Source organism: Lolium perenne, chromosome 7 (genome assembly GCF_019359855.2).
Source record: "Lolium perenne isolate Kyuss_39 chromosome 7, Kyuss_2.0, whole genome shotgun sequence".
In the NCBI taxonomy this organism is placed as follows: domain Eukaryota; kingdom Viridiplantae; phylum Streptophyta; class Magnoliopsida; order Poales; family Poaceae; genus Lolium; species Lolium perenne.
This window is the reverse complement of record NC_067250.2, coordinates 109,655,171-109,727,259: the sequence shown is the minus strand read 5'-3', so window position 1 is coordinate 109,727,259 and position 72,089 is coordinate 109,655,171. Positions and strand designations below refer to the sequence as shown.

Here is a 72,089-nt window from a genome sequence, read left to right as displayed (position 1 = left end):
AGTGAAAGTTCACTTTTGGTCCTAGAACTTCAGTTTGGTTCAAAATGAACCTTGAACTCTCTGAATCATTCACCTTTAGTCCTTATCCCGGTTGAGCCAGATAAATATTTGCCACGGTTTGCAAGAAAAACTCAAGGTAACGGTAAAAAAAGAAAGGTAGGACAATGATGATAGGCAAAGCAAGTGGACCTTCATGGCACGACGCTTCAGGAAAATTGGCAATGAGAGAAATCGAGGGAGAAATTGGTTCAGTGACGCAAGGGTTTCTATTTTTGGCATTTAAGATGTTGGGTTCGACATCTCAGTTGGCTTGGGCTTGGTCTGGTTTAAAACCAGTTCAGTTGCTTGCCTTTCTTCTTTCCATGTTAGCGATTTTTTAAGTCTAACCAAAAAGGATGAAAAGTGAACTATTCCGAAAGTTCAAGGTCCGTTCTAAACTAAAAATATTTTTTAGGACGAAAAGTGAACTTCTCCAAAAGTTCAAGGACGAGAAGTGGACTTTCTTCTTAAATTTTTCCTGCTCGGTTTACAATCTACACCTACGTAATTATTTTCAACCATAGGCTATCTTTGTGACGTTGCCATAGAGGGGTGTTCTTAACATCGCTCTATACTAATGAACCAATCAAAAAATCCTAGGAAACATGACGGTGAATGGGAACTAAGAATAAGTATTTGTTCCAGTGACTTCAAGATTAAGTCTTTCTACCTGATGTGATTTCTAGGAACCAAACTACATTTGTGTCGGGTCGTTTAATTAAAAATAATATGTTGATAGCATATGAACTTTCACACTATCTCAAGAATAAAATAAGTGGAAGGAGGGTTTTGCGGAGGTGGAGGTTGATATGAGTAAAGCATATGATAGAGTGGAATGGAGTTTTTCTGGAAGCAATGATTAGAAAAATGGGCTTTTGTAGGGTGCGGATGGAGCTTATTGATAGCTCTAAATTTTGCACTATATTAGTGAGGTTTTTAAGTATACTATTAGTACTCATATTGTCACTCATTTCATGCTCCAGCTAGATACACCTATGCATATGGTGTGTACTTACAAGTTCTTGTTCACTTTCATACGGGCTTTGGAAATTTAGTAGTTTTAGTTGGATTTTAATATGTTTACCTTGTATTTTACATGCATTTAGTTAGGTGTTATGGACAATCATGGCAAAAGTACCAAGAGGGTACAATATGGCAGAATTACAAGCACCGGACTTAGTCATATGAGGTGTGGGAAAAGTGATATTTTATCAATATCTTGTATTTAAGATTTAAGGTCATGGTGTTGCGCTCTATCTTGTGTGTTTTGAATATAACTAACGCGGACTAACGCTGATTTCAGCAGAATTGGTCTGGTGTCATATTTTTGTGCAGAAATTCAACTTTCGGGAAAAATCCGGGAAAATATAGAAAAACCTAATATTTCACCTGAAGACTCCCGGAGCCAGAAGACGATACGGGGGGTCCACGAGGGGCCCACACCTACCCTATGCGCGGGCCAGGGCTTGGCCGTGCCTAGGGGTGGTGTGGCCGCCTTGGCCACCCTTTCGACCTCTCCTTCGCACTATAAGATGTCCCTGGACCTAAAAACCGAGGGGGGTTCAACGTTTTTCCAGAAAGAGTTTAGCTGCTCCGCCGCCACACGAAACCCCAATCCGGGGACGAGAAGTTCCGTTCTGGCACCCTGTCGGGATGGGGATTTGGAGGAGATCATCGATATCGCCATCACCGACGCCTCTCCATCAACCATCCATGTTCCCCCCATCCATGTGTGAGTAATTCCCCGCTGTAGGCTGTAGGGGATGGTAGGGATTGGATGAGATTGGTCGGGTAATAGCTATAAGATTGTTATGGGCATAGTGCCTAGTATCCGTTGTTAGTATTTTTGACATTGTTGCAACTTCTATGCGTAATGCTTGTCACTTTGGGCCTGAGTGTCATGATCTCAGATCGGAACATGTTATTGATTCATGAGGATATAATTATTCTTTTTTATCATATATGCAAGTTGTATACACACATTATTGTCCGGAACCCGAGGCCCCAAAGTGACAAAAAATTGGCATAACCTGAGGGGATGGCTATGATGTGAGGATCACGTGTGTTCACGGAGTGTTAATGCTTTGCTCCGGTACTCTATTAAAAAGAGTACCTTAATTACCAGTAGTTTCCCTAGAGGCCCCGCTGCGATGGGCTGGTAAGACAAAAGATGACGTGCAAGTTTCTCATTGCGAGCACGCACGACTAAATAGGAACACACGCCTATAGATATATTATGCTAGGATGCTTTTATCGTTATTATTTGCAATACCTATGTATTGCTATTACATGGACTCCCTCATTCAAGCAACGCCCGTTCATCCATCCATGTGCCTACCGTATTTTAATCCTACTGTCTACTTCAATCATCAGTACTGTTGTTTTTATTTCATTACTGTTGTTACTTCACTACTCCCACTACCATAAAATTTTTAGAGCATGTCTAACAGGCCCCGTATTTCGCTGCCCTGTCTAACGCTCGCATTTCGCCCCGTATCGAAAAATTGCTAACGGAAGAGCCATTCCGTCTAGCAGACCCCGTATTTCGCCCCGTATTTTCAAAAATAAAAACCCCGTGAAGTTCATCTTCATTGATCATACTACGGATCATACATACATTGCGATCATACTACATCTATCCTACATCTACTCGTCAAGGATGACGAAGGGGATGAACGCGATGGAGGCCGCCTCCTCCTGCGCCTCCCGCTCCTCGAACTCCCGGACGGCGGCGATAGCCGCCGCCTCCTCCTCTGCCTCCGCCCGAGCTTTCTCGGCGGCATCCTTCTCGGATTCGGCCACCGCACGCCGGAAGGCCGCCTCCTCCTCTGCCGCCTCCTCCTCTGCCGCCTCCTCTTCCTCCTCACCGCCTCCGCTTCCTCTGCCGCTGGTGCTGCCGATGGTCGCCGCCCATGCCGCCTTGGACGCGCGGTCGCGCTGCCACTCGGCGAGCCACTTCTCGAAGGCTCCGCCGCTCATCGGCTTGAGCGGCGGGTCTTGTCGGTACCACCGCCCACCCGCGGCGTACTCCCGGAGCGAATCCGGCACGTACAGCGCGCCGGCGTACCGGCACGCAACACGGCGGCTCCCGGCGGCGGATCTCTTGCACTTGAGCCGCCACGCCTCCTCAACGGTGTCTGGCGAGCGGGATCGCTTCGATTCGCTCGCCGGCGAGGCAGTACTGCGGCGGCGGGAGTCCATGCCGGAGATGGGGTGGAATGCGGCGCGGGGGAGTGAGGAATTTCTCGCCGGAGCAGGATGGAGGAGGCGGCGGCGCACGGCGGAGCTAGGGTTGCGAGTGAGGGGTTAACCCCTCACTCGCACCTGCGCCCAGTATAAGTAGGGGGCGATGGGGCCAATTTCCTGGGCCCGTATTCCGCCGAAACGGGCCGGCCCGAATACGGGGCCTGCTAGACGGCCCATATCGCGCCTGCCCCGTATCCCGCCGGAATTTTACGGGGTGGGCGGGTTATACGAGGCCTGTTAGACATGCTCTTACTACCGATAAACTGTTGCGAGCAAGCCTATTTTCAGGTGCAGGTGAATTGACAACTCACTTGTTAAAGCTTATAAATATTCTTTGGCTCTCTTGTGTCGAATGAATGGATCGTAGCGAACAAGAGGGGGGGTGAATGGACGCTACGCCAAGTTTTAGCCTTTTTCTATTTTTAGTGCAACGGAAGTAAAGGTCATAGCTTTGATGCACAAGGTGATCCTAGTATGATAATAGACAAAAGCAACAAGTAAAGGAACCAAACAAGATAGTAAGAGTAAGGAGCGGGACAACCGGAGGGCGCGAAGACGAGGGGAGGTTTGTTTCCCGCAGTTCCTCCCACAAAAGGGAGTACGTCTGCGTTGAGGAGGTGCTAGCCTCACACAAGAGGCTAGGCGGACACACCACGAAGGAATGCCTCACCTTCTTCCTCGATTTCATAGCATTGGCTACAGATTTTTGATAGTAAAATCTGAGGTATCCGACATGCATGTTGGTACAATTATGGAGTCGAATGATGCGACTTTCTTTGAGGAAATCTTTCCTATGAAAGAAACGTCTAGCTCATCAATTCAGGAGATGTCCAGTACATCTACTCAGGAATTATTTCCTGAACCTACCATGGCTATAGAACACTTCGATAATCCTGTGGAGGATGACAATGAATCTCCCAAAAGGAGCAAGAGACAGAGGACTGCAAAGTCCTTTGGACATGATTTCATTGTGTACCTCGTGGATGACACTCTCACTTCTATTTCAGAAGCCTATGCATCTCTGGATGCCGACTACTGGAAGGAAGCTGTCCGTAGCGAGATGGATTCCATCTTAGCCAATGGAACTTGGGAAATTACTGATCGTCCTTATGGGTGCAAACCTGTAGGGGTGTTCAAGAAAAAGCTTAGGCCTGATGGTACTATTGAAAAGTACAAGGCACGTCTTGTGGCCCAGGGTTATACCGAGAAAGAAGGTGAAGATTTCTTTGATACATACTCACCTGTTGCCAGATTGACCACCATTCGAGTGCTACTATCCTTGGCTGCCTCACATGGTCTTATCGTTCATCAAATGGATGTTAAGACTGCTTTCCTAAATGGAGAGCTTGAAGAGGAAATTTATATAGAGCAGCCTGACGGATTTGTAGTAGATGGTCAAGAAGGAAAGGTGTGTAAATTACTGAAGTCTTTGTATGGGCTTAAGCAAGCGCCTAAGCAGTGGCATGAGAAGTTTGAAAGAACTTTGATCACTGAAGGCTTTGTTGTAAACGAAGCTGACAAGTGTGTATACTATCGCCATGGTGGGGGCGAGGGAGTTATTCTTTGTCTCTATGGCGACGACATATTGATATTTGGGACCAACCTTACTGTGATTAAGGAGGTCAAGGAGTTCCTATCTCATTGTTTTGAGATGAAGGACTTGGAAGTAGCTGATGTGATCTTAAACATCAAGCTGCTGAAGGATGACGATGGTGGGATTACATTGCTTCAGTCCCACTATGTGGAAAAGATCCTGAGTCGCTTCGGGTATAGCGACTGCAAATCTTCTCCAACGCCTTATGATCCTAGTGTGATAATTCGTAAGAATAAAAGAATTTCTAGAGATCAATTGCGATATTCGCAAATCATTGGCTCGCTTATGTATTTAGCCAGCGCCACGAGTCCTGACATCTCCTTTGCTGTAAGTAACTCAGCCGTTTTGTGTCTAGACCCGGAGATGTTCATTGGCATGCTCTTGAGAGAGTTTTGCGCTATTTGAAAGGCACTACGAGTTATGGCATTCACTATACTGGGTATCCAAGGGTACTTGAGGGTTATAGTGGTGCAAATTGGATATCTGATGCTGATGAGACTAAGGTCACAAGTGGTTTTTTGTTTACACTTGGAGGTGGCGCTATTTCCTAGAAGTCTTGCAAGCAAACCATCATTACGAGGTCAACTATGGAAGCATAACTCACAGCATTAGACACAGCCACTGTTGAAGTAGAGTGGCTTCGTGAGCTCTTGATGGACTTACCTGTGGTTGAGAAACCAATACCCGCTATTCCTATGAACTGCGATAATCAAACTGTGATCGTCAAAGTAAACATTTCTAAGGATAATATGAAGTCATCAAGGCATGTGAAGAGGAGACTGAAAACTGTCAGGAAAATGAGAAACTCTGGAGTTATAGCGTTGGATTATATCCATACGTCTAGAAACCTGGCAGACACCTTCACAAAGGGACTATCACGAAATGTGATAGAAAATGCATCGAGGAAGATGGGTATGAGACCCACACTATGAGTTGCCCACGGTGGTAACCCACTCTATGTGATCGGAGATTCCGTGAATTAGAGCTGGGAGGAGAGTATATATCCCTATAACAATTCTACCACTCCATAAGATGCAATACTCTCCTAATCCGCATGGCAGGTTGATAATTATCTTAATGTGTTCTAAGTGGCTTATTTTAGCAGAGATGTTGTCCTGCATAACATGTTTTGAGGAACACACCTATATGAGTCTGATTGTTAAACGTCGCAATCTATGAGAGTTGGGTGCTCTCTAGTAAACTCATGAAAGGCCTGGAGTATGACGTATAAGCTCCAAACCGCGAGGAAGTCTCGCGACAGCCTAGTATCGGTCTAAGCTTTGTATGAAGATAGTGCGCAGAAAACTTGTAGTTCAAGGCATAGTCCACTATCCAAGTTGCAATCTAGTGTAATATGAAGCTTTAAGTGGAAGTTCAACTTAACAGTCTCCATGACATACCGGTATAAAAAAACAATGTTCTGGAAACTTATTGATGAGATGTGCCAATGAGAGTTTGTGGGGAATTGCTGGAATTTTCGGCATTTTGCCTTTGGCCCATGGCCCATTATCAAATTCTGAAACTCACATGGCCCATTCCAAAAATCAGTGGCAGCACTACTGGGGGCTAAAGTTTAGTCCCACATTTCTAGTTGGGAGAGAGTTGGAGTGGTATATAAGGTGGGCTGTTCTAGTCCTAGTAAGTGAGTGAGAAGAGAGAGAGAGCCCTCGCGCACTCCTCCTCCGCCGCCGCCCGCCTCGTCACGACGCGACGCGACGCGCCGCGGGTTGTGGGAATCTCGCCGAGCCGAGCTTATCTTTTTGCTATTTGGGAAATTAATTGTGCAATCAATTTTGAGTCATTAACGGACGCGTTACTCAGCCGTTTTTCCTTCCGGTTTTTCTGGATCGTGGCTGTGTCGACTCGGACGTGGGCTGCGTCCCACGACCTTCCCGAACCGCACTACATAAGACTCTGCTCAACCCTAGCCGTCACAACCAGACGCATACGCGACTACCTGTTTCCAGTTCATCGTGTCGCCACCTTCGTCTTCCTCATCCCGTCCGTCGGCGTGCACCGATTGCCGGGGTAGTAGGCCTCCGGAACCCTGCCTCTCGTGAAACTGTACGGGTGGGGGGCAATCAGGTTTTGGGGAGCGCTCTGGCGCGACTACTGGCATCACGACGTCGTCATCGGACGACGAGTTCCTCCACACCGACAACTTCTTTCCGGACCTCAGGGACTTCTTCGGCAACCTTAACATGAGCGACAACGACGCTGCTCCGAAGTATGTGATCTTGTCGTTTCTCTTTCAGTTTCTGTTAGAGTTTCTTCTTCTAGTTTTTATGGTAGATACGATCGGTTTGTCTTGTTTAGATGTGATCTGTTCATCTATCTTACTAGTCTGCACGATTAGTTTATTTGTCATTTTCGTAGTCATGATTTATCAATTACTTATACGGATTATTTTATATGGATATTTGCTTATATATTCATAGAAAAGTTCCTAGCTCGTTAGCTGCCGTCTGTATTCTCAAGATGGGATAGTGGTCAGCCACGAATAAACAACAAACATTTTTATCTTTTATCCATTATTTATTTTCTGTTAATTTGATCAGGCACATCCAGCCAGTGAGGGAGTCTATGAGGACTAGCATGCTTTTTCTAGGTTGGCTTTCACTTTGTAAAGTCGGTCTGTTAGAGAGTGAGCATGATCATGTTTTACCAATCAAAAATCGGTCAAAGAGCTATAAAACAACATTTCCCAAACTCGAAGTGTAGTTTTCATCAAAACTGAGAAATACTAAGGCTCCGTTTGGTGGTAAAGTATTTTTGAAGTATTTGGGCAGTACCACTGTTTTAAAAATACCACGGTTTCAAATACTTTGATGTGTTTGGCTGTGACTATAAATTGCACTATTGATACTTTAGTATACCTTAAACCGTGGTATTTTCGAAGTATTGAAAAAACAGCTTCAGACCTCTTTTTTTGAAACAGAGAAACGATAAAAAAGAGATCCCATCTCGCTTCTACCTTGAGCTGCCGTTGCTTCCATCTGTATTCTCAGGATGGGATAGTGGTCAGCCATAAACAAACAACAAAGATCCGTTATTTATTTCCTGTTAATTTGATCCGGCCTAGGCGTCCGGCCGGCGAGGGAGTCTATGAGAATGCATGCTTTTTCAGGTTGGCTTTCACTTCCTAAAGCGGGTCTGTTAGAGAGTGAGCACGATCATGTTTTACCAATCAAAAGTTGGTCAAGGGGGCTGTAAAACAACACTTCTCAAACACTATGTAGTTTTTGCCAACACTGAGAAATACTTAAGGGCATCTCCAACCCGGCGATCCAAACGGACGCGCTGGGCCGTTCGTTTCGGGCCGTTTGGGTGGTCACGCGGACACCCGGACAGCGTCCCGCGTCCGCATGTTCGTTTGGGTCGTACGCTGCGCCCAACACGCGGACGCAACGCATATTCGAAGAAATAGAAAAAAATAATTTAAAATGCAAATTTAAACGAAATTTGATTAAGCATATGCCCTATTTTGGGCAAATTTCTACATAGCCCTATTTTGGGCAAATAACTAACAAAAGAAGCCCTCTATATGGGCTTTAAAATTTAAACTAAAAATCCTATGTTAGGGTTTGGTCGACGGCGCGGTGGCCGCCGGTGCGCCGCCTAGCCCCTATGGGCGTCGTCGTCGGCGTCGACGACATCCCCGGGCGGCGAGGCACTGTTGTGGCTCGAGCGTGCCGGGGACTCCGGCCACGGAGACCACATGGCCTCCTCCCAGGCGGAGTGGGTGTCCGGAGCCACCCGAGGAAGCGGCGGCGCACGGAGCAGCGCCTCCTCTCTGAGGCGCTGCTCCCTCTCCTGCCAGGCGCGGCGCCTGGCCTTCTGGCGCCGCTCCTCCTCCGCGCAGCGCCTGGCCTCCTGCCGCCGCTGCTCCTCGCGCCGCTCCTCCTCCACGCGGCGCCTGGCCTCATCCCACCGCGCCGCTTCCTCCTCCTCCCGTCGCGCCTGGCGGGCCTGGGCGTACAGCTCCTAGGCCTCGGCTTCCTCCACCTTCCGCCGGGACGCTTCCTCCATCTCGGAGGTGTGAATGGCCGCATGGAGGTGCGGCCATTTCGCGTCCTCCTCCGCCGCCGAGATGAGCAACGCGGCGTGGAGGTCGGGGTCCTCCTCCGAGGACTCGGGCTTCGGCTCGAGCAGCAGCGGCGGCGGTTGCGCCAATGCCGCGCCGCCGCGGGAGGCCTCTCCGATGTGGAGGTCGCCTCGGTTTCCTCCAGCCCGCAGCACCGGCGGAGGACGGCGGCTGCTGCTCGCATCCTCATTGTTGGCTCCGGGAGCGAACCGTCGCTTCGGGGCCATGGCGGCGGTTTCGCTCGGGGAGTGGAGTGGGGACTGGACTGGAGGGACAGATCCCCTTCAGTCCACATTTAATAGCCTCCCCGGTCACCGACAGGTGGGCCCAAGGGAGACGAGGGCCGCGTGCCATCCGCGGCCACGCAAACCTAGCCCAGATTTGGGCCGGGTTTGCATCGTCCCGGACGCCGCGGCCATCCGCATTTGCTGTAACATCCCAAGTTTCAACAATAATAATCAAGAAAGAGAATTTCCCAAAAACTCAAAATTTGCAACAAACAAAAACTTTTTCTATGCATATAGTGCCACATATAGTTTCATGCATTTGAGTGATTTTCTTTTGTGCAATTGCCATGATGAGTGTTAGTATGTTGCTCAATTGCTATTAAACCCTAAACTAAGATCACCTAACCCTAAATTGAGAAGAATAGAAGAAAATGAGAAAAATTCATATCTCACTCACATACACATTAGGCCAAATTGCAAATCTTCACCAAAGGCCATCTTTGTTTGATCTCTTGCTTGTAGAATGCTTAGATATGATAAACAAACCCAATTGCATCAATGAAACAAGAATCCAACCAAAGAAAATCTCAAAACCTTCACACATATGATAATGGTCATATGTCCCCTTTTTATTTTCTTCACCACTTTATCCCTCTGGTTTTCTCTTTCCTTAAACTAAACTTGGTCAACCATTGCCATGTCATCCAAGACCTTGTCTAGGTGAACAACTTTCATGTTGACCACCATTGCTAAAGTTGACTAGGTTGACCAGAATGATTGTGACAAGTGGTGATGTTGAAACAAAGAGAAGATTACCTCAAATTTGAAACTTTGCATTTCAACTCCAAAATGAACACCACCACCACCAATCCTTCACATTAATTATATAAATGAGATGTACCAAAAAGATTTCCAAAATTCATCAAAAAAATTCATGCGGCCATAAGACCGAACACCTTACATGCATTATTCCAGAAATTGGTTACACCCTATTACCCTCTGGTTTCTTGCCTAAACCCCTTTAACTTGTGATCATTAGACCCTCCTGCATCCCCTGCATCAAGCCTGGTACCTGCCTTGGCCGATTAAAGTGGAAAGAAGGAGAGAGGAGCTCACCACCGTACCATGCCGGCCACCTTTGGCCACCACTCCTCACTTTCTCTCTGGCCACCATCTCGCCCCATCTCCTTGTCCTGGAGCATCTCTGCAGCTCAAGGAACCTCACCGTACCCAGCACCAGCTCGCCAAGGCTTGGCATTGGCCAGAACGCCCGCGTCCAAAACCTTGCCAGTACACGCCCGTGCACGCGGTGACCGCGCTCTGGCCGCGCCAGGACGCCACGCGATCGAGCTCCCTACTCCACCCCTGCAAAGACTACGCCTGCGTCGAGCATCGCCTCCACGCCCTCTACACGCTAGACACACTCCCTAGCCTGCCCCTGCTCCGCCGCCGTCATCCTCGACCGAATCATGCCGCACGCCCTGCCGCACTCCGTCCAAGCGCTCGAGCGATCTCGTCACCCTTTTCTCTGCGTCGCTGCACGTTGAGCATCGCCAGGACAATGCCTACCTCTAGCCGTCCTCGCCTTGCCCCTTCGATCACCAGAAACGCCACGCCATGGACGCTCCTCCACAGCACCCCACGGCCATCTCCTCCCGCTATAAATAGAGACGATCGGCCCTCCATTTCTTCACACAACTCGCTCCCCTCTCATCACTGATCCTCCTCCACCAGTCAATTTCATCCCACCTCGCCGGAGCAGCTCGAATCGAGAGCTCGAAGCAGCCGGAGCCCGCGGAAGCTCTGCATCGACTGGAGCCTCGCCGAGCTCCGCCGCTGCACCAGACGCTTCCTCATCTACTTCCACTTCACCGAGCATCCCGCCCTCCCTCTCCGACGGCCTGGTATGCCCTCCGACCCCCTAGGCTCGCCGCCAGCTCACTCGTCGGAGACGACGACGATCACTGCCCGTTGGATCCTGTTCTAATCCTACGGCTCACCTCGCGCGTAACGGTTCGCTGTTTTAAAGGCCACTGACGGGTGGCCCCCACCTCGTCAGGGCAGCCCAAGTGCACCAGATGCTTGTTGGGCTGCGCAGTGGAGTTTAAACCCGTTTCGGCCCAGTAGCGTTTCCCGCCTAGCCCAATAATTCAAACTTAGATTTATTCATAATTCAAATTGTCCTGCATATGACTTAGTAAATTTTGAATAGTTTGAAATCTTCCAATCCAAATTTAGCAAACTTTATACCCTTGGAAATCCCATGAAATTATCTATCCAATGCAACTGGCCCCATTTCCAAATTCAAAGTAGAATTAATCTGATAAAAATAACAAGACAGGGCCTTTTACAACTTGAAACTTTATTTAAATTTAAACCATAATTGGTTTTGAGTTGATTCCAACTCTAATAAATCACAATTGATGTCCTCTAATTGATTATGCAATAATATAGACAGGTTGTTGGTATGATCATGGACTAGATCAAAATGATGGCTATGTAGTCATTTCTAGTGCATTTAAATCTTGGAATTCAAATTCTATAAATAGTATGAGAGCTACTCTCTCATTTAAATCTTGATCCTAAGTAATATAATCAGAGGAAATGACCCTAGGCTAATAAACCTCTGATTGTTATTACTTAGAGATTTTAAATCATTTAAATGTTAGTCTTAAATTGTGTGAAGTGTAGAACTTCATTTAAATTATACTCCCATATAATAGATATGAAATGTTGACCTTGGTCAACTTATATTTCATACCTGATTATTATTTGAGGAGATTAAATCTTAATAGGAGTTAATGAGAGGAAATTATTTTCTCTAAAGATCTAAATAGCAAATCAAAGTAATAAGTATAATGAGAGGAAATTATTTTTCTCTTAAATAAGAAGCCACCAATTAATTTACCATGCCATGAATGATATGATGCTAGAATTAGTGGAGTGAACTCTTTGGTGTGTTTTAGTTTAGTATGTGAGTTTGGTTTGGTGTTTATACCTCGTATTCGTATATAGACGCTAGTACCGAGGAGTATCAAGAGGAGGAAGCCTACTCCCAGGAGGAGGAGGAGAACTTTGACAACTACCCTGCTCAAGGCAAGCTAACCCTTGCTAAACACCAAGTGCATAGCTCTACAAGAGCAAGGCACCATCACACTTTATTTAATGTCTTACCTATCCCATGTTTTTACCTTGCAAATATTTTGCTTATTTACTTTCAAAGTACTTTTGATTTATGATTCACTTGTTCTAGAGTAGAACAATATTTAAAGTTAGCTTAGAACCAATCAAAGCTAGATAGCTCCCCTCATGAAATAGTTGCTAGTGCTAATCAAATAAAATTGACTACTCTAGATGGGAACATGGTGAAATGAAATGACTTTGAAAGAAGGTGACTTTGAAGGTGACATGGTTGACTTGGTGAATTTAAATGAAAACTGATGATTGGGTTTGAATGCGATACCCTTCCAATTATACAAGTACCCCCACAATACCTGATTATGGGTAGGGCTTAACTAGAAACTTGTGTGTTTTAGTATGGGTTCCCTCTAAACAAGCATCATAGGGGTTACGCCGAGGCTGCCTCCGTATATGTGAAATGATGTGAATATGAGGTGAATGTACGACCCAAGCCCTGTGCAGTTCCCGGGTTGACAGTTTGTTTTCACCGGGAGGCCAAGCTCATGGGGAGAGGTGCCTATACTAGTATATATAAGTGAAAGGTTATGGTTGATGATCCGCGTACTGAGTTACGATGATTCGGGGTTATCCTCGACGGATGTAATCAAAAGTTGTGGCACAAGAGTACAACCTCTGCAGAGTGTTAAACCTATTCGAATAGCCGTGTTCACGGTTACGGACGATTGGAAAGGCCATACTGTCTCCGTTATCATAATTTTGATCTTAAAAAGGAATGATGAATTGAAAGGTGATATTGAGGTGAATCACAATGAGTGGTGGGAATGACACTAATGTTCCCACTTGAGTTAGTCTAGCAAATGATAAGGCTTACTAAATGTTTATCAAACTAAAACTTGGCTTTATGCAAATAAACCTAGAGCTTAGCACCCCTTAAATATACTTAATAAGTAATTACTTTAGTATTAGTTTGCGAGTACTTTAAAAGTACTCATGGCTTTGCCCTGGCTATTCAAATGCCAGACTTTGAAGGAGAGCAACAGTATCAGGATGACGGACAACAGGACGTCTACGATAACTAGGATCGTCTTCTAACGTCAAGCGTTGCCTGTGGAATAGATAATCCACTACTACTTCGCTTCCGCTACTATTTGTGTTGTTGAACAATATATTTGTGTAATATGGGATCATGTGATCTATGGTTGTAAGACAATATGTGTTGTAACAAATGATGACTCTATGCTACTTACTATTTTGTCTCGCAAAAACATTATTCCTGGGATTGCGATGTACGGCATAATAGGCATCTGGACTTAAAAATCCGGGTGTTGACAAGTTGGTATCAGAGCCATTGTTTGACCTTAGGAGACCCTAGTTAGAATGGGCGTTCAAAAACTTAGTTTCAAATCCAAGGAATTGACTAGCTATAATTTTTTTATCCATCCCCTTATCCTTGAAGAATCTTTTACAAACTTTAAATTCATGCTCTTTCTTATGAGTGAATTAAAATTTTGAACACTTGCACCTCTTTAACTTACTCATCTAATCCCTCTACAGATGGAGCCCATCATCCCAGCGGAGCCTTTCCTCCAGACTGAGTTCTATCAGTTGGCGAATGGTGGCGAGATCATTTTCGAGAGGGACCTCTTCGCCCTCTCGGAATTCCTCGGACGCCCACCTCCGGAAGTCTTCGGTGGACAGGTGAATGACCAGCCCGGTGGTTAGCTCCAATGGGTCATCATGGTTGACCTCCGTGGAAGGTTCACGCTTCCCATGAGCCAGAGGATCCAGTTCTCCTTCCGGGAGAACAACTGGGTGGACGGTCTCGCCCGTGGACTACAGGAGGGGCTCGCACGTCTGTGCGGGCAGAATGCCATGGACCTCGAGGGGAGTCGCTTTGTATACTATGCAAGGCACAACTCTCTTGGGGTGCCCATGAACCTGCCATCGCACCCTCAACTGCGCCACCATGTGGATCATCTCGACTTTATGTTGAATGAGACCCGCATCGACTTGGACAACTCCCGCGAGTATGCCAACCACACCCACCTTCAGCTGGCGCAGCAGGCGGAGACCATCAAGGTCATCGCCGGGGAGCGCAGGGCTCTCCGCCGCCTCAACCTGAAGAAGCACTACTCCATCAACCGCCTCAAGGCCAGGATCGCCACACTGAAGGTGACCATCGAGACCCAAGCCAAGCAGATCAAGGAACTGGGGGGCGAAGGTGAGGGGGAGAACATCCAGGGGGACGGCTACTCCTACGTCAGCAACGACGGTGACTACGAGGAGGAGGAAGACGACGACCTGGAGTTCCACCCCTACGAGGATGGCCACGAGCACCTTGCTGCCAGGATAGACAACGTCTACCCGATCAACGTCGATGGAGAGTAGTCCCGTCTGAGCACTTGCGTCCCGTGATATGTATCGGTCCTTTGTATCCGCCCCATGTATCGTAGATTGTTGAAAGGGTTCTTCAAACCCTCCGGATTGTTGGCTTGTAATAATTGCTACCTCTATGACTATGTTTGTGTGTGTAATATTATTATTATTAGTATTATTTTATGAGTCAAGTTTTAAACTTTGTGAAATTTTATCCAAAATGAGCCATAGAAATTTCCCTCTCGTCTCATGATCCATATCCCTGTTCAGATGGCACCCCCAACCCGCAACATGACTCAGGAGGCAATGATGCAGATGCTGCAACAGATGTTGGCTGATAGAGAGGTTGAGAGAGCTGAACGGCAAGCCAACTTAGCTGCACTTCAACAGATTGCTCAGGGCAATCAAGGCCACGGAAACCACGACCACCCAGGGTCGAAGCTGAAGAACTTCCAGAACACCAACCCACCGGTGTTTAGCAAGATGGAGGAACCCCTCGATGCTGATGATTGGCTCCAAACCATGGAGAACAATCTGGAGGTTGCCGGAGTTGAGGACAACGAGAAGGTGTTGTTCGCCACTCACTATCTGGCTGGACCTGCACGTGCCTAGTGGACAAGTGCTCGCGCATTGAATGCGGGGCAAATGATGACTTGGGAGGATTTCAAACTCAAGTTTAGCAAGTATCATGTGCCCCCGGGCCTGATCAAGAAGATGAGGGATGAGTTCAGGGAACTGAAGCAAGGCCGAATGACCGTGGTTGAATACCGCGACAAATTCCTCACTTTGTCAAGGTACGCCCCGGATGAGACGGATACCGTCGAGAAGAGGAAGGAGAGGTTTCTGAATGGACTGCATGATGAGATGCAGACGGTGCTGATCAACATCCCTTTTGCTGACCTGGAAGCCCTCGTTGACTCTGCCATTCAGATGGAGGGGAAGATACACCAAGCCAATGAGAACCGCAAGCGCCGCATGATGAATCAGAGTGGGCCCAGCAATACCCACAAGTATCGCCCCAGCTCAAGTGGAGGGTTCGCCCCAAGAAACAACAAGCCCCCGATGCAGAATCCACGTCCGAGTTATCAGAACCGGAGTGGAGGAAACCCCAGGCCAGGAGGCCACAACAACTACAACAACAACAACAACTTCAACCGCGCTCCACCCCGCGCCCCCAACAACAACTCCAACACCGCTCCAAGGACTGGGAGCAATGCTGTTCCCATCACCCCCAAGGACAAGTCCACCTACAACTGTTACGAGTGCGGAGTAGCGGGGCATTTCTCCTACGAGTGCCCCAAGAAGCTCGCAAAGACTGCCGCCAACACCTCTGGCCCTGCTCAGCAGCAACGCCGTGTCACCAACAACAAGAAGTTCGCCCCCAACAACCTGAACAACCGCAATGGCCGCCTCTATCACATGATCGCGGAAGAAGCTCAGGAAGCCCCAGATGTTGTGCTGGGTATGTTCTCTGTTAACTCAATACCTGCAAGAGTGCTGTTTGATTCTGGAGCATCGCATTCGTTTGTTACCGAAGATTTTGCATGCACTAGTAAGATTCAACCCATCAGTTTGAAGCATGTCATGATAGTTCAAATACCTGGGTCAACAACTAAAGCTAGAAAAATTTGCAAAGATGTGCCTATCAGAATTCATGAAATAGATTTTTATGCAAATTTGATTGTTCTGGGAGCCAAAGGTTTGGAAGTAGTCCTAGGAATGGACTGGATGGCGAAACATCATGGACTGATTGATTGTGCCAAGAAGGCCATCACCATGACTAGTAGCACCGGAATAATAGTCGAGCACATATCTGAAAGAATGCCCAGAAAGTTTACCTGCAACCAAAGTCTAGCCAAACCCACCTTGGATCAGATCAGGGTCGTTTGTCGATACCCTGATGTGTTTCCGGATGATCTACCCGGTATGCCCCCAGATCGGGATATCGAGTTTATCATCGAGTTAATCCCTGGAACCGGACCCATAGCCCAGAGAGCCTATAGCATGAACCCGGCAGAGTTAGTGGAACTGAAGAAGCAACTGGATGATATGCTATTCAAAGGTCTGATTCAACCAAGTGCGTCGCCATGGAGATCACCAGTTTTGTTTGTGGATAAGAAGGACGGTGCCACTCGTTTGGTTACAGACTATCGTAGGCTTAACGATGTCACCATCAAGAACAAGTATCCTTTGCCCAAGATAGAAGATCTGTTTGACCAACTGACCGGTGCCAAAGTGTTCTCGAAGATTGATCTGCGGACAGGATACCATCAACTGAAGATTCGTGCCACCGATATCCCCAAAACTGCCTTTACCACCAGATATGGATTGTATGAGTACAATGTCATGTCATTTGGATTGACCAATGCCCCCGCTTATTTCATGAATCTCATGAATAAGATCTTTATGAACTTCCTGGACAAGTTTGTCGTTGTCTTCATCGATGACATCCTTATCTACTCCAAATCCGAAGAAGAACATGAGCAACATTTGGAAGTGGTCCTAGATACCCTTCGGGAGCATCAGTTGTATGCCAAGTTCAGCAAGTGTGAGTTCTGGTTGAAGGAAGTAGGATTCCTGGGTCATATCTTGTCTGCCGGAGGAATTGCCGTTGACCCCGCCAAAATCAAGACCGTTGAAGAATGGAAAGCCCCAACCACTCAGACCGAAGTCCGTGCATTTCTCGGATTGGCGGGATATTACCGCCGGTTCGTTGAAGGATTCTCGAGCATAGCAAGACCGATGACTCAATTGTTGAAGAAGGACAAGAAGTTCGAGTGGACTAACAAGTGTGAAGAGAGCTTTCAACAGCTCAAGAGCAGATTGACCTCAGCCCCAATACTGGTTATGCCGGACATTACCAAGCCATTTGATGTGTACTGTGACGCCTCCAAGATTGGTCTTGGATGTGTGCTGATGCAAGAAGGAAAAGTGATATCTTACCTGTCAAGACAGCTGAAGCATCATGAGCAGAACTATCCAACCCATGACTTAGAGCTAGCAGCCGTGGTTTTAGCACTGAAAGTATGGCGTCATTACCTCATGGGTAATCGATGCGAGGTTTACTCGGATCACAAGAGCCTGAAGTATATCTTCACGCAGAAGGAGCTGAATATGAGGCAGCGCAGATGGATAGAGTTAATCAAGGATTACGACATGGAAATCCACTATCACCCCGGCAAGGCCAATGTGGTAGCAGATGCTCTGAGTAGACTGCCGTGTCAGTTGAACTCCATGTTAGCAAGTGAGGAACCCAGCCTGTTTCAAGAATTTGAACAGTTTAGACTTGAACTGGTTAGCGAAGGATATCTAGCCAGCATTGAACTCCAACCCACCCTGATTAGTCAAATCGAGGAAGCTCGGAAAGGAAATGCTAGCATTGACAGGATAAAGAGCCAAATAGCTGCGGGAAAAGCACCGGGATTCACCGCAGATGAAGAAGGAGTGCTATGGAACAACGGACGCCTTTGCGTACCGTTAGACTCAGAGTTGAAGCAAGTTATCCTAAAAGAAGCCCATGACACCCTTTACTCCATTCACCCCGGAGGAACTAAAATGTACCAAGATTTGAAGGAACAATTCTGGTGGCATGGAATGAAGAGAGAAATTGGAAGCTACATCGCCAAATGCGATATCTGTCAAAGAGTCAAAGCAGAACATCAACGGCCCGTAGGACTGTTGCAACCCCTACAGATTCCCGAATGGAAGTGGGATTCCGTAGGAATGGACTTCATCACCGGACTGCCCAAATCTAGTAAAGGAAATGATTCCATCTGGGTAGTGGTCGACAGACTGACCAAAGTCGCCCACTTCATCCCCGTCAAGACCACCTATCAAGGACCGAGACTCGCAGAGTTATATATCTCAAGGATAGTCAGCTTGCACGGAACCCCGAAGTCAATAGTATCCGATAGAGGATCCCAATTCACCTCAAAATTCTGGCAGAAAGTACATGAAGGACTCGGAACTCGTCTGAATTTCAGCACCGCCTATCACCCGCAAACAGATGGACAGACTGAACGAGTCAACCAGATACTGGAAGATATGTTGAGAGCATGTGTGCTAGAGTATGGATCCAAATGGGAAGACTGCTTGCCGTACGCAGAATTCTCGTACAACAATAGCTATCAAGCCAGCTTGCAGATGGCCCCCTTTGAAGCACTGTACGGAAGGAAGTGCCGTACCCCTCTGAATTGGTCGGAAGTCGGAGAGAGTCAAGTCTTTGGACCAGATATTCTCCGAGAAGCTGAAGAGAAGGTTCACAAGATCCGCGAGTACCTCAAGACAGCCCAATCAAGACAGAAGAGCTACGCCGATAGGAGACGCCGAGAGATGACCTTCGAGATCGGAGATTTCGTATATCTCAAAGTGTCCCCCCTTAAAGGAATGCAGAGATTCCAGCTTAGAGGAAAGCTTGCACCCCGATATGTCGGACCTTTCAAAGTCTTGAGTCGCCGAGGAGAAGTATCCTACCAACTGGAGTTACCGGAAGAAATGTCAGCGGTACACAATGTGTTTCACATCTCGTCACTCCGGAAGTGCTTAGAAGTGCCTGAGAAGACCGAGGTTTTCAAGAACATCGATCATCGAGCTGTGGATATCAACTCAGATCTGACATACCGCGAAGTACCTATTCGCATCTTGGAAGAAGCTTTCAGAACCACCCGTACCAGGAGTATCAAGTTTCTGAAGATCCAATGGAGTAATCACAGCGAAGAAGAAGCCACTTGGGAGAGAGAAGACTTCATGAGGACGGAGTATCCAGATCTCTTTAGTACCTAGTTTTCTCTCAGATCTCGGGACGAGATCTTTTGTAAGGGGGAAGGGTCTGTAACATGCCAAGTTTCAACAATAATAATCAAGAAAGAGAATTTCCCAAAAACTCAAAATTTGCAACAAACAAAAACTTTTTCTATGCATATAGTGCCACATATAGTTTCATGCATTTGAGTGATTTTCTTTTGTGCAATTGCCATGATGAGTGTTAGTATGTTGCTCAATTGCTATTAAACCCTAAACTAAGATCACCTAACCCTAAATTGAGAAGAATAGAAGAAAATGAGAAAAACTCATATCTCACTCACATACACATTAGGCCAAATTGCAAATCTTCACCAAAGGCCATCTTTGTTTGATCTCTTGCTTGTAGAATGCTTAGATATGATAAACAAACCCAATTGCATCAATGAAACAAGAATCCAACCAAAGAAAATCTCAAAACCTTCACACATATGATAATGGTCATATGTCCCCTTTTTATTTTCTTCACCACTTTACCCCTCTGGTTTTCTCTTTCCTTAAACTAAACTTGGTCAACCATTGCCATGTCATCCAAGACCTTGTCTAGGTGAACAACTTTCATGTTGACCACCATTGCTAAAGTTGACTAGGTTGACCAGAATGATTGTGACAAGTGGTGATGTTGAAACAAAGAGAAGATGACCTCAAATTTGAAACTTTGCATTTCAACTCCAAAATGAACACCACCACCACCAATCCTTCACATTAATTATATAAATGAGATGTACCAAAAAGATTTCCAAAATTCATCAAAAAAGTTCATGCGGCCATAAGACCGAACACCTTACATGCATTATTCCAGAAATTGGTTACACCCTATTACCCTCTGGTTTCTTGCCTAAACCCCTTTAACTTGTGATCATTAGACCCTCCTGCATCCCCTGCATCAAGCCTGGTACCTGCCTTGGCCGATTAAAGTGGAAAGAAGGAGAGAGGAGCTCACCACCGTACCATGCCGGCCACCTTTGGCCACCACTCCTCACTTTCTCTCTGGCCACCATCTCGCCCCATCTCCTTGTCCTGGAGCATCTCTGCAGCTCAAGGAACCTCACCGTACCCAGCACCAGCTCGCCAAGGCTTGGCATTGGCCAGAACGCCCGCGTCCAAAACCTTGCCAGTACACGCCCGTGCACGCGGTGACCGCGCTCTGGCCGCGCCAGGACACCACGCGATCGAGCGCCCTACTCCACCCCTGCAAAGACTACGCCTGCGTCGAGCATCGCCTCCACGCCCTCTACACGCTAGACACACTCCCTAGCCTGCCCCTGCTCCGTCGTCGTCGTCCTCGACCGAATCATGCCGCACGCCCTGCCGCACTCCGTCCAAGCGCTCGAGTGATTGATACGCGTACAGCACGCGACCGTTGGGAACCCCAAGAGGAAGGTGTGATGCGTACAACGGCAAGTTTTCCCTCAGTATGAAACCAAGGTTTAATCGAACCAGTAGGAGCCAAGAAGCACGTTGAAGGTTGATGGCGGCGAGATGTAGTGCGGCGCAACACCAGGGATTCCGGCGCCAACGTGGAACCTGCACAACACAACCAAAGTACTTTGCCCCAACGAAACAGTGAGGTTGTCAATCTCACCGGCTTGCTGTAACAAAGGATTAGATGTATAGTGTGGATGATGATTGTTTGCAGAGAACAGTAGAACAGTATTGCAGTAGATTGTATTTCAGTATAGAGAATTGGACCGGGGTCCACAGTTCACTAGTGGTGTCTCTCCCATAAGATAAATAGCATGTTGGGTGAACAAATTACAGTTGGGCAATTGACAAATAAAGAGGGCATGACCATGCACATACATATTATGATGAGTATAGTGAGATTTAATTGGGCATTACGACAAAGTACATAGACCGCTATCCAGCATGCATCTATGCCTAAAAAGTCCACCTTCAGGTTATCATCCGAACCCCTTCCAGTATTAAGTTGCTAACAACAGACAATTGCATTAAGTATTGCGCGTAATGTAATCAATAACTACATCCTCGGACATAGCATCAATGTTTTATCCCTAGTGGCAACAGCACATCCATAATCTTAGAGATTTCTGTCACTTCCCCAGATTCACGGAGACATGAACCCACTATCGAGCATAAATACCCCCTCTTGGAGTTAAGAGTAAAAACTTGGCCAGAGCCTCTACTAATAACGGAGAGCATGCAAGATCATAAACAACACATAGATATAAATTGATAATCAACATAACATGGTATTCTCTATTCATCGGATCCCAACAAACACAACATATAGAATTACAGATAGATGATCTTGATCATGTTCGGCAGCTCACAAGACCCGACAATTAAGCACAATGAGGAGAAGACAACCATCTAGCTACTGCTATGGACCCATAGTCCAGGGGTGAACTACTCACACATTACTCCGGAGGCGACCATGGCGGCGTAGAGTCCTCCGGGAGATGAATCCCCTCTCCGGCAGGATGCCGGAGGCGATCTCCTGAATCCCCCGAGATGGGATTGGCGGCGGCGACGTCTCTGGAAGGTTTTCCGTATCGTGGCTCTCGGTACTGGGGGTTTCGCGACGAAGGCTTTAAGTAGGCGGAAGGGTAGGTCAGGGGGCGACGCGAGGGGCCCAGGAGACAGGGCGGCGCGGCCAAGGGTGGGGCCGCGCCGCCTGCCCTCCTGGCCACCTCGTGGCCCCACTTCGTTGACTCTTCGGTCTTTTGGAAGCTTCGTGGTAAAATAGGACCCTGGGCGTTGATTTCGTCCAATTCCGAGAATATTTCCTTACTAGGATTTCTGAAACCAAAAACAGCAGAAAACAGCAACTGGCACTTCGGCATCTTGTTAATAGGTTAGTTCCAGAAAATGCACGAATATGACATAAAGTGTGCATAAAACATGTAGATATCATCAATAATGTGGCATGGAACATAAGAAATTATCGATACGTCGGAGACGTATCAGCATCCCCAAGCTTAGTTTCTGCTCGTCCCGAGCAGGTAAACGATAAACAAGATAATTTCTGGAGTGACATGCCATCATAACCTTGATCATACTATTGTAAGCATATGTAATGAATGCAGCGATCAAAACAATGTAAATGACATGAGTAAACAACTGAATCATATAGCAAAGACTTTTCATGAATAGTACTTCAAGACAAGCATCAATAAGCCTTGCATAAGAGTTAACTCATAAAGCAATAATTCAAAGTAAAGGCATTGAAGCAACACAAAGGAAGATGAAGTTTCAGCGGTTGCTTTCAACTTATAACATGTATATCTCATGGATATTGTCAATATAAAGTAATATAACAAGTGCAATATGCAAGTATGTAGGAATCAATGCACAGTTCACACAAGTGTTTGCTTCTTGAGGTGGAGAGAAATAGGTGAACTGACTCAACAATAAAAGTAAAAGAATGGTCCTTCAAAGAGGAAAGCATCGATTGCTATATTTGTGCTAGAGCTTTGGTTTTGAAAACAAGAAACAATTTTGTCAACGGTAGTAATAAAGCATATGTATCATGTAAATTATATCTTACAAGTTGCAAGTCTCATGCATAGTATACTAATAGTGCCCGCACCTTGTCCTAATTAGCTTGGACTACCGGGATTATCGCAATGCACATGTTTTAACCAAGTGTGACAAAGGGGTACCTCTATGCCGCCTGTACAAAGGTCTAAGGAGAAAGCTCGCGTTGGATTTCTCTCTATTGATTATTCTCAACTTAGACATCCATACCGGGACAACATAGACAACAGATAATGGACTCCTCTTTTATGCATAAGCATGTAGCAACAATTAATTTTCTCATATGAGATTGAGGATATATGTCCAAAACTGAAACTTCCACCATGGATCATGGCTTTAGTTAGCGGCCCAATGTTCTTCTCTAACAATATGCATGCTCTAACCATTAAATGGGTGGTAAATCTCCCTTACTTCAGACAAGACGGACATGCATAGCAACTCACATGATATTCAACAAAGAGTAGTTGATGGCGTCCCCAGAAACATGGTTATCACACAACGAGCAACTTAATAAGAGATAAAGTGCATAAGTACATATTCAATACCACAATAGTTTTTAGGCTATTTGTCCCATGAGCTATATATTGTAAAGGTAGAGGATAGAAATTTAAAGGTAGCACTCAAGCAATTTACTTTGGAATGGCGGAGAAATACCATGTAGTAGGTAGGTATGGTGGACACAAATGGCATAGTGGTTGGCTCAAGTATTTTGGATGCATGAGAAGTAATCCCTCTCGATACAAGGTTTAGGCTAGCAAGGCTATTTGAAACAAACACAAGGATGAAGCGGTGCAGCAAAACTCACATAAAAGACATATTGAAAACATTATAAGACTCTACACCGTCTTCCTTGTTGTTCAAACTCAATACTAGAAATTATCTAGACTCTAGAGAGACCAAATATGCAAACCAAATTTTAGCATGCTCTATGTATTTCTTCATTAATGGGTGCAAAGCATATGATGCAAGAGCTTAAACATGAGCACAACAATTGCCAAGTATCACATTATCCAAGACATTATAGCAATTACTACATGTATCATTTTCCAATTCCAACCATATAACAATTTAACGAAGAGGAAACTTCGCCATGAATACTATGAGTAAAGCCTAAGGACATACTTGTCCATATGCAACAGCGGAGCGTGTCTCTCTCCCACACAAAGAATGCTAGGATCCATTTTATTCAAACAAAACAAAAAACAAAACAAACCGACGCTCCAAGCAAAGCACATAAGATGTGATGGAATAAAAATATAGTTTCAGGGGAGGAACCTGATAATGTTGTCGATGAAGAAGGGGATGCCTTGGGCATCCCCAAGCTTAGACGCTTGAGTCTTCTTGATATATGCAGGGGTGAACCACCGGGGCATCCCCAAGCTTAGAGCTTTCACTCTCCTTGATCATGTTGTATCATCTCCCTCTCTTGATCCTTGAGAACTTCCTCCACACCAAACTCAAAACAACTCATTAGAGGGTTAGTGCACAATCAAAATATACATGTTCAGAGGTGACATAATCATTCTTAACACTTCTGGACAAAAGCTACTGAAAGTCAACGGAATCGAAATATCCATCGAGCATAACAAAACAGGCAATGCGAAATAAAAGGCAGAATCTGTCAAAACAGAACAGTTCGTATTGACGAATTTTATTGAGGCACCAGACTTGCTCAAATGAAAATTCTCAAATTGAATGAAAGTTGCGTACATATCTGAGGATCACTCACGTAAATTGGCATAATTTTCTGAGTTACCTACAGAGAATTTTGCCCAGATTCGTGACAACAAAGAAATCTGTTTCCGCGCAGTAATCCAAATCTAGTATGAACCTTACTATCAACGACTTTACTTGGCACAATAAAACACTAAACTAAGATAAGGAGAGGTTGCTACAGTAGTAAACAACTTCCAAGACACAAAATAAAAACAAAGTACTGTAGTAAAAACATGGGTTGTCTCCCATAAGCGCTTTTTTTTAACGCCTTTCAGCTAGGCGCAGAAAGTGTGTATCAAGTGTTATCAAGAGATGGAGCATCGTTATCATAAGCTCCCCCATCCGTAGTGGTACTAAGGGCTTTGTCAATTTTAGGCCTATAATAATACTTCTTTGGTTTAGGCACTTTAGAGACATACATAAACTTTTGCTCCTTACCCACATAAGCTTTCTCCTTATATTTAAGAGAAGAAAAAGTTGAACTCAAGGTTCCCATAGCTTTTTCAAGTTCGCCAATCCTATTGGTTTGATTATCATGGACAACACAAGTTCCTAGGACACTAATTCTTTCATCAATTTCTCCTAAGGATTTATCAAGTTCATCAGTTTTATCAAGTAACATTTCCAATTTAGTTTCAATACTTGGAAATTTTTTCTCTATGGTTTCCAATTTTTTCATAACATCTTCAAGAGAGATTTCAGTTTTAACTTCATCACCATGGGGTATTCCAAATAGACTCTCAATAATGCAGCTAGCTTCTAATGCAGGAGTACTTAGGAAATTACCTTTTGCGAGACAATCAAGAACATACCTATTCCAGCTAGAGACACCAACATAAAAATTCCTGAGTAAGATAGTGGTGGAGTGTTTCTTAGTGCACCTATTATGGGCATCACTAATTCTATACCAAGCATCTCTTAAACATTCTCCCCCTCGTTGCTTAAACGTACGAACTTCAACTTCAGGATTACTCATTTCAGCAGTAGTAAATAAAATAAACTAGATATAGTAAATGCAAGTAACTAATTTTTTTGTGTTTTTGATATAGCAAACAAGATAGTAAATAAAGTAAAAATAGCAACTAATTTTTTTGTATTTTGATTTAGTGCAGCAAACAAAGTAGTAAATAAAACTAAGCAAGACAAAAACAAAGTAAAGAGATTGGGATGTGGAGACTCCCCTTGCAGCGTGTCTTGATCTCCCCGGCAACGGCGCCAGAAAACAGTCTTGATACGCGTACAGCACGCGACCGTTGGGAACCCCAAGAGGAAGGTGTGATGCATACAGCGGCAAGTTTTCCCTCAGTATGAAATCAAGGTTTAATCGAACCAGTAGGAGCCAAGAAGCACGTTGAAGGTTGATGGCGGCGAGATGTAGTGCGGCGCAACACCAGGGATTCCGGCGCCAACGTGGAACCTGCACAACACAACCAAAGTACTTTTCCCCAACGAAACAGTGAGGTTGTCAATCTCACCGGCTTGCTGTAACAAAGGATTAGATGTATAGTGTGGATGATGATTGTTTGCAGAACAAGAGAACGATGTATTGCAGTAGATTGTATTTCAGTATAGAGAATTAGACCGGGGTCCACAGTTCACTAGTGGTGTCTCTCCCATAAGATAAATAGCATGTTGGGTGAACAAATTACAGTTGGGCAATTGACAAATAAAGAGGGCATGACCATGCACATACATATTATGATGAGTATAGTGAGATTTAATTGGGCATTACGACAAAGTACATAGACCGCTATCCAGCATGCATCTATGCCTAAAAAGTCCACCTTCAGGTTATCATCCGAACCCCTTCCAGTATTAAGTTGCTAACAACAGACAATTGCATTAAGTATTGCGCATAATGTAATCAATAACTACATCCTCGGACATAGCATCAATGTTTTATCCCTAGTGGCAACAACACATCCATAATCTTAGAGATTTCTGTCACTTCCCCAGATTCACGGAGACATGAACCCACTATCGAGCATAAATACCCCCTCTTGGAGTTAAGAGTAAAAACTTGGCCAGAGCCTCTACTAATAACGGAGAGCATGCAAGATCATAAACAACACATAGATATAAATTGATAATCAACATAACATGGTATTCTCTATTCATCGGATCCCAACAAACACAACATATAGAATTACAGATAGATGATCTTGATCATGTTCGGCAGCTCACAAGACCCGACAATTAAGCACAATGAGGAGAAGACAACCATCTAGCTACTGCTATGGACCCATAGTCCAGGGGTGAACTACTCACACATCACTCCGGAGGCGACCATGGCGGCGTAGAGTCCTCCGGGAGATGAATCCCCTCTCCGGCAGGGTGCCGGAGGCGATCTCCTGAATCCCCCGAGATGGGATTGGCGGCGGCGGCGTCTCTCGAAGGTTTTCCGTATCGTGGCTCTCGGTACTGGGGGGTTTCGCGACGAAGGCTTTAAGTAGGCGGAAGGGTAGGTCAGGGGGCGACGCGAGGGGCCCAGGAGACAGGGCGGCGCGGCCAAGGGTGGGGCCGCGCCGCCTGCCCTCCTGGCAACCTCGTGGCCCCACTTCGTTGACTCTTCGGTCTTCTGGAAGCTTCGTGGCAAAATAGGACCCTGGGCGTTGATTTCGTCCAATTCCGAGAATATTTCCTTACTAGGATTTCTGAAACCAAAAACAGCAGAAAACAGCAACTGGCACTTCGGCATCTTGTTAATAGGTTAGTTCCAGAAAATGCACGAATATGACATAAAGTGTGCATAAAACATGTAGATATCATCAATAATGTGGCATGTAACATAAGAAATTATCGATACGTCGGAGACGTATCAGCGATCCAGTCACCCTTTTCTCTGCGTCGCTGCACGTTGAGCATCGCCAGGACAATGCCTACCTCTAGCCGTCCTCGCCTTGCCCCTTCGATCGCCAGAAATGCCACGCCATGGACGCTCCTCCACAGCACCCCACGGCCATCTCCTCCCGCTATAAATAGAGACGATCGGCCCTCCATTTCTTCACACAACTCGCTCCCCTCTCATCACTGATCCTCCTCCACCAGTCAATTTCATCCCACCTCGCCGGAGCAGCTCGAATCGAGAGCTCGAAGCCGCCGGAGCCCGCGGAAGCTCTGCATCGACTGGAGCCTCGCCGAGCTCCGCCGCTGCACCAGACGCTTCCTCATCTACTTCCACTTCACCGAGCATCCTGCCCTCCCTCTCCGATGGCCTGGTACCCCCTCCGACCCCTAGGCTCGCCGCCAGTGAGCTTGTCGCTCATCGGAGACGACGACGATCACTGCCCGTTGGATCCTGTTCTAATCCTACGGCTCACCTCGCGCGTAACGGTTCGCTGTTTTAAAGGCCACTGACGGGTGGCCCCCACCTCGTCAGGGCAGCCCAAGTGCACCAGATGCTTGTTGGGCTGCGCAGTGGAGTTTAAACCCGTTTCGGCCCAGTAGCGTTTCCCGCCTAGCCCAATAATTCAAACTTAGATTTATTCATAATTCAAATTGTCCTGCAGATGACTTAGTAAATTTTAAATAGTTTGAAATATGCCAATCCAAATTTAGCAAACTTTATACCGTTGGAAAGCCCATGAAATTATCTATCCAATGCAACTGGCCCCATTTCCAAATTCGAAGTAGAATTAATCTGATAAAAATAACAAGACAGAGACTTTTACAACTTGAAACTTTATTTAAATTTAAACCATAATTGATTTTGAGTTGATTCCAACTCTAATAAATCACAATTGATGTCCTCTAATTGATTATGCAATAATATAGACAGGTTGTTGGTATGATCATGGACTAGATCAAAATGATGGCTATGTAGTCATTTCTAGTGCATTTAAATCTTGGAATTCAAATTCTATAAATAGTATGAGAGCTACTCTCTCATTTAAATCTTGATCCTAAGTAATATAATCAGAGGAAATGACCCTAGGCTAATAAACCTCTGATTGTTATTACTTAGAGATTTTAAATCATTTAAATGTTAGTCTTAAATTGTGTGAAGTGTAGAACTTCATTTAAATTATACTCCCATATAATAGATATGAAATGTTGACCTTGGTCAACTTATATTTCATACCTAATTATTATTTGAGGAGATTAAATCTTAATAGGAGTTAATGAGAGGAAATTATTTTCTCTAAAGATCTAAATAGCAAATCAAAGTAATAAGTATAATGAGAGGAAATTATTTTTCTCTTAAATAAGAAGCCACCAATTAATTTACCATGCCATGAATGATATGATGCTAGAATTAGTGGAGTGAACTCTTTGGTGTGTTTTAGTTTAGTATGTGAGTTTAGTTTGGTGTTTATACCTCGTATTCGTATATAGACGCTAGTACCGAGGAGTATCAAGAGGAGGAAGCCTACTCCCAGGAGGAGGAGGAGAACTTTGACAACTACCCTGCTCAAGGCAAGCTAACCCTTGCTAAACACCAAGTGCATAGCTCTACAAGAGCAAGGCACCATCACACTTTATTTAATGTCTTACCTATCCCATGTCTTTACCTTTCAAATATTTTGCTTATTTACTTTCAAAGTACTTTTGATTTATGATTCACTTGGTCTAGAGTAGAACAATATTTAAAGTTAGCTTAGAACCAATCAAAACTAGATAGCTCCCCTCATGAAATAGTTGCTAGTGCTAATCAAATAAAATTGACTACTCTAGATGGGAACATGGTGAAATGAAATGACTTTGAAAGAAGGTGACTTTGAAGGTGACATGGTTGACTTGGTGAATTTAAATGAAAATTGATGATTGGGTTTGAATGCGATACCCTTCCAATATACAAGTACCCCCTGAAAGGATCGTATGCCGCACCTAGAGGGGGGGGGGGTGAATAGGTGCTAACCAATTTTTAGTTCTTTTTCAATTTAGGCTTGACACAAATGGTAAATTCTCTAGATATGCAACTAAGTGAATTTACCTATATGACAAGGCTACCAACTAAGCAAGATATATCTAAGCAATAGAGAGAATAGGATAGAGGTAACCGAGAGTGGAGCACGCGATGACACGGAGATGATTCCCGTAGTTCCCTTCCTTTGCAAGAAGGTACGTCTACGTTTGGAGGAGTGTGGTTGCTACGAAAGCCAAACCAACAGCCACGAAGGCTTCACTCAGATCTCCGGTGAGCAACGCCACGAAGGCCTAGCCCACTTCCACTAAGGGATTTCCTCGAGGCGGAAACCGGGCCTTTACAAGGTTCTTGGGGCACACATCCACAACCAAATTGGAGGCTCCCAAATCTGTTTCAACACAACAATCAACAACAATACATCAACACAAATCAACTAGGGAACCAAATAGGAACACTAGCATGAGATCCCTCAAACAAGAGAGGGGGAAATGAAGAACGCTTCGGTGAGGATGTAGATCGGTGTCTTCTCCTTCGAATCTCCAAAGATCAAGAGATTTGGTTGGGGGAGGAAGGAGATCTTGCAAATCTTGACTTTCTTTGAGTTGGCTCTAATGGAGATGGCTTGGCAGAATTCTTGTGCAATGATTGAGCAAACAGCCAAGGAGGAAGAAGGGGGGTATTTATACCCCCACTCAAAATGGAGCCGTTGCAGTTTCCGGGGGGCCGGATAATCCGGCCTAAGTAAGGGCCGGATAATCCGCCCCCCCCGGATAATCCGGTCTTCGGGGCAAAAGAGTGACATTGTCCGGCCAAATGTCCGGCCCAGAGCCAGAGTCGATTTTCTTCCAGTCCTTAGCGAAACGGGGGCCGGATATTTCCAAAATATCCGGCCGGATAATCCGGCCCTGGTACAATACCGGGACATTATCCGGCCAAATGTCCGGCCCCCTTCCAGAGCCACATTTCCTGAAATACTTAGCCAAAAACAGGGGGGCCGGATATTTCAACAATATCCGGCCCGGATTATCCGGCCTGGCCAACCTTTTTCTGAAACCTTTTTGACACACGATCAAATCCAAACACACATGAATAAATATCTATGTAATCCCTGTACCACTTAACTAAACATTAGTGTATCATATATATTGACATCAAACACACAAAACATAATGTGAGAGATGTTCTTTCAATCTCCCCTTTTTGGTGTTTGATGACAATATACGGATGTGCAATAGAATCATTATAGAGACCAGCATGATGGCAAAACATAGAGGCACTCCCCCTACATGTGTGCATATAAGTAATTTGCATTTGAATACAAATACACAACACATAGGGGTAAGGTGCCTCAACACAAGAGATATCCAACATGAGCTCTAACAAAAGACATTGACACATAAGAAGTTGAGATAGGATGAAAGAAGTCATACCCATGTGTAGATATATAATACGGAGATATAGCATCACACATAATGAAATATCCTTGATCTCAACAAATAGAAATCCGAAAGCCATAACAATGTCTCACACCACATAGCACATAGTTTTGAACGGCACACAAACAAACCAAATAGTTCAAATAAGCGGGAACACAAGCAATATAAGAATGGTAAACGCATATGCTTGTGCCCAAACCATGCAAATCCCGAGAATCCTAATAGAACACTTCTCCCCCTTTGGCATCGAGACGCCAAAAAGGGGACAAGCGCGATGCTACACGTCCCATGGGAATCACTCGGAGGCATAATCATCATCGGACTCTTGCACCTCTTCTTCTTCTTCTTCTTCCTCTTCATCAGTGTCAGGAGCATCCGGAGAGCGACGAGAGGTGTTGGACCTTTGAAGGCAATCATCAAGATCACTCCATGGAACCTGTGCAGAGTGCCACCTAGTGTAACCCGGTGAGCTGGAGGCTGAGGCGGGGGACCTTGATCACCACCGAGCTTGTGTAGAATAACCGCTGAGTATGCTTAATCTCAGAACGCTCACGGCTGGCTGCATAGTTCTCCTTATGGATCTCAATGTTCATGCAAAGGATGTGACGCTGAAACCAACTAAGCCGGGTCACTTGCTTCCTCATAGCCGGGACATCGGGATGACGACCAGGAGCAACACCACTAGAACGAGCATCACCCATGAAAGAGTCAGGAGCAGGAAATGCGAGAAGAGACCGGCTTGAGCTTGTAGGCCTTCTTGACATGGTGCTTCACCAACGGATACCCACTCAAATCTTCACTCACAGACACAGAGTTGTTGATGAGAAGCTGGATGTAGGGTGCATAAGGTATTGTGGTCCGGGAGACCATGGCATCACGGATCTCATGGAAGATAAAGTCCATGATATCAAGAGTGTAGTCCCGCACTTCATCACCATCACGAGCACACTTATAGCTGAGGTGCATAAGATCGACAAGGACTCCCCGGATAGCATCATTGTTACCACCACTTGGGCAAATGGTTGCCCGAAAGAACCGGCAATCGATCGTATATGAGGAGCAGCCCCTTTGTATAACCAATCCTTCCCTCGAGGTATAGAGATTTGCAAGAGCATTCTTGTCGGTCTGTTGTGGTCCATGAAGACGACGACCCTCATCAATAGAATCTCCAAGGATACCAGAAAAGCGGCGCAGAGTGGCAGTGCAATGTGTGGAGCCAGACATCCATTTCATAGTGCGTTCCTCATCGGTCTTGATTGCCAAAGTGGCAAAGAATTGCTTCACCAACTCTGGGCTGTAGTCACATTGAATCTTCATGATATCTTTCAAGCCCATTCTTCCAACAACCCAGATAGCATCTTCAAAGTGATTGTTTTCAGCTAGAATGTCCACATCAATGGCTTGCATGGGTCTCAGATTCTTCATAGGCTCATAGATGTCCTTGTAGATGTACATTTGCTCCATGCACCAATATCTCCTGCCCTCTATCTCTTCATCCCTTGGAACATCTTCATACCAGTTCTTCAAGCGGATAGCGGAATAAGAAACTGGATCCATGGCCTTGTAGTTCTCCCTCACTTCCTTGTTCTTCCTCCTTGAAGTGACCGACTTGCGAGGAGCATTGGGTGCAAACTCGTCACTAGATCGATCATGCCTCTGGCGTCTCCGACCACCCCGAGAAGCACCACCTGTGAGAAGCAAAGGCGGGTAGCAAAGAGAAGGTAATGCTCATAAGTCATGTAAGATATAGTAAAATACTCGAGAAGCATGCTATAAGTTGGTACAAGTCTAGACATGATAGATTGAAGCAAAACTGCAGCGGCGATGAAGCTCCAGGCCGGATAATCCGGTGTCCCCTGGGGGCGGATAATCCGGCCCGGCCGGATAATCCGGCCTGCTCGGGGGGCGGATAATCCGGCCCTGCGAGATGTGCAGATTTTCAATCAAAAACTCGTCTAAGACTAGATCGGCCTCATAGCATGCAAGAGGAGTACACTACTCATGATTTGGAACAACTAGACACCAATTCCACCAAGAAAATAGCACATATAAAACACAACATCTAGGGTTAGAGATTGTGAATCATACCCACATCCATTGTGGAAACCGCTTGGAGGAGAAGGTAGCTAGGGAGGAGATGCACCCGATCCACCCAAGAACTCCGAGAGGGAGCGGATGGAGCGTCTCCGGCGAGGAGGAGGAGATCCGGCGGCCTTGAGAGGAGAAAGAGGAGAGAGGCGCGTGGGGGGGAAGGTTTGAACCGTTTTACCCCCTGCGCCCTCGACTCAACCCTTTCAAGATCTGCCCAGGCCGGATAATCCGGCCCTAGCTTAGGGCGGATAATCCGGCCGGGCCGGATATTCCGGGGTGGCCTGGGGCCGGATTATCCGGGGTTCTGGAAAATTCCAGAATCACCGGGAATCCGGCCCATCTTTCGTTGGTTATTTGCAAGTCCCATATATGATGTAATAAAGTATCACATCACATATAAGGTACAAATCTACCAATAAGATGGAGCACCCTAGATCATCCGACCGAAAAACCTCAAACTCCAAGTTTTTTACCAAACATGACAAATGAGCAAGATGGAAATGGCTTATAGGAAAGAGTAGGCTTAGGTTTTAGAAGAAACAAACTGTTAATGGTACATGGTCACTCAAGTTTGCAAGATATGAGCAAATAAGGCCAAACTAGAGTGATTTCCCATAAGAACATGGAGATGTCAATAAAATCCAAAGAAAAAACCAAACAACTCCAACTCTTCACGAAGAAGAGTGTGGTGGCCTAGGCCACCATATATGAGTGTTATGGTATGGCACCGCGAAGATATATCTTGGGTCCAAACCAATACTCATCATTTAAGCTCACATATCAACATATGATATAACGAGAATGAAATCTTTAATGTTGGCATTATGGGGGGAGGGATAGCTCAATAATTTAAACCGCACTCCCCCTATTTCCATGCCCACATCTAAACCAAATAAAGTTTTGAGACGAAGGTGTGTTTGCAAGATGGTCAAGCTATACTCCTTGAATCGATGATATTTAGCTCATTCCTCAAATAAGTGAACCTTGCTTCATCAAGAGGCTTCGTGAATATATCGGCAAGTTGATCTTTGGTAGGAACATAGATAAGCTCAATATCACCCCGGGCAACATGATCCCTAATGAAATGATTCCGGATCTCAATATGCTTCGTTCTTGAATGTTGCACCGGATTATAGGCGATCTTGATAGCACTTTCATTGTCACATAATAGAGGCACTTTGTCACAAATGACACCGTATTCCTTTAAAGTTTGCCTCATCCATAACAATTGAGTGCATCCACTTGCGGCGGCAACATATTCGGCTTCGGCGGTGGAGAGAGATATGCAATTTTGCTTCTTAGAAGACCAACACACCAAGGACCTACCAAGGAATTGGCAAGCCCCGGAAGTTGATTTCCTATCATCCTTGTCACCTGCCCAATCCGCATCGGTATATCCATTGAGAATAAAACTTGAGCCTTTGGGGTACCAAATACCATATCTTGGGGTATCAACCAAATATCGAAAGATTCTTTTGAGAGCCATCATGTGGCTCTCCTTAGGAGAAGCTTGATACCTTGCACACACACCAACACTCAACACTATGTCCGGTCTAGATGCGCAAAGGTAAAGCAAGGATCCAATCATGGAGCGATATACCTTTTGATCCACTTCTTTACCATTGGGATCTAGTGCAAGATGACATTTGGTAACCATAGGAGTGGCAACACCCTTCATCTCGGTCATCTTGAACCTCTTGAGCATGTCTTGGAGATATTTTGCTTGATTGATGAAGGTTCCTTCTCTTAATTGCTTGATCTCAAAACCAAGGAAAAACTTCATCTCTCCCATCATAGACATCTCAAACCTATCGGTCATAAGCTTTGAGAATTCATCATTGAAAGCTTTGTTAGTAGAGCCAAATATAATATCATCAACATATAATTGGCACACGAAAAGCTCCCCATTGACCCTCTTAGTAAAAAGAGTGGGGTCGATTAGCCCAACATCAAACCCACGGTCTACCAACAATTCCTTAAGGTGCTCATACCAAGCTCTAGGAGCTTGTTTGAGACCATAAAGTGCTTTATCAAGCTTGTAGACATGGTTAGGAAAGTTGAGATCCTCGAACCCCGGGGGTTGCTTAACATAAACCTCTTCATGTAAAGGACCATTAAGAAATGCACTTTTCACATCCATTTGTTGTAACTTAAAGTTATGATGCGATGCATAAGCAAGAAGGATACGGATGGACTCAAGACGAGCCACGGGAGCATAGGTCTCTCCAAAGTCAATCCCTTCAACTTGAGAGAAACCTTGAGCCACCAATCTTGCCTTGTTCCTCACAATATTTCCAAACTCATCTTGCTTGTTCTTGAATATCCATTTAGTGCCTATAACATTGCGGCACTCTTTTGGCTTCTCTACTAAGGTCCACACTTTGTTGCGCTTGAAGTTGTTGAGTTCCTCATGCATAGCTTCCACCCAATCCGAATCTTCAAGAGCTTCAAACACTTTCTTGGGTTCCACAACGGAGATATAGGCATGATGATTGCTAAAGTTAGCCAATTGCCTTCTTGTGGAGACTTTTGCTCGAACATCACCGAGGACCTTATCATGAGTGTGTCCACGAATTTCAAGGGTCCTATCTCTTCTTGCTAAACGACGGGCCTCGATCTCCTCCTTGGTTCTTCTTGGCCTTGGAGGTGTCACTTGATCATCTTGACCATTTGGGTCCCCGTCTTGACCTTCAACTTGAGCTTCCTCAATTACTTGAGGTTGCTCATCCTCATGTGCTTGATCTTGAATGTTGAAAGGATACTCATCGGATCCATCATGAATCCGTGGTTGATCTTGTTCTTGGTCTTGTCCTTGATCTTGTCCTTGATCTTGCACACTAGGGGGAGGGTTTTGTTCTTGTTCTTGGGTTGGTGCATCATTTGCTTCACTTGATGGGGTTTGTTGATGTTGAGAAGATGAGGGCTCCACCGTGGTAGAGCAAAGTCCTTCCCGAGACGCCACACCGTGTCCCTCAATGGGGCGGAAAAATCCCACACCCATTCTTACTATGGCATCTTGAGGTATTTCATCACCTGCACAAACATCAACTTGCCCCACTTGGGAGCCATCATTTTCTTCGAACTTCACACTACAAGATTCAATGATAATCCCGGAGGATACATCAAAGATTCTATAAGTGTGAGATTCGGCACCGTAACCAACAAATATACCCTCCAAAGCTTTAGGAGCAAATTTAGATAAACGAACTCCTTTGATTTTGTAGAAACACTTACAACCGAACACCTTGAAGTATGAGATGTTGGGCTTGTTGCCGGTGAGTATTTCATATGGAGTCTTGTTCAAGCCCTTGCGGAGATAAAGCCGGTTGGAGGAGTGACATGCGGTGGAGATGGCTTCGGCCCAAAAGTTATAGCGGGATTTATACTCCGCCATCATAGACCTTGCCATATCCATAAGAGTCCGGTTCTTCCTCTCCGCAACACCATTTGTTGAGGGGTGTAAGCAACGGAATATTGATGACGAATCCCCTCATCACTAAGAAAATCATTGAGTGTGTAGTTCTTGAACTCGGAGCCGTTGTCACTTCTTATTGCCATAATGAGGAGGTTGTGTTGGCGTTGCACCTCGGTAGCAAAGTCAATGAATATTTGTTGAGTCTCATCTTTCGTCTTGAGAAAGTAGACCCAAGTGTATCTTGAGTAATCATCAACAATCACCAAGCAATGTTTCTTCGCACCAAGACTTGCATGAGTAACGGGACCAAAGAGATCCACATGGAGGAGCTCCAAGATCCTCTTGGAAGAGATGATGGTCTTGCTTGGATGCGGAGAGTCATGCATTTTGCCTTCAACACAAGCCCTACAAACACGATCTTTGGCAAAAGACACATTTTCCATTAGTCCCACAATATGGTTCCCCTTGTGAAGACTTTGCAAAGTTCTCATGTTGACATGGGCTAGGCGGCGATGCCACAACCAACCCACGTCCGCCTTTCCGAATAGGCACATCGCACTTGACGTGGTGGTCCCCGAAAAGTCCACCACATACAAGTTGTGTTCGCGATACCCAACGAATGCGACTTTTAGAGTCTTGCTCCACAAGAGGACCACAATATCATTATCAATAAAGACGGCGAAACCCATCTTGCCAAGGGCGGAAACGGAAAGCAAATTGTAACCAAGGGTTTTGACAAGCATGACATCCACAAGAGTAATGTTGTGTGCAACCACAACCTTGCCAAAACCCAATACCTCAGATGTAGAATTATCGCCAAAGGAGACGGTGATATCATTTACATTAGGCCTCAACTCCTTGACGAGGTTCTTGCCGCCGGTCATATGACTTGTACATCCACTATCAAGTACCCATTTTGAACCTCCGGCGGCATAGTCCTACATGAGATCAATTCTTGGATTTAGGTACCCATTTTTCAATGGGTCCTCTTTTGTTAGCAACAAGGGTCTTTGGGACCCAAATAGACCAAGCAACATAACCATCATATGGACCAACATACTTAGCATAAACATCACCATAATAATCTTTAAAGAGAACATAGTGAGGATTATCTATTCCCGCACCATCATCATTAATGGTGTTCCCCTTTCGGGGTTCACCATTAGCTTTCTCATGTGCGGGCTTGGTCTTTTTCTTGTTTGCCTTTTTAGCCTTGGAATTAAAACCAAGTCCCTCCTTCCCATTGTTTGATCTTTGCTTACTCAAAAGATCATCCAACGAAAGTTTACTTTGGGGAGAGGAGGTCCTAGCAAGTTCATCTTTCAACCTAGCATTTTCCTCAATAACATTTGCATGATCACATGAAGGAGTAGAGGAGCTAGGCACATCATATGAGGCAAGCCTAATTTGAAGTTGCTCATAAGACTTGGATAAGAGAGTGTATTCACTCTTCAAAGCTTTGTGAGCTTTGTCTAGTTCATCTAGATCTTTCACAAGTTTCTCATGATCAACCTCAAATTGGGCCTTTTCCTTTTTAAGCACTTTAAACTTAGCCCTAGCAAGATCTCTAGCTTTAGTGAGCTTGTTAATTTTATCTTGAGGCTCTTCAAGAGTTTCTAGCCTCTCCTCAAGAGAAGCTATAGTTTCTTGACTTTCCTCAAGAGCATTTTTAAGAGCATGGATTTCAAGAGAGTCTTCTCTCTCTATTTGACCCTTTTTCTCAAGCATATCACTTTGTTGAGCTAAACGAACCATGAGGCTAGAAACATGCTTCTTAGTGTTACCTTGTAGGTTAAGAATGAAATCATCAAAATCTAGCATTTCTTGTTTCACTTTTAGACTAGCATCATCAACCCCTAGATCGCTAGGTAAGTTAGGCATAGAGGGGTTAGGGGATGATACCTCGGAGGATTTAGCCATAAGGCAACTTTCTTCCTCCACATGAATGACCTCATTGGGGGATTCACTTGGTGATGAAGAGTTAGTGGAGAGGGAGGCAAGAGCGACCAATCCATTAGAGGTTGCATCTTCTTCATCATCAACATCATCATCTCCGGAGGTATACTCTTCTTGAGTTGATAGCACAATAGGTGTGTCCAAGGAGGACCTTGCCATGAAGCAATGTGCATTCTTGATATGAGGATTCTCATTGGGAGATTCAAAGAGAGATGATGAGGGTGTGTTGGTGGTGACGATGGCGGCTAATTCCTTTGAGTTTTCTTCATCTTCATCGCCACTAGAACTTTCAACTTCATCGGTAGAATATTCTTCCCTTGTTACTAGCACAACTCTTGAGGGCCTCTTGCCCTTCTTGGTCTTGTTGTTGTAGAACTTCTTGTTGGGGGGCTTTGAATATTTGCCCTTTGAGTCTTTGCTCTTGTCCTTGGGAATGAGCCTCCCATTATGAAGCTCTCTATTCTCATAGGGGCATTCGGCAATGAAGTGGCGCTTGTCATCACAATTGTAGCATGATCTTGTCTTTGGACCAAAGCTTGTGAACCCATTTTTGTTGTTCCTCTTGATGTTGTCTTCCTTGGCCTTGGAGGGATCAACCCAAAAGGATTTTGCATGGAAGGCCATGTGATCATGGTAGTGGCATTGCAAATCTTCCGGATAAGTCATACTCCAAGATGCTCTATAAGATTCTTGAGGAACCACTTCTTCAACGGAGTTGACCACCAAGGCAAGGTTGGAACCTTTTGCCATCCCAATAGCACGATTGCGAGAATCATGAGAGGTTTCCTCAAGCACCTTGAGAGCTTGCAACTCGTGCACAACTTGTTGAGAGGTGAGAGAGGAATAGCATTCCCTTCCCACAAGAGTCTTGACATCAATGGGTACAAATGGCATCATGCATTCAATGTACTTCTCCTTGATCCAAGAATCATTGATGTGGGTGGCACCAACGAGCTGGAAGGCATCGGCAACGGTGAGAAGTCTTCCATACATATCTTCATGATCTTCATCCGGAAGCCTCATGAACCCTTCGGCTTTATTCTTGAGAGCATTATACTTGTTCCTCCTTGTGCTCTCACTTCCAATGCAACTCGCGGTCAAACCATCCCAAGCTTCCTTGGCGGTGGTGTAGTTCCGGACACGATGCAATTCCTTTGTCCCCACACTTGATTGAATCATGTGCAAGGCGGTGTTGTTGAGTTGACTCTCAATGGCTTCTCTTCTAGTCAAATTGTCGGGGTTGTATGGCTTGAAGCCCACCTTGATGATTCTCCATAATTCATTGGAGGCACTACAAACATGAGAGCGGAACTCAAATTGCCAAGTATCGAAATCCTCAATAGAAAACTTAGGTGGGTCGCCCCTAATGTTCAAATGAGGCATGGGAACCGGTATATCGGGTGATTGGAAAGGTGGAGGTACTCGATTGTAGCTCTCACTTTCACTAGTTCCCTTGGGAGATGCAATGGGGGATTTGATAGTGTTTAAGTTATCACCTTCCACGGGTTTGGTAGATGAGGGTAAGTTCGAAGCCTCTCCCTCATGTAACACACCCGTGTCTTTAACCTCTACACTAGGAGCCTTGGGAAGGGCCGGAGCCAAAAGCTCGGCAATCATCTTTTTCATGCTTTCCATTTGGGCTTCCACGGAGGACTTCAACGAATTGAAGTCTTCCACGGAGACCATCTTGGCGGCCCCTTCCGAGGACTCCTCGTCCGGCATACTCTTAGGCGGTTAAGCCCGAAATAAGAGCCGAGGCTCCGATACCAATTGAAAGGATCGTATGCCGCACCTAGAGGGGGGGGGGTGAATAGGTGCTAACCAATTTTTAGTTCTTTTTCAATTTAGGCTTGACACAAATGGTAAATTCTCTAGATATGCAACTAAGTGAATTTACCTATATGACAAGGCTACCAACTAAGCAAGATATATCTAAGCAATAGAGAGAATAGGATAGAGGTAACCGAGAGTGGAGCACGCGATGACACGGAGATGATTCCCGTAGTTCCCTTCCTTTGCAAGAAGGTACGTCTACGTTTGGAGGAGTGTGGTTGCTACGAAAGCCAAACCAACAGCCACGAAGGCTTCACTCAGATCTCCGGTGAGCAACGCCACGAAGGCCTAGCCCACTTCCACTAAGGGATTTCCTCGAGGCGGAAACCGGGCCTTTACAAGGTTCTTGGGGCACACATCCACAACCAAATTGGAGGCTCCCAAATCTGTTTCAACACAACAATCAACAACAATACATCAACACAAATCAACTAGGGAACCAAATAGGAACACTAGCATGAGATCCCTCAAACAAGAGAGGGGGAAATGAAGAACGCTTCGGTGAGGATGTAGATCGGTGTCTTCTCCTTCGAATCTCCAAAGATCAAGAGATTTGGTTGGGGGAGGAAGGAGATCTTGCAAATCTTGACTTTCTTTGAGTTGGCTCTAATGGAGATGGCTTGGCAGAATTCTTGTGCAATGATTGAGCAAACAGCCAAGGAGGAAGAAGGGGGGTATTTATACCCCCACTCAAAATGGAGCCGTTGCAGTTTCCGGGGGGCCGGATAATCCGGCCTAAGTAAGGGCCGGATAATCCGCCCCCCGGATAATCCGGTCTTCGGGGCAAAAGAGTGACATTGTCTGGCCAAATGTCCGGCCCAGAGCCAGAGTCGATTTTCTTCCAGTCCTTAGCGAAAAACGGGGGGGCCGGATATTTCCAAAATATCCGGCCCGGATAATCCGGCCCTGGTACAATACCGGGACATTATCCGGCCAAATGTCCGGCCCCCTTCCAGAGCCACATTTCCTGAAATACTTAGCCAAAAACAGGGGGGCCGGATATTTCAACAATATCCGGCCCGGATTATCCGGCCTGGCCAACCTTTTTCTGAAACCTTTTTGACACACGATCAAATCCAAACACACATGAATAAATATCTATGTAATCCCTGTACCACTTAACTAAACATTAGTGTATCATATATATTGACATCAAACACACAAAACATAATGTGAGAGATGTTCTTTCACCCCCACAATACCTGATTATGGGTAGGGCTTAACTAGAAACTTGTGTATTTTAGTATGGGTTCCCTCTAAACAAGCATCATAGGGGTTACGCCGAGGCTGCCTCCGTATATGTGAAATGATGTGAATATGAGGTGAATGTACGACCCAAGCCCTGTGCAGTTCCCGGGTTGACAGTTGGTTTTCACCGGGAGGCCAAGCTCATGGGGAGAGGTGCCTATACTAGTATATATAAGTGAAAGGTTATGGTTGATGATCCGCGTACTGAGTTACGATGATTCGGGGTTATCCTCGACGGATGTAATCAAAAGTTGTGGCACAAGAGTACAACCTCTGCAGAGTGTTAAACCTATTCGAATAGCCGTGTCCACGGTTATGGACGACTGGAAAGGCCATACTGTCTCCGTTATCAGAATTTTGATCTTAAAAAGGAATGATGAATTGAACGGTGATATTGAGGTGAATCACAATGAGTGGTGGGAATGACACTAATGTTCCCACTTGAGTTAGTCTAGCAAATGATAAGGCTTACTAAATGTTTATCAAACTAAAACTTGGCTTTATGCAAATAAACCTAGAGCTTAGCACCCCTTAAATATACTTAATAAGTAATTACTTTAGTATTAGTTTGCGAGTACTTTAAAAGTACTCATGGCTTTGCCCTGGCTATTCAAATGCCAGACTTTGAAGGAGAGCAACAGTATCAGGATGACGGACAACAGGACGTCTACGATAACTAGGATCGTCTTCTAACGTCAAGCGTTGCCTGTGGAATAGATAGTCCACTACTACTTCGCTTCCGCTACTATTTGTGTTGTTGAATAATATATTTGTGTAATATGGGATCATGTGATCTATGGTTGTAAGACAATATGTGTTGTAATAAATGATGACTCTATGCTACTTACTATTATGTCTCGCAAAAACATTATTTCTGGGATTGCAATGTACGGCATAATAGGCATCTGGATTTAAAAATCCGGGTGTTGACATTTACGGTGCGTCCCCTCGTTGGGCCGCTTTTTTGTCCGGCTCGACCCATCTAAACGCGCGGGCGCGAGATGGGTCGCCCCGTTGGAAATGCCCTAAGTATCTAGAAACTGAAGTATTCTTTGCCACACAAATAAATACTTCTTGATATTTTTTTGTTTAGGTTGCTCACCACATATACATGTGGTCACACAAATACTTCAGTTTCACAAGTTTTAGAAAAACTTTGTTGCCAAACTAGGCCTAAAGTATCCAAAAACTGAAGTATTCTTCGCCATGCACATAAATACGGCAAAACCTATACACCGACCAGGTCGGTGGCTACCGGCCACCGCACACCCCTGGTCGGGTTTTGGGCCAGGCCCATTTGTTTCTGTTAGCCTGTAGTATTTCGGTTTTCTTTTTCTTTTCTTTTTTTCTGGTTTCTTTTTCTGTTTTTCTTTTTTGTTTTCTGTTTTCGGTTTTGTTTATATTTTTTCAGGTTCGAAAATTTTAATTCTAAAAAAACTGTTCAAATTGAGAAAATGTTTGAATTAAAAAATGTTTAAATTTGAAAACCGTTCAAATCTGAAAACCGTTCAAAAATATTCAAATTTGAAAACCGTTCAAATCGGAGAATCGTTCAAATTTGTTCACATTCAAAAAACGTTCAATTTTGAAAATTGTTCAAGTTAAAAATTCAAACTTCAAATTTTGAAAAAAATTCAAATCCGAAAAATGTTCAAATGTAAAAACTGTTCTAGTTTCAGAAAACTGTTCAAATTTTACGAAAAATGTTTTCTCGAAAAAAAGTTTTTTGAAGTTATTTTTAAAAACGAAAATATAAACAGAAAAGAATAAACAGAAAAGAAGGAAGAAAAAGGGAAAAAGAAACTCACCTGATGTGATGGGCCGCGGCCCACTGAAGTACGTGGGTGGGGGTGTGCGGTGCCTTCCACCCACCGATCAGGTCGGTGTATAGCACCCCCCATAAATACTTCAGTTTAAAAAAAGCTTTGTTGCCAAACTGGGCCTTAACCATTGAAATCCCTCACAACCGTCGGTAGACTGGGCCATGGCTCTGAAGAATTCGGCCCGCACGCTTCGCCGCCCGTTTTCTCCAGAACCCAGCAAACCCTACCTCATCTCCTCCAGCTCCAGCTCCACTCCTCCTCGCCCAACAATGTCAGACCGCCGCCGAGACAGGGAAAAGCCTCGAGACCGCGGCCACGACCGGGACCGGGACCGCGAGCTCGACCTCCATCGCGACCGGGATCGGGACCGGGACCTCGACGTCGACCGCCACCGCGACCGGGACCGCGAGGGCGACCGCCATCGCGACCGGGACCGTGGCCGGGACAAGGACCGGGATCGCGAGCGCGACCGCGACCGCGACCGGAGCCATCGCAGCGCCCGAAAGCGCTCCCGCACGCGCTCCCCCTCGGCCGACCGCTCCCGCCGTCGCCGAACCCGCTCCCCCGACGCCAGCCGCCACAAACGCCGCCGCGACGCGTCGCCCGCCACCGACCAGAAGGATGACAAGAAGCCCGACCCTCCGGCCGCTCCCAAGGTGGCCGAGGAGGGGGCCATGGCGGGCGACGGGGACATGGACGCGGAGGAGCTCGAGATGATGAAGATGATGGGGATCCCCGTCGGGTTCGACTCCACCAAGGGCAAGTACGTTCCTGGCGCCGACGTCAGCGGCGTGCGCGCCGTCACCAAGCGGCAGCCGCGGCAGTACATGAATCGCCGGGGTGGGTTCAACCGGCCCCTGCCGCCGGAGGTCAATCGCTGAGGAGGGGTAAGGTTCGCACTTCTTTGCTCTCTCCCCTGTTTCATATGTTATTAGTTTCGATTTAGCATTTGCTTGCTTAGGAGTTGGGATTTGATATTCTTGAAAAGCATGAACAATAGGCTCTGCAAAAAGATCACATGGAGTATACCACCTAGATATAAACTCGTACACTATACATTGTTTCCGAACAGCATTGCGCTGGAGATCCTTAAATCGAAAATAAAATACTACTTTGATCCAAATTAGTTGTAGCAGGTTCAGTGAACCTGAACAGATTTAGGCAACTGGATCGGAGGGAGTAACAGTTTTGCTAATTCACAGCTATAGCTGTTTTTCAATTCGCTTACAGTCAGTTTTCTTCCTCCGTCCAATTCTTTGCTATCCGTGTGTTTCCAGGAGCTTTGTTGCCTTGTTGGGTGTTGATTCTGGTTCGGGTTGTTGGACCTCTTTTTTCATCTTTAATTAGTTTCGATTTAGCATTTGCTTGCCTAGGAGTTGGGATTTGATATTCTAGAGAAGCCTGAACAACAGCTCTATAAAAAACACATGGAGTATGCCTATATCTATAAGGCTATAACCACATACCAATATATATGGGTTTCGAATTGTATTGCGCCGGAGACCTTTAAATCAGAATAAAATAAAATAACAGTTTTACTAATTCAAAGCTAGATATCCTTCAATTCGCTTACAGTCAGCTTTTTCCTCCAATTCATTTTGATCCGTGCATCGCCAGGAGCTTTGTTGGGTGTTGATTCTGGTTTGGGTTGTTGGGCCCGTTTTGCCTTGTTTCTTGCTTTGTCGTAGTCCATCTCTCAGTCTCAGCCAATCCTCTTTACCCATTGACCAGTCACCCATTCCCTTGTCCGAGATGCTGAGAGACAATCGGTTGAAGATGTGGGCGTCGGAATATCTCCTGACCATCATCTAAGGGTCACTGCCTCTCTGTGTTCATGGATGAATCTGGTGGACGCATGGAACGGTTTCTCGGGTTTCGACTCTCCATGGCCTTCCTGGCTTCCTCCGAGGTGCCGCCCTGTCTCTGGTCACCACCAACCGCGGCTGCCTCAGACCTCCCACATACACCAAGCATGTTGGCATCACACGCGCTGGAATCCCCATGGTCTGTTTCTTTCTTGATATGGGTACCTCTCACTATAGTTAGATTTTTGTTTGTTTATTCATTCTTGTATGTGTAATTTTGACTGTGTTGGCGTTAAGAAACTGGTGGAACGGCTAACGAGGAGCTGCAGCTGTGCGCATCCATGTGTGCTTGATTGTGTATATTAGCTGGTAGTTGATGACTCTAATTAGCCAGCAAACCATGCGCTCTTTTTGTGCCATAAAGTGGGGCCATCTGATGCTATGTTGACTAGTACTTAGTAAGTTCCTAGGTGAAAGGGACATGTTTGGCTGTTGTGTTTCTGTTTCTAGTGTCATTTTATAGCCGGTTCCAAACAAAACCTTTTGTGAGTGTGTGTAAGCTTGGCTAAGACTCTTGAACTGGAGCTCAATGGGTTAAGAATTTAAGATTGAAGAGGTAATACTCTGTGGTTAGATAGTGCCTAGTTAAAGGCTTAAGTGGTGTAAATTTGTCCATTCTTGTTAGTTATTCTGAGTTTGGCAGGTCTTTATACTTTTTTTCTGGTAGAGTTGTGTCATCACAAGTTAGGAAAATAGTTATGCTTTTCTGTGGGTGTTCAAGAAAATCAAGGTGACTGTTTTTGTCCAGATCGACGTTGTGTAGTTAATTTGCATATTTGGTCCGGTCTGTTAGTCTTAAATGTTTAACCCTTCATTTTGCTATATACTATCGTCCACTCTCTATTTTTATCATCTTCCATGAGATCTACTAGGCTTTTGTTTCATTCTCTCTGATGTCAAAGAGGACCAAAAGTCATCTCATTCTTTTTTTCTCGTTAATCTTTTTCTCTCCTTTTCTTAGGAATATCAATTAGGTGTTTTATTCTCTGTCTTGTGTCTAGTTTCCATCTCTGCCTTGTATCATGTCTTGCTTTGTTAGCTTAGTTTCAGTCTCTCTCTGCTTATTGCATTAATTTCAGAATATTTTATATCTTTTGTCTATTCAGAATTGGACCTGCAGTCGCACAAAGTAGTCCTCTCTTTCTGTCAGACACACACACATCAGAAAGTCGGTATTTTCATGGTCTTGCGCAGGATATTTGGGTTCTGAAAATGATTTTCCTATCCATCAACTAGACTGATGTTTTGCCATTCTTTTTGAACAATAGAAGTTTTGTACATGCCTTGCTTAACTTACAATCATTTCATGTTTACGGTGGAATTTTTCGTGCTTACTTCTCCACACATGGTTCTTGTTAGATCTATAGCTTGCTATTCTTGAAACATGGACTTATAATCTCAGCATGATATTTACAATCAGACAATATTGTGCAGTCCATAGTGCAGGTTCTTACTAATGATGTCTTTCAGTTCTTACTAAATATCCATTTTCTTTCTCCAGTCACTTCTCATCTTTCTTCATTCCCTCACGTGTCATTCACTTGATTTCTTTCTTCAGCCTCTCATTTTTCCATTTTCTGGTTAATCCTTTTAATTATCTGTTGCACGTGTCATTCACTTGATTTGTTTCTTCAGTCTCTCATCTTTCCATCTTCATTCGTTAATCCTTTTAATTTTCTGTTATCTGTTATTGTGTTTTTTTCAGGCTACACACCATTCTCTCTTTTCTCAGTCCCCAGTCTCTCTTTCTCTAATCTCAGGTTTCTTTGTCATTGCTCGGTTCAGTCTTCATTTCTGTTCAGCCCTAGGTTTTTATTATCAGTCTCATTCTTGTCTTTCGTGAGTATCAGTCGCATCAGCCTTCCTTTTATTCTGTCATATTTGTATCTTTCTTCAGCTCGTTTCTTTGTTCGATCTTGGTTTCTTCCATTTTTCAGTTTGTTTATTCTTCATAAGTGTTCCTCCAGCCTGTTTTCACTTCATTAACTTGTAATTATTCAGATTTCTTTGCCATTCGTCAGTTTTTTTTATTTCTCCTCAATCATCAGTTTTCATTATCAGTGTCAATCTTGCCATTGCCAGTTTTTTTTACTTCATCGGTATCCATTTTGTTAGTCTAACAATTGTCAACCAGTAATTATTAGTCTTATTAACTTATGATCAGTATTGTCCAAATGCGTGGATGTCTGCTAGACCACGAAAACACATTGGATCTCCATTGGTTCATCCGCTGCCTTTGCTAATTTTCATTCGCATTCTCTGTTTTTTTGTAGAAAATCCCAAGGAGTTGCATTGTGGCTCAATCTACAAGAATGGTGTAGCTGTGATGGTGATGACTGGACGGAACTGTGGGGGCTAAATATATGGTGATGACTGGACGTAACTGCGGGGGCTAAATATGCTACTGCTTTTGATGGGTGGCTCTACTTCAAATTCTAACGGTCGCAATTCGGCATAAATACTCATATCCAGGCAGGTTTTCTTGGGCTCATGACTTTCCATGACTATGAAGTGCTCATCGCCTCACTGTTGTTTCTGAGTCATGTATGGTCAGATGTTGAAACTTGTAGTGATGTGTTATTTTTGTGTTAACATTTATAGTCGCATCTTTTTTCTGCAAGTTCTTGTGAAAATGGAGGTTTAATTTGTGTGCCAGCTCATCGTTTCAAGAGCCATGTGTGTGTGTTTTATTCAGCTACCTTCCTTTCCTAGTGCTAATTTATTCACAGCCCATTTTTTTGTACAAATATCCCCTCTTGAAGGTAAATTGCAATTCTGAGTCATCTTAATTCAGTAATACATTTATTTCTACACATGTTCTCTAATGAGATACTTTTTCGTGTTTTTTCCTCCGTAAAGGATGCAAATGGTTATCACTTTTTCCTTAGGTGCGCACAATGGATGGTGACAGATTGGGGTAAAACCGAAGGCAGCAAGCTCTGGGAAGCCACATGGCGGACCGGAGATGACCTAGGCAAATATGTAGTGAGAAAACAAAATAAATCGGGCTAAGGCAGGCAGCCCGCCTGTTAAGAATTGATTGTTCCGTTAAAATTCTTCCCTTGTTTATATTATGTTTGTTGTAGCGATTTTAAAGAGTTCAAGATTAGTTCTCTTCTTCCACATCTGGTTTACGATACAGCAACAGAGTTTTGCGCTATAGCAACAAAAGTGCCAGGAGTTGAACTGTGTCAGTGAGTATTTCGATTGCGAGGGTCTTCGTGGTTGTACTTTTTTGATGCGATGATGAGATAAACAAAACCGAAGCTATGAACATTATTGGAATCAAACCATAGTAGTCTTATTACTCCCAACATCAAATTCCAAAAAAGAAAATCAAACCTCATTTCTGAGCTAAGAACTAGGAAGCGTAGACAGACACGAAATGTACAGACGTAGACAGACATATCATCATATCTTGGCGGCAAAATCGAGCCCTTCTTTGCCGAGCGCCTCCAGGTCTGCCACTGGAGGTTGGGCCCTAGCGACCTTAGCAATGGCCTGGTACTCGTCGGCCGACCCGCCCTCGAGGAACACGCCGACGACCTTGCCCTCCTTGACCCAGTACGTGCCGAACTTGGCCTTGGCCGCCGCCGGGTCGTTGTCCCCGAACAGCACCGACTCGCCGACGTTGTCACCGTAGAACTGCCACGCAATGTCGAACGACCTGGAGTAGAAGTAGGGCAGGTAGTCGTACTCTGCCACCGTCTCGCCGGACTCCTTGCCCTTGATCGCCTGCAAATTGACCAACACCTTGGATGTCAAAACGTCTGACAGACAATGTGCCGTTTGGAACCTAGGAATTTCACTGGAAACAAACTGTTATTCCTAGTGGGTTTCGAGAAGGATTGCTCACCTTGACGGCCTGCTCGGCTGATTTCCGTGCATGGTCGACGTGCTCCACTCTCCTCGGCTCGTTGTAGAGCTTCATGGGGAAGCTGGCCACATCACCAATGGCGTACACACCGGCGACGCTTGTTTCGAAGAACGTGTCAGTCTGGGTGGCAGCACATGACAGAAGAGATTGTCAAAACTAAAGGCAGCATCAAGAACAGACTGAACGAACAATATGCCCCGAGGTGCAGAAAAATACGAGTGCAACTGCTAATTATTAGGTCGCTGAATCAGCTGGATAATATTTTTTCTAAAATTCAGTTGGATAACAACATTCATCAGCATAGCAGTGAACTGACCTTGAGTCCACCTTTCTCCTCATCAACTTGGCCTTTGAAGAGGCCTGTCAGTGGCCGGCCACCGACCCCGACGATGACGATGTCCGCGTCGAGTGTTCTTCCATCCTTCAGCTTGACGACAGTAACCTGACAAGCAGAAACAGATCGAAGCAGGTGAGCACTGCCCTGAGCCGGGAACGCCACAATCAGACTGAAACCGAAGGGAGCACAACTAAGAACTCACGTCGCCATTAGCATCAGCATCAAAACCAGTCGCGTAGGAGCCCTTCACAATATTGATTCCTTTGCTAGCGTAGTAGCCCTCATAGAAATGAGCAATGCCGGCAGTGAAGAGACGGGGCACTGCAACAGAGGGATTTCCCGTTTGAGATTGCTTTGACATTATTGTCAATGTGTATGGAGTATGTGGAGAAAATGGTTTTTATTTGCTCTGCTAAGCATTCAGAAAATGAAACGCGGTATATACTTGACAGATAAGAATAACGAGACTTACTGCACCACGGCTCTGGGTACACCATAGTGACATCAAAGTTGTTGATCTTCAATGCTGCGCTGAGCTCAAGTCCTATGTAGCCACCTCCGACAACGACGGCCTTTCCATCCTTCTTTGCCTGCATAGCTGCGACCAACTTATCGGCATCATCGATATCCCTCAGATACAATATGTTGTTTGCTTCTGCCCCCTGAACACCGAAGTCGGTGAGCTTTATGGTCTGAGCAAGCATAGGAATACAAATATAGTGAGTAACATCATTATGAAGAGACCGACTCGGCAAAATTAAGATCGACAACTTCAGAAGGAATTGCACAGGCTGCAGTATCTTGCAGTGGGGATTTGACAGTTGGGAACTCACCGAGGAGCCAGTGGCAATGAGCAGGGTCTCATAGGTAAAGGTTGCTCCCGCTGCACTGGTCAATGTCTTGGAGGCAAGATCAGCCTTGACAATTTCCGTGCTCAGGATCAACTCAACGCCTGCAAACAGACATAGTCGTCACTTGTCAGAGCGGCAAAAAAAAAAAATCCTTACACAAGGACACAACAGGTGCTCTGCTTTGCACATTCTCAACTAAGCTGTCAAATACTAATGCAAACTCCAGACATGCTGTTAAATCAGCTGGCATGCATGTAACAAGGATGACCAAGAAAAAAATAAAAACTAGATCAACATTTCATCCTGGGACTGGACACAGTGCAGCGAGCTTATTAGCGGAAGCTTTGAGATGGAGTGGCCTCCCGTGGTTCCATTTCATCGGAAACTTCCATGGCTGGTCAGTTAAGCAACTTGAGCGAAGTACGAGATGGTTATTATGGCAAAACTTGGAATTTCACTTCTGTAGGTGACTAAAACTATTTTCGGTAGAGCCACAAATGAGGATGGTTAAACATAGCATTGCCCTTGAAATGATATAAGCAGAATTTCAGCACCACGCTACTGCGATCCATATTAAAGAGCAGGTAACCGCTCGCCGGGACGAGGAAATTTCTCCTCACCTTTCTCCGTGTACCACTCCGGCAGGAGCTTCTCCCCGCCGCTGCCGACGCAGGTGTGGAATCCTGGAAGCCTCGCGGCATCTGTTTGCAGAGAACAGAACGTATTAAATAACAGGAATTCAGTCAGTTGTGGGGGAGCAAGGAAGAAAAGTCCCGCTGTGTCGGCAGGTAGGGGCTTCGTGCTTACTCTGGGGGAAGAGGTACCCCTTGCTGAGCGCCGGGCGCTCATACGGAGCAACCTGAAAACGCAGCAAACAGTCGGCGGTTAATTTGGTTATACACAGAAACATGGTTCGATTTCATTTCGATCGGGCGGAGTGAGCCGCGTCCGGGAGGAGGGGCGACGTACGGATTCCTTGGAGATGATGGCCAGCTCCCCGGGCTGGAGGCCCTGCTTGGCGAACTCCCTGGCCGCGTATCCCTGCGTCAAAGAACACCGCCGTCTCGCCTCGTGAGAAAATCAGAACCTCCAAACGTGCCGGAGGGAACAGAGAAAGAGGAGGGGGAGGGGGAGCACGTACCGCCGCGACGCCGCCGCCGAGGATGACGTACTTGAAGTGCTTCTCCGACGCCATCTCCGCGATCGATCGGTCAAATTTTGTAACGGGTGGATGAATGAATGAACAAATGAGCGAGCGAGGAAGAAGCGGAAGGGGGAGAATGGCGAGGAAGCAGGGATGGTGGGAGGAAAACCCGGCCGATCGCTCGCTTTTTATTCGCTTCGCCTGGCAGCCAATTGGCCGATCGGCTTCGTCCGCTTTTGGCGCGGCCCTGTCCACGCGACCAACTCTTGGCTGACCGTTCCTCCGTGGCGGCTCACTTCTGCCTCTGTCTGTCTCTCGCTCCCCACCAGAAAGGAGAATGTACACCTCAGAGCTGGCGTCACACGATTACAATATAAGTAGATTATCTGCAACCATAATCAAGGACAGCAAAGCACAACTGCTCAACCAGCGGTTCTCTTCTCTACATGCCACTCGGATGATTACTGTTGCAAGCACAAACACGTCTCTCTTTTACTCTGAAACACCAACTCTAGGTGTTTAGCCCAGAACAATCTAGAGGCATCCAGTGTTTAGGAAGCACCAATCAGCTTGCTTGCTGTGACAGTGATCGCACCACATGGAAACACCAAACAGGTAAACAGATGCCTCCTATTCTCCTACACAGTCCAGGTTCACGCGGCAATAGTATATCCATCGTTCGTATACCAATAGAGAAGGTACACACCGGCGGCCAAGGAATGGAAAGATTCCACCTTCCCTTGTCCGTTTACACTTGGTCAGCGAAGATACGACCATCGGTTCAACCGTCAACATCAATCAGACTGCTATAACGCCAGGAAACTATATCAGCGTTTTACAGAAATGTTCTCATCAAGATACAAGCTTAAAACGTGCAGTGGAAAAATCCTCACTCATCCTCATACAACTACGCTGTCAGTTTTTCCCGTGATAACTTTTGGGGAAATAGTTCTGTCCATGGCGAAAATTGTTATGGATGGTTTAGCCTTTGGTCCATGGCTCTCAGTCAAAAGCTCGCTAGAACTTTGATGGTGCAGACATTACCCAACAACAAGTTGCATGGTCTTGCTCCACTCTTCTGGTGAAGAAGGTAAACTCGAAGCACCATGGCCCTTCTGGGAGAATTAACGGAAGCAAATTTATCTCAGACAGGTCAGTGAATCGCCGTTCAGCTGGTAATGTAGCAACCCTGCAGAGAGCACATCAAAACACAAGAAATGTAAGGTCATGCTCTTTTTTCTAAATTCTAAAAAAATTAAAAATAAGAATACAAGGAAATAAATAATATACGCCATTTCTGATTTCATGAAAATTGCTACTCCCTCCATTACAAATTTTTAGATGTTCATATTTTTCCATATATACTTGGTCAAACTTTACGAAGTTGGGCTTTGACCATAACAAAAACACAGGGTAATTTGGAATGGAGAGTAATCCAGGGTGTTTGGATTGGCTACTTCGATCTCACCCACGTTTGCCTAAATCACAAGATGCGTTTGGTTTTGCTACTTAATGATCGACAAGCCAATAGTTGATAAAACTCACCAAAAGGAAAAGAAAACTAATTGTGACAAGTCAACCACATCCTGCATCTTCGGGGCCGTAATCAATTGCAACATGAAAATGTGGGGGTTGGGGATTTTCATGCTCCATCATCATGACTGATAGTCCTCATTTACATACATACGGGTCCAGTTTCCCTCGTAAAATTGATTTGACTCCTTACTGGAATTGCACCCTGCCTGCTTTGATGAAGTTTGTTGATTTATTTTATTTTTACAGAGTTGTTCACAAAGCATTGAACCCATCAAACAAGATTGAATTATTGTTCACTTTGAAGCATGCGGCTAAGATTCATAAATGTGCATCTTTTTGCTCACACCAGAACAGTAGATCTAACTTCCCAGAAGAACAGACCAATAATACAAGAACATGATTCCAAATCTGGAAGGCAACTACACCCTCCATTCCAAATTATAAGATGTTTTGGATATTTCAATATGGACTACATATAGACTGGGATGAGTGATCAGACACACTAAAACACGTCTGTATACATGCAATTTAGAAAAATGCCAGAACTTCTTATAATTCAGAACGGAGGGTGTAGAAATTTCAATCCTGAAAAGAATGATAAGGTTAAAGGGAGAAACTGAGAGAACAACTACTAACCAGTTGGTTAAACAGGAGCTTATGTCTTGGGCACTGTAACATTCAAGATCTTCACATCCTGATAGGGTCTGTCATTCTTGTCGGTCTTGGTCTTCTCAATTTGCTGTAAACAGAACAGAAAGTTAAGAAGACCGAATTAGGGAAATGAAAAGACAACATTCAGCCACTAAAGGGAATATGCAAAAGTTTGATACCTGAACAACATCCATCCCTTTCACAACTCTACCAAACACGGTATGTTTGTTATCTAGCCATGGAGTAGCCACAGTGGTGATAAAGAATTGAGAACCATTAGTATTCGGCCCCGCGTTAGCCATTGAAAGTGTAAATGGCCTATCATGTCTCAAGCTGCAATACGGCCAAGAAAGTGGTCACTAACAGTCTATAAGGGATAGTTTATCCATAAAAGATAGTGCTTATCTATTAAAGGCGGTGATTTCTTCTATAACAACAACAGTTGTGTACGGTAAAAGTATTTACACGAGTATAACGAGATTTTTTGCTGAGTGACAAACTTTACAGTCATATTTGACTACAAGGTGCATTAAGCTGGACAACAGGACTCATTTTGTACAAACGAGAACAAGATAAGCCATATATATAGCTAAAATACCTTTTGTGAAATTCATCTTCAAATTCCCTACCCCAGATTGATTGCCCACCAGTACCATCCCCCAAAGGATCCCCAGTCTGGACCATGAATCCTTTAATTACACGATGAAATATGAGATTGTCATAATAACCATTCCGGCAGTGAGTGGTGAAATTTTCCACAGTTTTTGGACACTCTTCTGGATATAGTCTACAGTGAATATCACCCATTGAAGTATGAAAAACCTGAAACAGAAAGTAAAATCTTACAGGTTCAGGAGATGAAGAAAATGATAAATTAAAAGATCAATTCCACATATGATTCGGATATAAAGTAACAAACAAAATATAAGTGTTGAGAAAACATACCAAACTGTCAGGTAGTGATGTCGTAGCAGTCTTGCCTAGTTCTGATACAGACAAAAGCTCTTCTGGTGGGGGTTTTTCATTGAAAACATCCCTACCCTTAGTTGCATCTTCAGGCTCCTCAGGTTCTCTACGACTGTACAATAATAAGGATGAAGCATGGCATCAAACACTTCAAACTTCCAGGAAATAACATACATGAACAAAAATTCAGAAGAGGGTACTGGGCACCAGTCAATGAAATATTCTCCTGGATGCTTGAACTGCATACCTAAAGGTATATATTCTGTGTTTCTTGAAGGCACAGCATAGCAGAGTAGGGTCTGATAAAGGCTCCTTGGTGTCATTGACATTAGCAGCTATTGCAGGGATTTTCCTAACCTTCTTATTGCCTTTGTCGCCTTGGTATAGAGCAATTCTCAGAAACCTCTCATTGTTCTCTACCTTCCCCAGGATGCGGGAAACCTTGTTCGTGTGCAAATTTACAACCTGCGTATGTGTATAAATGTATAATAATAGACTTTCAGGAAGATGTTCAGCTGAGTAACTCACATGTGTAAGATGCCAGACAGAAGTGCATAATGCCATTACTCGTGCATGCAATCAGCAAATAGGAGCACAACATGATTATTATGTTCGATAAACAGTCAATACTCAACATGAGCAAACTCTGTTTATACAGGTTATTTCAGAAGAACAAGTACAGTGTTTAACATCATTAATATATTTCATGAGAATTATTTATCATCTAGAATAGAACAATAATAGACTGGTAATATTAAAGTACATAAAGAACAAAATATAAAGGGAAAATGGAAAAATAAAGGAACTAAGGCATACCTTTATGCCCAAAAGAGTGGCATAAATAAGAAAGTTGCCGCTCTCATCAAATACAGCATTAGGTTGTGGAACATTTTCTGTCTTTTCTATTTCCTTCTCAACAGCCATTCTTCGCCCAAAATCAATAGCATCAAGATGATATAACGGAACATCACTTTTCTGAAGATCTTGTGCCACCTGCAAGTAACAATATTTAGTTAGAGGTTCCAAAGTTACCATATTCAACTGTGATGTATAAGCATTGGACAGAGGAAGTATCTTACCTCGAGGGACTCATCATACACTCGTCTTAATTTACCAGTTTTGAACCAGAATACCCTTATCCTGCGATCGGGGGATGTGACAGCAAATTGAGTGCCATCGTTGCTCACCTGGACAAGAACCACTCATTAAGTAGACTTACTCCATGTATATTAAGAAGATTAACAGTTACTATCATTTCTATCATTCTATGTAAGTCCCATATCTCATAATGCACTCGTAGTAAGTAGGTTTTTGCCAAACGATTGACATCATCTTTAGCTCATTATATTTAAGGTAAGGATGAGGTGCTCTAGCCAACTACTGATGAGATAAGATCATAAGATGGATATATCTTACATATTCAGGTATCTCTATCATTGAAATGATTTGCTGGTAAAATAAAGAAATATATGATGTGTGGCAGCCTATTTATAGGAGTACATTTATTCTGCCGCAAAGCATTCAACCAATGGTGTGCAACCGTCTGCATAGTTCTACGAATGAAGAAACAATAGAAGCAATATAATGATCAAATAAAAAGGTACCTCAATAGCAGACACACTCGTCTTGCATTTTGCAAGTTCAAATAGATTTGTGTCTGTCTTCAAACGAAAGTTAACCCTGCACAAAGCAGATAGCAGTGTCAAGTATTGATAAGTCAATGAGTTGATGCATATACGATGAGGAAAAGAACATTTCAGAGCACATGTACTATAGCTATCTTGAAATGAAAGACCTCGTAGCAATTGAAACTATAAACACTAAAATACTAATCCAATCAGAAACAACTAGACCTAGGTCGGCAGAACAAGATTTGAAATCAGCATACAAATATCTAACTAGAACTTACAGGGTTCAACCATATATCTGCTTCAGTTGCCAAGTTTTCAGCTGAACTACTAGAAAGTGGAAGCATGAACTCAAACTCAAGTTTGCAATTACTCAGGAATTTGTTTTGGCAGAGACAAAATCAGATGAAACATAACGCTGAAAATAACTCCAAGAGGCAAGAACATACGCATCTTCTGGAAACTTGAGGGTAGATGGAGACCAATATTCCAACAGTCCTTTGGCATCAGCAGACACCACAACATCCTGAACATGGTTATATTTCATAACTTTTACAGGGCCAGCATGAATCTGCAGTCGAATAAGAAGCTCGGTAGTCAGTAAAAGTCCTTTGGTTACTTGAATTCACAAACAAAAAACAAAAGGCGACAACAAAACATACCTCTTTGGAGATAATCGGATCGGTTGAACCAGAATGAGTGTCATATATGTGAACAAAAGATGTACTCCGGTCACTAACAGCAAGTTTCGGTTTAACATCACCCTGTCCATAAACCCACTCAATCGCCCCAGGAATAAATGGGAGACGCATCATGAACATCATGTCATAGTTTACAACATCGTATATCTTGACAGACCGGTCGTTGGAGATCGTGCAGCAAAGTAAGCCATCGACACTGACCTGCATTGCCGAATCACGCTATAATTGCAGTTGTTTGTAATATGGCAGGTAGGCGCAATGACTAAGGGTAGCGACTAACAAGCTAAATCTACTATGTGTCATCCTAATATCTTAATTGAAGAAGTGGAACATAAGAATGTGTGCACTCACAGCTAAGCCTTCGATGGGACTGAGATGAGACCGGAAGTGTTTAGCAAATTCAATCCCACTCGGTTTCTTCTTCCAAAATTTCAGATGTCCTGTGCATAACAATTAAATGAAGCAGAATTAACCAACATTCTTATAATCTGAGGGATACTGATCCCTGCATAGATCTAGCATGTCAAATTCATCCACTACCAAAAACCACTAATAGTAATAGGTACTAAACAGGTCAGTATGTTGAGACATAAGTAGGGAAAATTCACCATCAGCGCTTCCGGTAATGAAGAAGTCTGCGGGTGAGACCGCGACGTGGGTGACGACGTCCCGGTGCATATAGCTCTTCTCGTACCTGCAAAAGGCAACCGCCGCCGCAGTTAGCCACTGCTCCAGGAAGCAGACACAAGCCCGTCCCAAATCCTACGGCACTAAACTGCGAGACTTACATGGCGGCGGAGGGGAGGGCGTCGAGGAAAGCCTGCTCGAACTGGAGCGGGCGCTTCTGCCGCTTCTGCGCCGGCGCGGGGCCCGGCCCGATCAACTCGTCCCCGTCCTCGTCCTGCTGCTGCACCACGGCAGGGGCGGCAGCCGCGCCGTTGCCGTGCTCCTGGTCGCGCTCTGCGTCAGCCTCGGCCGTCGCGCTCGTTAGGGTGGAATTGGCGGTGGACTCGCTCGTCGTCGCCATGGCGACCTCGAGCTCTCTCTCCACTAGGGTTCTGGGGATTTGGGGGGAGCGTGTGTTTGGGACTTCGAGAAGAAGGTATAGGGTAACTCCTGTTAATTACAGAATGTTGTGGGGTTTATTAGCAAAAGTTCAATTATACAGTAACACAACCCGAATTTTCTCCCGGCTGCCTGAGCGTACTCCTGGGTTTGGGCCTAGCCCATTACGGATGGGTGGATTTTTATTTTTATTTTCATCGGTTTCACTTCCAGGCCCATCTCCCAACATAGCACAGGCCCATCCGCTCGTCGTCCATGCTACCGTCCTCGCACATGTTTGATGGGTACAAACCATCGCCCGCGTGGTTCCCTAACGGGGTGAGCTTGGGCCGTGGCCCATCAACAGGCAGGGAGCCAGTAGGCCTCGGTTTTTTCCGGTTTTGTCAAGTTTTTTCTGGTTTTTCTTGGGTTTCTGTTTTCTTTCGATTTTTCTTCGAGTTTTTCGATTATTTCTTTTTATGTTTTTCTTTTTTAACAAATTTTAAAGTTAAGCAAATTTCAAATTCGAACAAATTTCAAAGTAAGCAAATTTTTAATCTGACCAAATTTCGAATCTGGGCAATTTTTAAATCTAAGCAAATTTCGAATCTGGGCAAATTTAAAATCTAAGCAATTTTTTAATATGAGAAAATTTCAATTCTGAGCAAATTTCAAATTTAAATAAATTTCGAATTTGGGAAATTTTGAAACAACCGAACTAATGGGCCAAGCCCATTAAGGGGTGATGGTTAGCTGCTCCCCACATGTTCTTGCCTGAGGCGCCCGCCGAGAAGAATCAGAGTCTTCTCCAGAAAATCCTATTTGATTCCTTAAGCGTCAGTTAGCGTGCCGACGCAAATGGAGGGAGCATAATGGGCCACGTCTGGTCAGGGGATAGGGTGCTCACAGGAGAATAAGAAATTGACCTCGCTAGAGAAGGAGAAGACGCGGTTGGCCGCGGCATCACCGACGGAGGTGAGGTCAAGAACTTAGGGTAAGTGGTGCGGGATCTTAGGGTTCTAGGGGTGCGGGAGATCACCTATGAGAGACTTAGGGTTCTGGGGTGCGGGGGTTCGCATGACATTTGAGATCATTGAGTACAACATGGACAAGGGTCTTGGGAGTGATATTTACATTCGTTTTGCCACCTTCTCCGTTGGAGGCTACCAATAGGCATCTGCTACGACCTAGATGGTACATTAAGGAGGACGGCGAAGAGTACATCTTTGTCTTCCTCGATCTCATGAGCAAGGGCTGCCAGGTGAGGTTCCTCTTAGTGTTGAAATTGGCGGAGGAGGCTTCGAGGCAGCCCTTGCCAGATGCCTCCGAGGAAATTCCCACAATATACTTCCAATGTAACCACCTAGTGTTATTCACAGTTCGTGAAACGGATGGACCTAAAAGCATATCCATACTTGTAGGACGACCGCCTCATGATCAAGTGCGGGATCACTGTCAACAAGAAACCACAAGTGAGGCAGGCCTCACCGGTCTTTGAGGCCATGGTGCCTCTTTTACTTATGTTCTTGGTTCTCTTTATTTCCTTGTTTTAGTTTCACTCGTATTTGTTTCTTGGTTCATTTAATTATTTTTTGTCTTATATTTTTGTTTATTTATTGCACTTTTAACATTTTTTAGATTTCATCTATTTATGTTTAGTGAATGTGTTCCCCACAAAAAAATTAGTAAAAAAAATCAGCAATTGATATGTTTTTAGTAGTGTTTCTATCTATTTTCAATTAAAAATTGGCACCGGAAAGTTCATCATATTTGTTTGTTAAGCTTTCTAGAACACATAAATACATTTTTTGCATTCAACGTTCTCACATCTGCAAGATCATGATCTATTTTCTTTTATGGTCATAATGATAATTTTGTTAAAACACTGTTCAGTTCAAAATGTTGCAGACAATTTTAGGAGTGCAATTAGCATATTTGTAAATTAATTAAAATTTCCACATGAAGATCAGCCAATGCGAATGCACGGCTCAATTTTGTACATATGGAGCCAAATAGGTTTCTGAACTTGTTGAATGTTGGATCTAACGAAATGAATTGGGGTACCCGTTAAGACGACGACAACTCAGGATGCTTATGTGAAACAATTTGAATTATAGCCGTTGTAATATACCATTGAAAATGGTTGTCGAAGGGTATTATGAAAATATATAAAAGGGAATATGAAGAAAAAAATTAAAACCACCCTCTTCTTTTCTTTGTTGTCCAATTTTTTTGAGATAAGGATCAGCCAGTGCTAATGCACGGGTCAGCGACTAGTTTTACCAAGGAACATTTGACAAAGCACATTGCGGCCGGCCATAGATGTGTGTATGACTTGCATGTTTGGACTGAGTGAGAGTAGATTTCAAGCAAGTGTTTATATAGAAGATCCAAGTGTAGTTAACATGATGTTCTCGCTCTGATCTCTACCTTCCAGTACTTACTTTGATGCCATGGAATAGGTTAAGTGAATCTTAGCATGTCATTTAATAGAAGCGATGTTCCTTGGTTTGTAGGTATATGTATGATTTCAGATTCCAGGCATCAAGAAGTAGCTGTCTTGGTGGCGGCAGGCAAGAGCAGGAGCCATTTGATTAGGCAAGAGTGTTCCCTAGTGGATGGATATGGATCTCCCAGCTAACCTGAGAATGACATGTATTCAAAGGATGATGTGCTGGTCAGGAGTTGAGACGTCAAAGCATAATATACACGAGATCTCAGCAGTGTGTATGATAGTGCACGGGACAGATGCCATTCCGTCACATGCCACATGACTGTGCAGGATCACGCGAGATCGCAGGCGAGCTGTCGCCGTTTGATCATGGACCTAATCACCTAAACCGTCCATGGCTGGCTGGCTATCCATGGGCGGCTGCACATGACCGCTGACACCCGAATGCCACCACAATTCGGTTAACAGTCCACGCCCCTAAGACGTGATCGCCGCCGGCGCGGGCTTCTGCACTTTCTTCTGTCTTTATAATGCAATTGTCTTAAGAACAACGGTGCATCTTTTCGCATGCTCACTATACTGCATTCGTTATGTAGAGAGATAGCTTTTCCACTCCTAATACATAAGTATAATCTATGTTTCCAACCATCCTAGAAAATCCCCTTGCTTCGATGATTAATATATAAGAGTCATGCAGTATCGGCAACACTTGACTCTCTTATCACGACTTTGCAGAACTTGTACATCGAGATCTTGCTCATGTGTAAGTACTCATCAACAATATCACCGGAAACTCTATATGTAAGCATGTAAATAGCTGCGGATTTTTTTATAAGAAGTGAAGCCAAACTTACTGGCGGCATCGGCCTTGCGTTCGAAGTGCTAGTCGTGGTACCTCACGCCCTTCGAAAATAGTGAAGAACAATGTTCTTGACATTCGAAAGCGCCGCCGGAACATGTGCTCCAGGTAGGTCGAATTGGTGGACTAGATCTTGTAGTGACCAGCATCTCGATTGCACTTGAGATTGCCCATGCGTGGCCTTGTCGAGCCCATGTGCACATGTCTCTTCATCTTGGTGCGCTCATGAATGAGGGTGTCCGTTGCAATCATGAGGTCGGAAGAAGTGACTGACTCGTTGCCATCGGACGATGTGTAGACGACCATTAGGGGACCTTGGCAAGGATTGCTGGGGGACAAAATGCAATTTAGGAGTTCTAGGGGAGGGGCAAACACACAAAATAAATTGTAATCTAACCCCTTCCACATTTTTCCCTCAGGGATGTGCCAAATTATGCCCCCCCCCCCCCCCCCCCAACATACACTAAGCCCCAGTGTAGACGACGTTCGTGTAGAAAAACTCGATCAGACTCGCTGAGTCCATCTATTCACAACAAGGATGTGTGGATGGCCATTATGCTTGGCGCAAATGGCCAAAAAATTGCTCTAGGTTTGTACATCAAACTCGATCACATAAACGGCCGAATAGGTCCTAGACGTTGTCGGTCCTGGTGGGAGGTGCCGAGGCGGCGAACAGGGACCAAGGGCTAGTGTCGTCAAGTGCGCGTGTGGATGCCAGCAGAGGAATTGTGGCCTCCGGCGAACAACGGTCCAAACAGTGGCACCAACAACGACGAGGGGCAGGGCAGGCCTCGCAAGTGGCTTGTGTGACATTGATGGACGGCCCGGGAGAGTACAAGAGGGGGGCAAGTGTGTCTGTGTTGTATCTGTGCCAATGCATTTGGGCGCATTTGGTAGGTTGTGAGCCCTTTGGCTCGCATCGGCCCAGCAAAAACCGGCCCGTTTGGTTGCCTGTGAGACGTCCGCGTTGTGGCCCAACCGGTTCTCAAAGCACCCCTGGGACAGGCCCTGGAGGAACGCCCGGATCGGCAGTTTCTCCGGGGCCAAACCAGTTGTTGTGCCATTTTGCACGCCCGCGTGCAACGGTTGCACGCGTGAAGAAGCGCGGGAGACAACTCGTTTTCTTGGTCCTCGCTGCACATTTCCCCTCACCGCTTCGTTCTTCTCTCTCCCCATTCACTCCTGGCACAGACACCATCGTCCTGTCCCATCAACCGCTGCCGTGGCCTCCTCGCCTCCTCCGCCTCCGCCATCCTCTCCAGTGCCGACGGATCCTGTCGTACGACCGTCGGCCACCTGGTCGAACGAGGTGCTAATGCGCCTCGTCCGCGAGTACGAGGCCGGAGGCGGCGACTCGGTCGCGAAGATCAATGTGGACCGCGTGCCGGCGATGAATCGACCATCGCCGTTCGCGAGCACGAGGCCCGTCGACGTTGCAACCCGGAGCGCACGCCGTCCTGGCTCTTTGAGCCGCTGGAATTCGACCGACGGATCCATCGGGGACGGGGGGTTTTCCCCCGTCCCCACTAGGGTTTCCGACGGCGAGGGCGGCGGCAATGGCGGGCGGTGCACCGGGCTCCAGCAGGGAGATGGAGCCCCCGTCGGGGTTCGCGTCCACCCCGATGCAGCCGGCGATGCCATGGGGCATGCCGCGACCACCTGCCCCCTTTGGCGCGCCTCCCGTCCCGCCGCCGCTGGGGTTCACCCGACCTCGTGCTCGGCGCCAGACGTCAGCACCATCGGCGCCCAGCTTCCCGACAACTGCACTGCGGCCGGACCTGAGGACGTACTTACCGGCTACGCCGCCTCCCCCTCCACCGGGATTTGCTCCTCTTCCTCCTCAGAGTGGGGCGCTGGCGATCCACCCAATCGTAAGTACCTTGACTCAATCTCCTTGTCGCTTGTTTACGTCGACTAGATGACATTGTAGATCAAGGTTGACATGCATTCACTGCAATGTGCTTATGCTTGCCATGCCAAGCTCAAGCACCATCATGGACTTGACAATTGCAGTGCTTGAGCTTGGCATTGCCATTACTTGCTGGTGCTTGTGCTTGCCATTGCTTGTTGCTAGTGCATGTCATTGCTTGCTGCTGCTTATGCATGCCATACCATTGCTTGCTACTGCTTGTGCATGCCATGCCATTGCTTGTTGTTGCTTCTGCATTCCATGCCATTGCTTGCCGGTGCTTATGCATTCCATGCCATTGCTTGCTGCTACTTGTGCATTCCATGATATTGCTTGCTGCTGTTTGTCCATGCCATTGCCTTGTTAAGATTGACATGGCTTCCTTGTGCGTGTGCAGAACTGGCCCTTCCCGAAATACTTCTCGGATGGGCCCATACTGGACGCTGTGAACTATGTCGTCGTGTGCAGCTGCGTGATCCGAATGTAGCGTTCCTGGAAGCCCACGCGTAGATCACAACGCCGAGGCGCCACACCGGCCGTCCTGCTGACCTGGGGCACCATGCCAATCCGCGTATGCCGGCGTTCTTCGTCCAGGTGGAGAGCCAGGACCTCTGTGCCCTCGCCGTCCCGCCATTCATGGAGCAGCCCCTCATCAGGAAGTACACGCTCAAATACAATGGCCCCATGTGAAGGTCTGCTTGTACTTGGGCGACCGTTGCGCGTGGAAGGTGCAGCTGCAGTGGATAGGGCAGCGCGCCGGGTTCATCAAGTCATAGAGCAACTTCTGCGCTAGGATTTTGCTGCACGTCGATGACACGCTCGTCTTCACCCCTGACGACGACGGCTTCAAGGCCACCGTCTTCAGGAAGGAGACGTCCTGCTCCAGCGTCTTCGGCTGCAAGAGACACTGATGACCCACAAGTATAGGGGGTGTATCGTAGTATCTTCGATAAGTAAGAATGTCGATCCCAACGAGGAGCAGAAGGTGTTGACAAGCAGTTTCGATGAAGGATTCACTGTAAATGCTCACAGACAAGTATTCAGGGGGTTTTGATGTAACAGATGAATAAAGTACGAGTAAGTAAAGTGCGAGAGTAACAATTGCAGCGAGTGGCCCAATCCTTTTTAGCACAAAGGACAAGCCGGTTTGTTTACTTATAATGACCAAACGTTCTCGAGGACACACGGGATTTTAGTCTAGTGCTTTCGCTACATACGGCTAATTAATCTTTATTGTTTCGATAAGTGTTGTGTGGGTGAACCTGTGCTAATGTACCGCCCTTCCTAGGACTAATACATACTTGTGATTATACCCCTTGCAAGCATCCGCAACTACAAGAAAGTAATTAAGATAAATCTAACCACAGCCTTAAACTCTGAGATCCTGCTATCCCTCCTGCATCGATATACCAACGGGGGCTTAGGTTTCTGTCACTCCGGCAACCCCGCAATTGGCAAACGAGTACAAGATGCATTCCCCTAGGCCCATAAAGGTGAAGTGTCGTGTAGTCGACGTTCACACGACACCACTAGAAGAATAACACCACAACTTAAATATCATAACATTGAATATTACTCAACCATACTTCACTACTAACATTTAGACTTCACCCATGTCCTCAAGAACTAAACGAACTACTCACGAGACATCATATGGAACATGATCAGAGGTGATATGATGATGAATAACAATCTGAACATAAACCTTGGTTCAACGGTTTCACTCAATAGCATCAATAACAAGTAGAAATCAATACCGGGAGAGTTTCCCCTATCAAACAATCAAGATCAAACCCAAATTGCTACAGCGGTGACGATGTGCAGCGGTGGAGACGGCGGTGATGATGATGAAGATGATGATGATGGTGATGGAGATGATGTCCAACTTGATGGCGGTGACGATGGCGTCGATTTCCCCCTCCGGGAGGGAATTTCCCCGGCGGATCTCAGCCCGCCGGAGAGCTCTTTTCTCTCTGGTGTTCTCCGCCCCGCAGAGGCGGCTGTAACTCTTCGCGAGGTACCCTCTGGAGCTTAGGTCTTCGGGACGAAGGCGCACGCGAAGAAAAGGAGGAGAGAGGGGGCTGTGGGCCCCCTCCTCACAGGGCGGCGCGGCCAGGCCTTGGGCCGCGCCGGCCTATGGGGTGGGCCCACCTCGGGTCCCCTCAGCTCCCCCTTCTGGCTCACTTCGTCATCTGGAAAAATAGGATTTTTGATATAATTTCCGTCAACTGTTGATCTTCCGAAATATTGCATTCTGACGGTGCTTTTTCCAGCAGAATCCTGGCTCCGGTGCTCGATCCTCCAATAATCATGAAACATGCAAAATAGATGAAATAACATAAGTATTATGCCCAAATATGAAATATATCAATGAATAACAGCAAATTATGATATAAAATAGTGATGCAAATTGGACGTATCAACTCCCCCCAAGCTTAGACTTCGCTTGTCCCCAAGCGAAACTGAACTCGGTAAACAGGACCACATGTTTATGGAGTGAAGAGTCGATAAATAAAATACGGACAAGAAGCATCATATTCATTCACACAAGACATTCTAGTAAACAACTCCCTCATATAACTCAACTTGAAACAAGTATAAGGTAATCACAAATAAAGGTGCATAAGAAATCATAGTTGGTAATGGCAAACTTCGTTCTTGGTCAGAGAACAATTAACAGGTTATTCTTATCTATCGAGCAGTGCTCTCATGTTAAAGTTTATATTGCACAACTTGCATACTCAATTATAATAGTCTCCTCATGATCATTGATAACTTGCAAAGCTATATTCATTTAGATAAAACTTGTACTAAACAAGGAAGAGTAAAAGACATGATGAAACAAATCACAATATAATGGTCTGATCACAACTACTCAAATGCTTGCTTAAGATGGAGGGAAATAGGTTTACTGACTGAACATAAAGTAAAAGACAGGCCCTTCGCAGAGGGAAGCAGGGATTAAATCATGTGCTAGAGCTTTTTCAATTTTGAAATCATATAAAGAGAATAAAAGTAACATTTTGAGAGGTGTTTGTTATTGTCAACGACTGGTAGCGGGTACTCTAACCCCCTTGCCAGACAAACCTTCAAAGAGCGGCTCCCATTTTATTTTTATTTTGTGTGGCACTCCTTCCAACCTTTCTTTCACAAACCATGGCTAACCGAATCCTCGGGTGCTTGCCAACAATCTCATACCATGAAGGAGTGCCTTTTTATTTTAGTTTTATTATGATGACACTCCCCCCAACCTTTGCTTACACAAGCCATGGCTAACAGAATCCTTCGGGTGCCGTCCATCAATCACATACCATGGAGGAGTGTCTATTTAGGTTAATTAATTTGGGACTGGGAATCCCATTGCCAGCTCTTTTTGCAAAGTTATTGGATAAGTGGATGAAGCCACTAGTCCACTGGTGAAAGTTGCCCAACAAGATTGAAAGATAAAACACCACATACTTCCTCATGAGCTATAAAACATTGACACAAATAAGAGAATAGTAAATTTTGAATTGTTTAAAGGTAGCACACGAAGTATTTACTTGGAATGGCAGAAAATACCATGTAGTAGGTAGATATGGTGGACACAAATGGCATAGGTTTGGGTTAAGGTTTGGATGCACGAGAAGTATTCCCTCTCAGTACAGGTCTTTGGCTAGCAAGGTTAATTAGCAAGCATAAGAGTTGAAGGAAACAAACAAATATACATGTGATAGAAATAATCATGCATCTTCCTTGTAAGCACAAACAGTTTTAATTTCAGAATAATAAGCTATGAGCTAACAAGAAAGAAAGACAATGAAACAACTACATGTATTCCTCTTTTCTACTTAAACCTCAAAGTGTTGTTGCTATTGACCAATGCTAAGTTTGCCAAAACCAAATAGATTTATTCAATGCTCCCAAAGTGATACCAGTACTAAAATCAAGATCAATCATATAATAGAGATTGCAAACTAAAATAAGATGTGCAATATGTAAATCATAAGACTTCTCATTAATATTCCATAACGATAACTCACACCAAGGGATACATAGACAACCAACTAAAGGAGAGATACTTCCAAACCGCAACCCATCTTATATGATAACTTCCCTACTCATGATATGACACTACTTGACAGTAAAAAGTAAAAGGTAGTGATGATGTGATACCGCGGCACTCCCCCAAGCTTGGAACAAACCAAGGGGATGCCAATACCGATGATGAATTACTCCTTCGGCGATGGTGAGTGCCTGAAGAAGATGTCTTCGAAGCTAGGTAATGACGTGGAACCCTTCCTCCGGTGCGAATTCTTGCGCTCTTGTTTGCACTAAAAGGGTTATCCACCACCTTGATGCTTGCGATGGTAGCACGCGGGTGTGCGCGCGAGTCTTCCTCCACCTCTTCTTCATCCTCTTCCTTGACGTTCTTGTCCCCCTCTTTCCACTCGGGATCTTGAATATCTTCATCCGAAAGCTCCTTGCCCTTGTTCTTGGAGACCATGGTGCTTCTAAACTGAAAACAGATCCTGGCAGAAACAGCTCGAAACAAAACACGTCGAGAAAACGATATACGGACCTCCAGGGGTCCGGGGGATTATATAGCAAAAAATTTCACGACAAAAGGAAAGTACCAGGTTGAACCAGAGTCGGAAAGGGGCGTCGAGGCGGCCAGCTCATAGGGCGGCGCGGGCCAAGGTCAGGCCGCGCCGGCCTATGGTGGCACGCCCTCGTGCGTCTCCTCCACTCTGTTTCGATCTCGTAATTTTTCATATTTTCCAAAAACAGCAAAAATATTGTTCGGAAAGTAAATTGTGAACTTTTTATTACCAGTACTGTTACCTATTCAAAGTCGAGTTCTGGCGGACTGTTAGTTTGACCTTTGATGAAAGCCTCCGGTGTTTCCACTCGAATAACATCAACATCTATATTGTAAGAATCACCTGAGATATAATGCTTGAGTCTTTGTCCATTCACCACTTGCGTGGCATTGCCTTGGAGAGAGCTAATTTTAATTGCTCCTGAACGATACACCTCCTCAACAACATATGGTCCTTCCCATTTCGAGAGTAATTTCCCTGCAAAGAATCTGAGACGAGACCGATACAATAGGACTTTATCCCCAATATTAAATTCTCTTTTGATAATCCTTCTATCATGCCATTTCTTAACTTTCTCCTTAAAGAGTTTAGCATTTTCATAAGCTTCACTTCTCCATTCATCTAGAGAACTCAATTGCAGCAACCTCTTATTACCGGCAAGTTTAGGATCTTTATTTAATTCTCTAACAGCCCAATAAGCTTTGTGCTCTAGTTCTAAAGGTAATGACAGGCTTTTCCATAAACCATTTTATAGGGTGACATTCCCATGGGATTTTTATAAGCAGTTCTATAAGCCCATAGTGCATCCTTCAATTTACTAGCCCAATTCTTTCTAGTTTTATTAACAGTTTTTTCCAAGATAGATTTAATCTCTCTATTTGATAATTCTACTTGCCCGCTAGTTTGAGGATGATAAGCGGAAGCAATTCTATGATTAATACCATATTTAGCAAGAGATTTTCTAAAACCACCATGAATAAAATGAGAACCTCCATCAGTCATAATATATCTAGGAACTCCAAATCTAGGAAAAATAATATCTAAAAGCATTCTTAAAGAGGTCTCACCATCAGCACTTTTTGTAGGTATGGCTTCCACCCATTTAGTAACATAATCAACAACAACAAGTATATGAGTGTTACCTTCTTAAGAGGGAAAAGGTCCCATGAAGTCAAATCCCCAACAATCGAACGGTTCAATAACAAGAGTATAATTCATAGGCATTTCATTGCATCTGGAGATATTACCAACCCTTTGACATTCATCACAGAATAAAATAAACTTCCTTGCATCTTTGAAGAGAGTCGGCCAATAAAAACCTGATTGCAGAACCTTTTGCGCGGTTCTATCTCCGGCGTGATGTCCTCCATAAGCACTACCATGACATTTACTCAATATCTCTTGTTGTCCATATTCGGGAACACATCTTCGTAGAATACCATCCACTCCTTCTTTATATAAGTGTGGGTCATCCCAAAAATAATGCCTCAAATCATAAAAGAATTTCCTCCTTTGCTGAGCTGAAAAGGTTGGAGGCAAGTACTTGGAAACAATAAAGTTAGCATAATCAGCATACCAAGGACTGTCTCGCGAGCTCACCTTTATTACAGCCAATTGTTCATTTGGAAAACTATCATTAACAGGAACAGGATCATAAGCAATATTTTCCAATCTAGACAAATTATCAGCAACAGGATTATCAGCACCTTTCCTATCTACAATATGTAAATCAAATTCTTGCAACAGAAGTACCCATCTAATAAGCCTTGGCTTAGCATCTTTCTTTTGCATAAGGTATCTAATTGCAGCATGATCAGTATGAATTGTAACTTTTGAATCAACAATATAAGATCTAAACTTATCACAAGCAAAGACTACAGCTAACAATTCTTTTTTAGTAGTAGCATAATTTCTTTGAGCAGCATCAAGAGTTTTACTAGCATAATGAATAACATTCAATTTTTTGTTTACTCGCTGTCCAAGAACAGCGCCTACAGCAAAATCACTAGCATCACACATAATTTCAAATGGTAAGTTCCAATCAGGAGGTTCAACTATAGGAGCAGTTGTTAAGGCTTTCTTTAGAGTTTCAAAAGCTTCCTTACAATCATCATCAAAAACAAAAGGTACATCTTTTTGAAGAAGATTAGTAAGAGGCTTTGAAATCTTGGAGAAGTCTTTAATAAACCTCCTATAAAACCTAGCATGACCAAGAACACTACGAATTCCTTTAACATCCCTAGGATAGGGCATCTTCTCAATTGCTTCAACTTTAGCTCTATCAACTTCAATACCTCTCTCGGAAATTTTATGTCCCAATACAATTCCTTCATTAACCATAAAGTGGCATTTCTCCCAATTAAGAACAAGGTTAGTTTCTTCACAACTCTGCAAAACTTTATCAAGGTTCCGCAAGCAATTATCAAAAGAATTCCCATAGATAGAAAAATCATCCATGAATACCTCTACAATACTCTCGCAAAAGCCATGAAAAATAGCAGACATGCATCTTTGAAAAGTAGCAGGAGCATTACATAAACCAAAAGGCATACGTCTATAAGCATAAGTTCCATAGGGACAAGTGAAAGTGGTTTTCTCTTGATCCTTAGTTTTAACAGCAATTTGCGAAAACCCAGAATAACCATCAAGAAAACAAAAATGAGTATTTAGATAACCTTTCTAACATTTGATCAATAAAAGGCAAAGGGTAATGATCTTTCTTAGTAACCTTATTAACTTTACGATAATCAATGCACATTCTATACCCTACAACTACTCTTTGAGGTATGAGCTCATCATTATCATTGGGCACAACAGTCATTCCTCCTTTCTTAGGAACACAATGCACAGGACTAACCCATCTACTATCAGCAATAGGATATATAATACCAGCTTCAAGAAGTCTTAATACCTCATTTCTTACCACATCCTTCATCTTAGGAATTAGACGATGCTGAGGTTCAACAATAGGCTTCGCATCATCTTCCATATTAATGGCGTGTTGGCAAATAGAGGGAGAAATCCCCTTCAAGTCATCAAGTGTGTAGCCAATAGCTCCTCGGTGCTTCTTCAGTATTTCCAATAGCCTTGCTTCTTCAAACTCTGAAAGCTTAGAACTAATAATAACAGGATATATTTTCTTATCATCAATATGAGCATATTTAAGATTATCAGGCAATGGTTTTAAATCAAAGACAGGATCTTCCTTTGGTGGTGGTGTTGTACCCAGATCTTCTACCGGTAAATCATGCTTAAGAATAGGTTGACGAAGGAAAATTTCATCAAGCTCATTTCTTTCTTCCCTAAAAACTTCACTCTCGCTATTCTCCAAATGTTGCTGCAAGGGATTATTAGGAGCAAGAACAATAGATGCACACTGTTCAACTTTAAAATCATCATTAGGCAAATCAGCTTTATAAGGAGTTTTGGTAAATTTAGAGAAGTTAAACTCATAAGATTCACCAGCAAATTTAGTCAAAATTTTCTCTTTCTTGCAATCTATAATAGCTCCACATGTATTTAGAAAAGGTCTACCAAAAATGATAGGACAATATTTACTAGCAGCAGAACCAAGTACCAAAAAGTCAGCAGGATATTTAATCTTACCGCATAGAACTTCCACATCTCGAACAATACCAATTGGAGAAATAGTTTCTCTACTAGCCAGCCGAATAACCACATCAATATCTTCAAGTTCACAAGAACCAATTTCGTGCATAATCTCCGTGTAAAGCTCATAAGGAATAGCACTAATACTTGCACCAATATCACATAAACCATAATAACAATGATCTCCAATTCTAACAGATAGCATAGGAACACTAGCTTTCTTAGACTTATTAGGATGGGAAACAATATTAGAAGCATCTTCACGGAAAATAATATGACCATCCTCCACATTTTCAGTCACAAGATCTTTAACTATTGCAACAGCAGGTTCAACTTTTATTTGTTCTTCATGTTCTATAGGTTTCTTTTCACTTTTATTAACCGCACTATTTATAACAGAGTACTCCTTCATTTTAGCAGGGAAAGGAGTTTTTTCAATATAAGCTTCAGGAATAACATGATCAACAGTTTCAACTACAACACATTTATTAATAGATGGATCAATTTTATCTTTATACGGTTCATGATACTTATCAAAATTCTTCTTAGGCAATTCATAATGAGAGGCAAAAGCTTTATAAAGATTTGCAGCAACTTGAGAATCAAGACCATAAGTAGCACTCATATTACGAAATTTATCAGTATCCATAAAAGCTTCAATGCATTTGTAATCATAATTTATAC

General features: G+C 44.6%; 3 protein-coding genes across 4 annotated transcripts; 1 reads left to right on the top strand and 2 right to left on the bottom strand.

Moving 5' to 3' along the window:
* Positions 1–43,601: 43,601 nt before the first annotated feature.
* LOC127316090 (uncharacterized) lies at positions 43,602–48,041 on the top strand. Of its 2 annotated transcripts, none has more exons than XM_051346512.2 (2): positions 43,602–44,285; positions 47,532–48,041. In XM_051346512.2, the coding sequence occupies exon 1, from the start codon at positions 43,663–43,665 to the stop codon at positions 44,272–44,274; it is 612 nt and encodes a 203-aa protein (XP_051202472.1). In that variant the 5' UTR covers positions 43,602–43,662; the 3' UTR covers positions 44,275–44,285; positions 47,532–48,041. The 2 variants fall into 2 exon arrangements, with proteins under 2 accessions (XP_051202472.1, XP_051202471.1); XM_051346511.2 differs by having other exon boundaries at positions 43,603–44,280.
* Positions 48,042–48,510: 469 nt separating this feature from the next.
* On the bottom strand, positions 48,511–51,648 carry LOC127316089 (monodehydroascorbate reductase 4, cytosolic). Its single transcript, XM_051346510.2, has 10 exons — positions 51,465–51,648; positions 51,293–51,364; positions 51,131–51,182; positions 50,944–51,024; positions 50,306–50,424; positions 49,945–50,164; positions 49,675–49,793; positions 49,452–49,577; positions 49,115–49,255; positions 48,511–48,993 (listed from the first exon to the last, which is right to left on the bottom strand). Exons 1-10 carry the CDS (start codon positions 51,516–51,518, stop codon positions 48,670–48,672), a joined length of 1,308 nt encoding a protein of 435 aa, XP_051202470.1. The 5' UTR covers positions 51,519–51,648; the 3' UTR covers positions 48,511–48,669.
* A 599-nt stretch (positions 51,649–52,247) lies between these two features.
* LOC127316088 (peptidyl-prolyl cis-trans isomerase CYP71) lies at positions 52,248–58,045 on the bottom strand. Its single transcript, XM_051346509.2, has 14 exons — positions 57,738–58,045; positions 57,558–57,643; positions 57,301–57,389; positions 56,911–57,150; positions 56,698–56,819; positions 56,225–56,300; positions 55,700–55,807; positions 55,437–55,613; positions 54,868–55,085; positions 54,600–54,732; positions 54,253–54,476; positions 53,834–53,987; positions 53,640–53,742; positions 52,248–52,656 (listed from the first exon to the last, which is right to left on the bottom strand). The coding sequence occupies exons 1-13, from the start codon at positions 57,974–57,976 to the stop codon at positions 53,659–53,661; spliced, it is 1,950 nt and encodes a 649-aa protein (XP_051202469.1). The 5' UTR covers positions 57,977–58,045; the 3' UTR covers positions 52,248–52,656; positions 53,640–53,658.
* Between the last annotated feature and the right edge of the window lie 14,044 nt (positions 58,046–72,089).

What these genes read in the sequence shown, in the direction of transcription:
- LOC127316088 (XM_051346509.2), bottom strand. Translation starts at nt 57,976, where the DNA reads ATGGCGACGACGAGCGAGTCCACCGCCAATTCCACCCTAACGAGCGCG. An exon ending in GTCCCATCGAAGGCTTAGCT is followed by an intron (nt 57,151 to 57,300) that starts GTGAGTGCACAC and finishes TCGGCAATGCAG; the next exon opens with GTCAGTGTCGATGGCTTACT. An exon ending in CCACTCTTTTGGGCATAAAG is followed by an intron (nt 55,086 to 55,436) that starts GTATGCCTTAGT and finishes ACACATACGCAG; the next exon opens with GTTGTAAATTTGCACACGAA.
- LOC127316090 (XM_051346512.2), top strand. Translation starts at nt 43,663, where the DNA reads ATGTCAGACCGCCGCCGAGACAGGGAAAAGCCTCGAGACCGCGGCCAC.
- LOC127316089 (XM_051346510.2), bottom strand. Translation starts at nt 51,518, where the DNA reads ATGGCGTCGGAGAAGCACTTCAAGTACGTCATCCTCGGCGGCGGCGTC. An exon ending in CCATCATCTCCAAGGAATCC is followed by an intron (nt 51,183 to 51,292) that starts GTACGTCGCCCC and finishes CTGCGTTTTCAG; the next exon opens with GTTGCTCCGTATGAGCGCCC. An exon ending in AGGAGAAAGGTGGACTCAAG is followed by an intron (nt 49,256 to 49,451) that starts GTCAGTTCACTG and finishes GCTGCCACCCAG; the next exon opens with ACTGACACGTTCTTCGAAAC.